A 72,089-nucleotide genomic window follows, 5' to 3' on the forward strand; every position below is an offset into this window, starting at 1 on the left:
TATTTTTAATAAATTTAAAAATTAGAGTGTAATTACATCATTCCTCCCTTCCCTTTTCTCTCTCCAACTCCTCCCAATGCATATCCCTACCCCCACCCCACCTTGTTCTCTCTCAAATTCATGCCCTCTTTAACTATTGTTTTGCCTTCCCTGGTCTTGGGCCTCAAGGTACCTTCCCTGCGAATGGATACTTTAGCGGAAGTGTGTAAGTATCCCATCTATCCTCCGAAACAGTGAAATTAAAAAGGATGGAAATGTGTAAATTATATGGGGTGTATGCAGGGACTAACAGTGGACTTGCTACATATCAGCTTGGTGTGAGAAAGTCACTGGGTTTTCTTTTTGCCTTCTTGGAATTGATAATTAGAGGAAACAAAGAATGGAGAAACTGAGTAGCAGGGACCACGCCACCTGCCTACTAATTCACCAACTTTCCTCCCCTAAAACAGCCTTTCACCCCAATAGGAGCTTTTGAAAACGGGCGGGGGAGGGGGGAGCTGGAGCGGAGTGGCTGACTTAGGAGAGACATAGTAAGTAAACAAAGGAGTGTCTGCCATTTAATTACCTTTTCAGAAGTAAGTGGGGAAAGTGTGAGCACAAAATTTCAAAGTCTGAGAGGGGAATGCAGAAATTGCCTTCAACAGTTAACTCTTTCCCACCCTGACATTCCACAGCCCCCAAAGTTCCAGTGGCTGGAATAACTGACAGGTTGTGGGCACTGACCAACTATGCTCTGGAGCAAGCTGGGAGCACCGCCATTTATACACAAAGCCAAGGACTTCCCAGGCCGCAGTCGGCCCTGTCGGGGTCACCGCAGCGCAGCGCCGCTTTCCCAGAGACGCGCCAGGAAGCACCCGCGGCTACCCGGCTGGCTGCTCAGCTGGTGGCCGGGGAGAAGTTAGTCACCCATAGCCCGAAGTCAGCAAGTGTTGGAGCTTGCACAAACTAGATGGGAAGGTTGGAAATGAGCTACCGCGACCGGCTGGAGGGAGCCAGGGAAAAGAGAGCAGGACTTGGGAATGCACCGGCGGCTGGAAGCCCTAGCCAGTGGATGGAACTGCCAGGTCTGCAAGGCCAGAGCGCACCAGCTCGCAAAAGGAGGCAAGAACTTCATACTCCCACAGCAAGGGGAAGGAGGCAGGGAAACACTTTTAAAACAGCAAAACACCCCTTCAGGAGATGAGGTAAGCCGAGGTTAGCCAACCCCGATTGGTTGTGAAATATCACACGGACCCGGAGTTGCTTCGGCTTTAAATGAGGCCAAGGAAATTTCCTGTTTTCCTGCCCAAATACTTTTTGTCCCTTCCTCTACCTAGCTTTCTCCTTTGTCCCTCCTTCCACCTTGCCAGGTCCTGATCTTTTCCTCCTTCCCGGTCTCCCTTTCCTCGATCACCCTCCTCCCTCTCCCTGAGCCCTCCCCCATCGGATTAGGCGCGGACCGGGAAGGGTGGGAGTGGTGGGGGAAGCTCTCCCTTTAAGAGGCAGCGTGCAGTGACGAATTGTTGAAATTGCCATTGCAGGATGGCACGCCGCTATAAATTCATTGTCCCACCTCCTCGCATCTTCACAGTGCTGGAGCCGCCCGCCGCAGCCGACTGGGGATGACCGCGGGCGGGAGGACGCGGTAGCGGAAGGGTCCCGGACGCGCCGCCTCGCTGGCTCGCCACAGGCCGCCTCTTGCCTTTTGATTTTAAACATTTTAGGGCTTTTTTTTTTTTTTTTTTTTTTTTTTTTTTTTTTTTTTTTCTTTTCCTCCTGCCTTCGGGTTCCAGCAGAGCCGAGGAAGCCCACGGAATAAGAAAGGAAGTGGGTCGGAGCTTGGAAGCTCCGCAGCCGGCGAGCCCTAGGCTTCGAGGGGGCGGGAGTCAACGCGCACCAGTTGCGGGCGGGGAGCGCGGTCACCCTCCTCACTCTCTTTTCTCATTTGTTTTGATGGTTTGTGCAACGATCTTGTCTGCATTGGGCTTCTCTCCTTTTTCATATTTGGTAGCTCTCCACCGCCTGGCTTTTGCTTTTTGCTCCTCCTCCCCTCCCCCTTTTTATTTTTCTCTCTCCGTCTCTTGGAGCACAATTCCAAACATTTTCCAAACCAACAAAGAAAAAGTTCGCACGCTGGCACCGCGGCCAGGGCAGGCTGGCGGTCTGCTGCGGGTTCCCCCTACCCTCCTCCCCTAGACACTTGACTCAACCTTGCAAGCGAGTGTGTAGAGAGTGTGTGGGTAGGTGGGTGGGAGGGTGAGTCCCCCACCCCCGCCCCTGAAACTTCCATAGCAAATAGCAAACATCCAGCTAGACTCAATCGCGCAGCCCCTCCCGGCGGGCAGCGCACTATGCGGCTCGAGTGGGCGTCCCTGCTGCTGCTGCTGTGCGCGTCCTGCCTGTCCCTGACCGCTGACAGCCCCACCAGGGCACCTGCCCAGGATAAAACAAGGCAGCCTCGGGCTGCTGCAGCGGCCGCCCAGCCGGGCCAGCGGCAGGGGGAGGAGACGCAGGAGCTGGAGCATCGGAACCTCCTGGCCAAGCAGCGCAGGAGCAGCGGGCTGGTGCAGAATATAGACCAGCTCTACTCAGGCGGTGGCAAGGTGGGCTACCTTGTCTACTTGGGCGGCCGGAGGTTCCTGCTGGATCTGGAGAGGGATGACTCAGTGGGCACCACTGGTGGCATCCTTACTGCAGGAGGCGGGCTGAGTGCATCATCTAGCCACCGGGGTCACTGCTTCTACCGGGGCACTGTGGATGGCAGCCCTAGATCCCTAGCTGTCTTTGACCTCTGTGGGGGTCTCGACGGCTTCTTCGCGGTCAAGCACGCTCGCTACACCCTGAAGCCGCTCCTGCGTGGGTCCTGGGCAGAGGCAGAGGCCGGTCGAGTGTACGGGGATGGCTCTTCGCGCGTCCTGCACATCTACACCCGCGAGGGCTTCAGCTTCGAAGCCCTGCCGCCACGCGCCAGCTGTGAGACTCCCGCGTCCCCGCCTAGGCCTCAAGAGCGCCCCTCGGTGCACGGTAGTTCCAGGCGACGCGCAGCTCTGGCCCCGCAGCTCCTAGACCGGTCAGCCTTCTCAGCAGCTGGGGACGCAGGACCTCAGACCTGGTGGAGGCGGAGGCGCCGCTCCATCTCTAGGGCCCGCCAGGTGGAGCTCCTTTTGGTGGCTGACTCCTCCATGGCAAGGATGTACGGCCGGGGCCTGCAGCATTACCTGCTGACCATAGCCTCCATCGCCAACCGGCTGTACAGTCACGCTAGCATCGAGAACCACATCCGCCTGGCCGTGGTGAAGGTGGTGGTGCTGGCTGACAAGGAGAAGAGTCTGGAGGTGAGCAAGAATGCCGCCACGACCCTCAAGAACTTTTGCAAGTGGCAGCATCAGCACAACCAGCTAGGCGATGACCATGAGGAGCACTATGATGCAGCCATCCTCTTCACCCGAGAGGTAAGTGCAGCGGGTGGGTGCCCCATCTGGGATAGGAGGCAAGTGGAAGGGAAAGCCTTGCTGGTGGCTCCGCTTCTACCACAAACCACCTGCCACTCACTCTAGATTTGCTTAACTGCATCCTGCAGGAAACTCAGCCTCCAGCTCCACTCAAGTGTTCCAATTAGCCTCTGCAGTAATTCCTGCTTTAGGTGAGGAGACCTGCTTGGGAGATCAACATTCAACAATGCTAGATGCCATTCCAGTCAGACGGAAGAGTACGGTGTATGAGCACGATTGAGTAGACATGCTCGTGCTTGAGGAAGGTGAACAGTTAAATGGAAAGTGGGAAAAGTAAAATTGCCTTTGAAATCGTGTTTTCTACTTCCCAGTGAAGACAAAAATACTACTTTGTCCAACTTAGTGGGAAGGACTCGAAAGTTGGCAGCCGCTTTTATCTGATTGATGACCTCCCTTGTAAATGTCCTTATGCGAACCCTTCTGCCACACTAGCCCTTTCCAAAGGACTCCTTTCTAATGGGGCTTCCAAATGGGCTTCTGACGTGTCCACCTTGGAATCTGAGTTGCTGAGAAGGAAGGAATGTGGGAGGGCCAGGAGGATGCAGAAGTCCAATCAGCTGGGAGGACAACCCCTCAGGTCCTTGAACAAGGCTTTCTACTAGCGCATCACAAACACCACCCTCCAACCCAGCTGCCAAACAAGGGTCAGGTCCAGTTGGAAGGTTTGAGTTTTGGATGAATGTTTCTGAAGGTCTGGGCAGAGCTTCAGGATGTGGGGAATGAATGTTTTCCAAGGACTTCCCCACGTTAGGGAAGATGGTTACAGAGAAGGAAAGAGATGGGTCATTAGAAACCCAGACATTCTGGGAGGAACAGATCTATTTACACAGTTACCAGACCACCAAGTTAGTGTGACACTTCAGACAAAAAGTAGGAGCTTGCTGGTAGTTGTGAGCCCCAGTGTTCAAATCCACAAAACTGTCTTGGTTGACAGTATCCCCCCCCCCACATTATCCTTATCTTATCTCCTCCCATCCCTGTTGACTCCCTTCTTCCCAACTAGACCCCTTCTACTCTGTGTGTGTGTGTGTGTGTGTGTGTGTGTGTGTGTGTGTGCACGTGTGCTTTCTACAGATGACCACAGCTTCAGTATATGCATGATTGCCATGGCCATCACATACCCAGAAGTCAGCACTTTACCCCTCACATGCCTGGCTGTCACAGTCCTATCCCCCACTCCCAGTGTCACTTGGACCTTGGAGTGTGTGATATACACTCCCTCCCATTCAGAATGAGCAGTCAGCTGTCCTTACTCCTAGCAATTTGATGGGTTGTAAGTCTCTGATTTAAGCCTGGTCCATTGCCAAAATAGAGTTCTCTGCCTAACTTGTGACTCTCATATGCCTGGAAGGGACTGGTGTTTAAAACTCATTCTAGGTGTATGAGATACATCCAGCATCGATGGAGCAACTACAAACTTGTTTTTACTGTGTAAAATACAAATTATAACAAAAGAGCAAGGATAGAAAGTTCAATGGCACGCTACAGAGGCTTTGGGGTACTGAATTTTTCTATTTTTACTAAGACACCCATGGCATGAAGGAAGAAGCACTAATAAATTCAGAAGAGAGAAAAACTTGCAGTTCATGGGGTGGACATAAATGTAGCCCACATGCAAACAAAGACACTAAAGGCAGCATTTAGGGAGAAGTAGGCATCACATCCTTGTGTACAATGGAAAAACTTTCATGTCATTAAGAGATATTCCGGAAGCCATCCTTTAATTGCTTTGCCTAATGTTAGTCTTTGAAATGGTAGAACATTTATTTCATAGGCTGCCCTGTGAAGTTCTGCTGTAAAACTATCCCTTTCTCACTCGGTTTCCAAGTCCCTTTTTTTTAATAAGCAACTTTCCACGTCTGTGTTTCCTTGTGTTGCTATATCATGAGTGCCTGCCAAGAAGGAGGCTTGGGAGAGTTTGTAGAAGGAGGTTCCCTAAAGAAAGAGGAAAAAATACTTTTGTAGGCAGACCACACCAAAAGGCATAGACTGCCAATCATCATAATAGTTTTCTTTAAGTTTTAATACAAAAGTGTAGTTCATAATTCCAAAATTAGCTTTAAGACCCCTCACTCTTTGACCCCCAGCACATACTTTTCCCAGTTATTTCCCAGCTAAAAGGAAACCAGCCAGTGATTCCAAATGGTGTGTATTGCTTTTTCTGTGTTGGTTTTGTACTTGGGTAATTGAAAATCAGTGTTTTCCACTCTGGAAAACACATCACTGTATTTTAACTAGACAAATGCATGATAGATATAAATTCGGTCTTTAAGTTGTTTTTAATTTAAAAGCTCTCAGTTGCGTTCTATTTATGAGGAGGTCATGAGTTAGAGCATGTAAGCAGGCGTCAAAAAGGACCACCTTTGGGAATGGGTTCTTTCTCCCCACCATGAGGGTCTCAGGAATCAAACTCAGGTTCTCGGGCTCTGTGGCAAGTGTCTTTACCCACTTGAACCAGCCATCTTGCCAGCACTAACTTAACTTTACTAAGAACTGCAACAAGATTCTCCAAGCTGGTTTTCACACGGGAAATCCTTTAGTGGAGTTCTCTCTGGCCTCCTTGCCAAGCAGAAGCATACTTAAATAGAGCAAATGCCGTTTGGCTTGTAGTTGATCTCTTACATATTCATCTAACTTCACGAGAATTGAATCTTTGAAAAGCACCGATAATATAAATATATTATTCTAATTTAAAGGAAGACTATTAGGTGGTTAGTGAAACTATTTCGATACCGGACAATGCTCATTTGAAAGTACTCAGCATGCAAAGTAAGTCTCTGCCTAATGTTTCAAAAAGTGGAAACCAAGAAGTCTAGAAGTGAGAAGACCAGGGCTCTGCTGTCCAGTGGAAGTCAGGTAATTTCAGGCTGACCATATGAAAGAAATAACTTTCATAGCTATTTCTTTTCAATGAGAAATACCCGGAGTTGGCACCAGGATTCCATTTTTACAACTCTGTTTTGAATGTAAGATGTGTTGCTTAGCAGCCAGACGCTCAGCCATCAAATTCATGTTTTGATGGGCTCTGAGTTCTGTTCAGATTGTGTGTCCAGATGTCTTCTGCTAAACTGCTTGTTTTTCAGGCGTGAAGCAAATGTGTGAGGAAGTGCTTTTCACTCCTGTTTACTAGCCAGTAACACCTTGAACGCTGTGTCTAGCAGTCAGCAGAAGAGTGTTAATAATTCAACTATCAAGCTAACACATTTCATTGTCAGGGCCATGCACTGGCCTTTAGTTATGTTCTAATTATAGAAACAGCACCCATTATTTTTATGGCACAAAGCCACTTCCATTGTGAATGGCATTCCTGTTGGAATTCACACTGCTTCTGCCACCAAACATTAGAAATCCAGACCTCAGGGGTTTGTTCTTTGCTCGCAGAGTCCTCTCCTCATTTAGACTCTCTCTCTCTCTCTCTCTCTCTCTCTCTCTCTCTCTCTCTCTCTCTCTCTCTTATTATACAATGCATTTTGAAGGCAATCTTGAGCTAATTTTCTAGACCATCCATCCCTCTTTAGAAACAAGCATCTTCCTGATTAATGTCAAAATCAGAGATTCTTTCATATTCCTCTCCCCACATCTGACCAGCAACAATGAACTCTTTACTACTGCATAGACTAAAAACATGGGGTTGATAATGAACCAGCTAAGAGACTGCAATATAAGGTCCATTAATTTTCATTCATTACTAAAGCATGCTTTAATAAGCTATTATACTCTACCTAGTCCCTCTTTTCCCATGCCTATCTTAGGATGCTTTATCTAGGACTCAGAAAATTTCCCTCTACTATTTGGTTCCTTCTTAGGTTGGGCAAGTAATGGACTCCAGGAAACAAATACCTTGAGAGAGAGGGTTGCACTCTTTGTCATGACTTTGCTGACTGGACCACCTAATTCAGTCACATATTGGAGTTCAAAACTACTTTAAGCCGGGCGGTGGTGGCGCACGCCTTTAATCCCAGCACTTGGGAGGCAGAGCCAGGCGGATCTCTGTGAGTTTGAGGCCAGCCTGGTCTCCAAAGCGAGTTCCAGGAAAGGCGCAAAGCTACACAGAGAAACCCTGTCTCGAAAAACCAAAAAAAAAACCAAAACTACTTTAAGCTTCCAGTGACCATTGACAAGGAATTACAACTACAACTCCATCCTAAAAGAGATTTCATAATCCAGAAATGAGGAAAGTGGTCACAGATTAAGCAACTCTAGCTTGTCATTTATGACAAAGGTATGAGAAATATTTTTGAAAAACCTGAGCTATAAAACAACAATATACAACAAGACAAAAGGTAGATTGCCTCATAGTGGGCACATCTACTGTGGGGAGACACTCTGTTTGGGAGATGAAAGCAACAAGATGGAAAATGCCTGCTTGCCCTCAGCAGGCTTTTCAGGAGCAGAGAGAAAGAGATGCATGAATAAATCACTCTTATATCAGGAAAACCGATAGGCTCTCACCATGGATAAACAAACTCTGTGACAGGGAAGAGAAGCAAAACACTGATTCTTCCTAGGTGGCATTATCCAGATCTCTTTGCAAATATACAATTGCATTGTTTTCAATGGATGGATTGATTTGGATTCAGCTACCTATTAACTGAACATTTCTTAAGTACTTTCTGTAGTGTGAATCATTTTATCCCTAAACAACTGAACAATCAGCCACCATCATGTTGTTTTGTTTTGCAAGTAGAAACATACATTTGAAGAGAAACACAGATAATCTAAGGACATAGACCTGTCCGTTGTTCTTCAAGCATGTGATTAACTTATCCAAATACTCAATCAACAATTATCATTATGGTCAGAGATACATAGAGGTTTAAAAAGTCACCACTTCCTAAAAATCTGTTCCAGAAAATACAATATTGATACTGAGTAGGTATACCATGAGAACTTCTGGTAGATATGATTGTCAAATGTCACAGGCAGAGATGAGGTTTTAGAATTCAGTTTTGGATAAGGCAGTGTTAGCCAGACACATGTCCAGGAGGTAACATAGCAGACACACCACACTTCCACATGCCATGCATAGCCAGAGGCAGTGTGGAGAGTTGGTGAAATGTACGGAGGTGCTATAAGAAGACAGGGAACAGGTTGATTGAATGATTATTAAGTAAAGAAAGAAATGACAACCAGATTACTGGAAAAATCATATATTCATATATTATGGGTATTAGTTTGCTAGTACTGCAAAAACAAAATAACAAAGGAGAGACAAATCTAACAACAAAGAGAAATTCTTCTTCTGTTCTGGAGACTAGAAAGTTCAAGATCAAAGATCATCCTGGTACACCTTCTGATAAGACATCTCTGGTTCATAGGAGTCCATCTTCTTCCTGTGTGTTTACCTTGTCGTTCTTCTTTCTCTATATGTGTCAGAGAGAGGAGGTGTGGCAGGGAAAGAGGATAGAAGGGATGGGAACAGAAAGAAAGGAGAGCAGAGGAAAGAGGTCCTGAAGAGCTCTGTATTATATGAGCTGAGTTACATCCTTGTGAAGTTATAGGCCCTTTCTCCAAATACAATCACACTGGAATACTGGGAATTGGGCTAATGAATTTAGGGATGATACATTCAGGTAATAACATCATGCTACAACATTTTTCACTGTGAACTAATTGCAGTGGATATCAACAGAAAGAACATTAGTGGAGGAGGTATATGAGGAGTGCTATAAAATGATCCCTGTGTCCTAATTGGCTGGCTGGCTCCTGTGGGCATAGTGGTGTTAGGGACTGAAAAGTGTGGGTCAAGAAAGATTTTTTAAAGATTACAAATGTGGGCATGTTAAGCTTTTCTATTAGATAGAATATTTTAGCTTATTGTTTGGGGGCCAAAACACAAATGAGCTGTGCAGGAAATAGTTGCCAGGATAGGGCATGAAGAAGGTCAAGCTATATTATGTAGAGTTTTAGATGCCAAGCTGTGACCAATATGGAGGAATAAATTGTAGATGTAACCATCTTTTTAAATAAGAAACACAGAGCCGATTCAGAGATGAAAGACAAGAGGTCAGAGCAATAGCTAAGAGCTGAGATTAAAAACCTTACCCTTCACTGCTGCTGCTGTCCTACCTCTCCGCAAGAGACCTACTTCCTGTGTGTTTGTGCTTTTTATTGACTTTCTATTCTGCCTTCTTATTGGTTGTAAACCCAACCACCTGACCTCCTGGTCACTGCCCGTCTGTACAGACCTCCAGGTCTTCTATGGTTAGTATTGAGATTAAAGGCGTGTGTCTCCATGCTGGCTGTATCCTTGAACACACAGAGATCCACCTAGCTCTGCCTCCCAAGAGCTGGGATTAAGGCGTGCACTACCACCTCCCAGTTTCTGCTATGACTTGCTATTAGCTCTGATCCCCAGGCAACTTTATTTATTAACATACAAATAAAATCACATTTCAGTACAAATAAAATATCACCATAATAAATGAATCTTATATGATCCATACTCTAAGAAGTTAACTGATAACAATATATAGATATGGAAATTGTAGATGACAAAAGGATCAGTTGGAAATCTCGGGTGGTAATCCAGGTAGGAAGGGATAATGGAAAACATGAGAAATAAAGGTCAATTATCTTGACTTACACAGTTAGACATCATTTATGAGTGTGTGAGAGAAAGGGGGAAGAAGAGAGAGACAGAAGAGAGAAGCTATTTCAGAAAATTTCTTATCTCTCACATCCATTTTCTTGTTTTCTCGAACATCTCCCACAGAACATTTTGTCTATTTTCTATGGAAGTAATTGTTTAGCTTCATCAACACACCATGCATGAGGACCACCACGGCAGCTTTATATTTGTTATAGGAAAATGAAATTCATTTGATTAAGTGAAGGCTGTGATTGCAAATGATAATGTTGATGTCAAGAATAGGATAGTTATTTAACAATAGCATGCTGTGGAGTGCAGGGAGTGCAATGTTTGGCTATAATTAATATTCAGCTTCACTGTGCTGAAGCTAAAGACTCAGGCTAAAGGCTTATCTCCCCTGAGCTTTAATTTTTTCATCTATATTTCAGATGTTTTAAGTTAATACCAACACAGGTGTAGCTGGATAGAGTCCTTGCATGAAGAGCCTTTGTCTCAAAGTTCATAAATTGTTTCCAAAATGTGTCTTACAAATAGATTTGGAATCTAAAAGTAATCCTCCTTACATTCATCATCTTTAACGGCCTGGTTCCTATCACCAAGGACTGGTCCAAGTACCTGTTCCCCTTACACTATAATTTGTTGTGTCTCTTCTTCCCTGTTTCCTATCTCCTCACCTCAAACTTATTAGAATGATTGTCTGCTCTTAAAATTCTTTGTTCAGATTGTTCTTCCAGACTCCCTGTTAGTCCACTACAAACTCGTGGAAATCTAGTCTCAACAAATGCCATGTAAGGTCATTTCCAAGTCAGAGGTTACTTTCCTGAGTCCCACCTTGGTAGGATGCCTTTCTTCTCAGAACATCATACCCAGCGCAAGTGTTTCCAATCCTGTGAAAACCTTTACTGATTGCCGCAAGGAGGGTCCATTCACCACTCTGTGTACTCACAACTATCTGCTCATCACATGTCAGTTTGCTTCCTCACAACACTTCTGTCTTGATCACTCACTAAGTTATCACATTTCTTAAGACCCAGTATTAGAACTTTTTCACTAGAGTGGCAGAAATTAGCATAAGAGCTAAGTTTTTGTAGGTACATAGTTATCATTATAGAAATGAATATGCTTGGATCCTTTAGCCCCTAGTCCCATTGAACTCTGTCACATTTGGAACCCCTTAGTCGTACAGATGCCTGCTTAGAAATGTATAATGCAGGTCACCCTGACGATTGACTTAACATTTCAAATTAATATAATCTCTGTTTAGATATAAAAATAAGATACTGTTATTGGAGAATGATGTATAGGTAGCTATAAAGGAAAATGATGCCTCAAGAATCAGATCTATGGTATGCAGTGATGGTAGATAACAGAAACTTGATTTGATCCATGCCTTCTGTTTGCATATGTGGAACTGTTACACAGAACTCATTAATATGTACAATTGGTACTTGTTAATCAGGGATAAAAATCCATAAGACAAACTATATGTACAAATATAAGTATATATGTATGTGTATGATACTTCTGATTAAAATATAGGTCCTAGTGTTAATTCTTTCATCACTAGTCTCTTTTCAGTAAAATTGTGTAGAAAGAAGAGTGGGCATCCCAAACATTATGATTTCTCACCCTTGCTTTGAACTCCACTGCTAGCCTTCCCAGGAGCTAATACTGTATAAAGTGTTCTTCTTCGACCTAAGTGGCTGCTACTGCTGCCCTTAGGAAGGTATCTGCCCTTATCCAAATTTATTTTTCCTCAAAGTCCTTATCTCAACAAAATTTTTACTTCATGGGAAAACAATCTCTCAATCAAGACCAGAAATTCTCCCACCCACTTCTGTGACATTCTTGCTTGGATAGCAATGTCCGCTTGGTGCTGGGCTCCTTTCCCCATCCGGGACTAAGCATGGGTGCTTTCCAAGCTCCCCTCTGAGCACTGAAGCTCTAGGTGGCATGCTTTGATGCCTCCCCATCCCCTTCTCCATCTCCACAAGTAGGTCTGAGGCACTAGTAGTATTTCTGAATGGCATGAAAAGTCACAAAGTCCCCATATTCACGGTATCTGTGATAGTAACAGGGCTAATGGCTTCCTTGTGGAAAGTTTTTGGTCCTGAAGACTATCTCAGATATATCTTGAAGTTAAATCCACTGTCTCTGTCCTGTAGCCTGGCCAAAACCATACCATGGGACCACAGTTAACTCCCCTCAAATTGTCAGAACATTTATATTTCGCTCAGTCTTTCTTCCACTGTATCATTCAATACTCAATGGTAATAAGGTATTGATTCTACACAGATAACTACTGCCAGAAAAACAAATACATTATTTGCCTTCTAATGGGTGCTGAGTAAGCAGCAAAGCACTTGCCAGCATGTTTAATTCACTTACCTCTTTAAAAGATTCTGGATTGCCTTCTGTAGTGTCTCCTACCCCCAGTTCTAGAACACATCTCAATGTATATGCTATAATGTGTATACATTAATATGTGATCACCCCAGTACTATCTCTACCCCTCCTCTGAATTTTAAAAACCCTATAAACTTGAAAGCTAACATATAAATTCTGTTGTAAAGGGTCACCAGAAAACAAAAAAAATATGGATGCAATATGCTATATTAATAATTTGACATAGAGTCTTTCACACCTTAAGAAGAACAATGCCTTGCAATGTTCATATTTTTTTTGTACATCTTGAGGGTGAAACTGCACTAATGGTGTTTGAAATTGCATGAGAGACATGGAAAGTTTTCCAGTTTATAATTACAGCTGTAGAAGTATAATGGTGTGGCTCTATAGTCAAGGGGCTTAATCAGTATGGTTAAAAAATAACAAGTGCTTCTGTTCATAATTTAGTCACATGCACAGTTTCCATGGCAAAAGGCCAAATGCATTTAATGCAATTCAGAGAAAACAAGGAGGGTTGATGGCCTCTAATGAGCAATTGATTAGCAGTAAACAGAGATAATAAGATTCCGGTTTCCACTCCACTGGGAACAGGAAGGCCATTTCCTTTTACACTGACTCCAAGCTGCTTAGTGACACCAGGGGTGGAAGTCAGGTCCTGGATTTTACTATTTGAAGATAATCAACTCCAAATTATGATGATAAACATAAATCTTGGTTTAAAAACACATTTGCATGTAAAAATAACCTACTGTGTGTAAGGATTCAACTATAACGGGGATCTGGTCCTAAAATTGCTAAAACGATGAAAGGGGGGATTAAAAATGTGTTATACTATGTTATTATCCCAAATGGTAATTATTATGCAAAAGACTACTCAAATTTCAATTTTTAAAACTACTTATTTGTTCTTAGCAGCTGTAATTTGGGATCTCATGGGATGACATAGAAGGATACCCAGGGAAGCTTAGGGGGTATCATTGGCATGAGGTTACGACTCACAAAAGTTTCTTATTGGCCAGTGGGTAGCTCAATACAACTAAAAGTCACAATATAAACAGCACAAGAAGGACTTGAAAACAGAGAAGCAAAGAGAAGAGAAGAGAATTCGGTATAGCTTTTAAGTATTTCTCACCTTTGTTGGACTTCTATACAGCAAAATAGAGAGGAATGAGGAGTACCTGTTGGCACTGAATCTGTACATTGGATGTATGGAAATACCGCCTTACACCTGTATGCCTGAAGGCTGCTGAGGTCCTACCAGCAGGCAGCATCATAAAAATATATGAGGACCATTACATTGAGTCTGACTGTATCTCACTATTCAATTTAATGAAGCAAATGTTAGTTGAGTCCCTACTGTAAGATATACATTGTGAACAGATGACAGCTATAATAGAAACAACACTTCTTTCCAAAACTAATACTTTAAATTCCCTTCTAGGGTTGGTTGTGAACTTATGGCTTACTTAGGAATGCTATATTGTTCTTTGGGTTGCAAATACATATGTTGAATTTTAATGAAACTAATAAGTATGCACAAGAAATTTTATGCCTATTTAATAATTAAATTAACATTTAAAGAGAATGTTATTAGAAATTGGACATGTCAAAACTTGTAGCTTCTATTATCCTCTTTAAGTTTAATTTCTTTAGTGTCTTGTTGATGGTTTTTTAACTGACTTTTTAAAAATCAGTATAATATGATAATTTTTGCTTTTGAGAATCTCTTAAAAGCTATGGAATATCATAAGAATAAAATGAATACACTCATATCTACATATACAACATATTTGTATCCCACATGTTGTCTCGTGTGTGACCAGGTTGAGACACACTATACTAAAAGCTATGAGCAAAATGGCTCAGTGGGTAAAGGTATGCTTGCCACCAATTTTGACAAACTGAGTTTGATCTCCTGAACTCATATTGTGAAAGTGGAAACCTGACTCCCACAAGCTGTCCTTTGACCCCCATACATGTACTGTGGCACACATATGTTCACACACCCAATAAATAAGTGTAAAATGATTGAAAAGCTATGCGCGACCCTACATATGTTTCTGAAGACAGCGTATGGAATTACAATTCAATTGAGAAATTCAAAACTGATCTTTCAAGTAATAATGGACAGGTGGAAATTTTATTTTTCTATCTAATTAGACATATAGGTTCAAGTTCAGTTTGTTTCCTATATAAATGACTGAATATATGTATACACACAAACATATGTATAAACACAAGTATCTTAGTAATATATTCTATCACAAGTATGTGGTTATAGATGGACTCTAATAGAAAACAAATTATTCAGACTCTCTTCCAAGAAGTTCAGCCTGAATTTAGTTGAGAATATTAGGCTTTCCTATTTTGAGCACGTCTAACCCTTGACATTTGTGTGTGTACTACAGCTTTAAGGTTTTAGGGTTTGGATTGTAATGGACAAGTTGTAATAATGACACCTTCTAAAATATCATTGAATTTCTTTATCCTTCTGTGCTTCTGGATTGCAAAGTAGCTCAGAAGAGTTTCTGCTTTGAATTTGTCTTTGGAAGGTTTCCAGCACTGAGCAGATGACACCATAAACATATCTCAGTCTTGCCATTCAGGGTGAGCAAGTGGCTGTCCATGGTGGCTCCTTCTGGAGGTAAATTGATTTTAATGATTTCTTTCTTTCTCCTGGGCAGGATTTATGTGGGCATCATTCATGTGACACCCTGGGAATGGCAGACGTTGGGACCATATGTTCTCCGGAGCGCAGCTGTGCCGTGATTGAAGACGATGGCCTCCACGCAGCTTTCACTGTGGCTCATGAAATTGGTATGCAGCGCCTTTTCTCTTCCCTCGCCAAATCAAACACTTGTAACAGCTGCAACAGGACCCAAAATACTTGGCAATTAATTCCAGATTTCTTCTGTTTCAGATGTACCATTGGGTATTACGTTTGTTTATATTTGAACTTTCAGGGTTAACTTAATGCGGGAAAAGGAAGGCAAAGTCAGCAACACAGTAGATGTTTCCTTTTGACAGTGTCATTTAAAAGTTAAGGGGAAACTTGCTACTGTCTTTTTTTCCCTCTCTTTTTAAGCATCCCTAAATGACTTCTAGACAGAATTTGTCACAGTCGCCTATGGAATGCAGAGGCGTCCCTTTTAGAAGTTACTCATGACAGTGTTGACTCATCCAGGGATAATCAGTTTGCACAGAAGTTTAACATGTTTTGCCCCATCATGAGTGATAATAGTAGGTTCCTGTCAAAGGGAATCAGTAGCTTGTGGTAAATATTCCCATCTCCTTCCCAGTAGCGAGGCAGCTGGAGCCAAGCTGGCTCTCAGCATAGTTTACTTTATAATGTCACATATTCAATTCTCTTAGTATACCAAATATTTCTAAACCCTACAACTGTGAATTCAAGGCAGAGGTAAACAGTTAAACTATATCCCTGGGATAAGGAAAACTAAGCACTGACCTAGGAGACTGGTGTACAAGAAACTGCTTAGTACTTAAGGACAAAATGTTATAATCAGATACATGTAACTTTGTGTCTTACTGAAGTAATAGCCCCCTTGTGTCAAATTACTCTTTGAGACTCTGCCTTCATTTCTGAAATATAATAACAGCCCTATCTTATATGGAATTGTTTTAGGAACCAAATTGGTGGAGCGTAGATATTGGGTATTACTTATGTTCACATCAACATACTTCACTTTTCTTAGTTAAATATTTCATTCCCTTTCTTAATTTATGCACAACTTCTTTGCATCTTTGTTTGTGGTGCAAGGCATCATTCAATCGTTTTTACATGTAGGATTTTTCAATATTTTATTTAAAAGATTTAGTTTGTTAAAGCTACAGTCATAACTATTAAATGGAAATTAAAATTTCTACTTCACATTCCTAGAGATCTATGTGTTTTCACAAGGTGCCGATTGCTAACCACATTCCTTTGAGGAGTAGAATAATGTCTAGTGAAAGGGACAATTTTGTAAATCCAAATATGATGGCAGTTGAACACAATTAAGTAGTTACATTTCAACTATTGTATTTCAAGTATTGATCCTGAGATATTGATGTACTGACAATCTCCTTGACATCAAACATGAATCTTGGATATAAAAAGCATTCTCACAGCATCATTGATATTAATTTGGTCCAAAACATTTTTGAGCATCTTTCACTTAAAGCAAAGTGCTGAGATGAAGTCCAGCCCCTTTCAGTTGCCTGTGGAATCTTACTCATTGAGGTCATTTAGACACCTTGATCATCTGTGCTGTCCCTCTATGGTCAACCAATAATGAGCTACTGCAGATCACACATTCTTGAAGGAAAAGCTACTGCTTCCTTCTGACCTCCTCTCCTGTGGTGATCTTTATACAGAGTGACAGCTTTGGCAGGTTTCACTACAAGAGAAATGCTGAGCTATCTACATAGTCTCTTCATTGTTTCTTTTGACTCTCATGCCACACCACCTGGATTAGAGTGTTTAAGTCTGGCAAGGTCACATTCCCAGTCCTCCTAAATTCTTCAACAAGGGCTCTGTGTTACACAGGCTGAAGAAGCAGTAAGAAGTACGGAACCAGACAAGCCAAACAAGACAGTTAGGCATGACTGTATGGAACAACATGGGAGCATAGTGAGCTCCTATATCCAGAGTCAAACCTATGTCTTTGTATATGATTACATCCTGGTGTCTCCCTGAATTTCTTAGTTGAGTTGTCTCTCTTTACTGCATTATAACTCTATTATATCCCTGTGATTCATTTTTCATTTAAATATTGCCTGCTTAATTTTCGTTTCTATATAGCAAATGGTCTAAAGAGATATTTAAGGTCCAAGGGGAAAAAAGATATGGATTTGATTCCTTTTTCATTAAAAACATCTTTTATTAACTTCATTTAATTGCTCTCTTATTTTAATGTTGCCTAAATATTATAAGGATGTGCTCTAAAATGTGAGTCCTAAAATTTTTAGAAACAATAACTTTACCTAAGATTTTTATCTCTGCAGATGATCAGAGCCTTGTCTCTCAAGCATCTTGACCTTAACTCACTGACCTGTTCAAAGTGTTTATTTCTTCATTGTTATATGAACTGTCAGCTCAATCTAAGCTAACAATGGGTTGGATTTTAATTCTAATCTATTCTTAGATAGCTTCTTCCTCATCTTTCATTATGTATTTGCTACTTTTTAGACTTGGAAATTATATAAACAGTCTATGTAGTTATAAAAATAACATCTTCAAGCAGTGGATTTCAAGTATTTAGAATCTGCTTGAATCTCATTCCAAAATGTGCAGTTTCCTTCATTCCAAACAAATACTGTCAATGTGTTACTGCACTCAAAACACAACCTGGAAGGAAATATCCAGGACTCTAGCATAGACTGTCTACTTTTTTTCTATAAGAAGTAAAGGAATATATTTGATTAAGAATAGTTTATATTAACTGACATGAGGTCCCATAGAGTGTCAAATGCTTTCTTTTGCTGTATAAAGTGGTTTCAAACAGAGGGTCCAGTTTATTTTATGCACAAAGAAAACAAAATGTCCTTCCTCCTTCCCCCCAATATTCTGCAGTTTAAAAAAAATAAATTGAAAATTAACACATAAGATAAATTAAAGAGTTGGTGGACATGATGGCACATTGACACTGCTAACACTGGAAAGGCTGACACAGGAGGATCATGAGTTCCAAGCTAGCCTGGGTTACATAGTGAGACTCTGCCACAAAAAAGAAAAAGAAAAATAGAGACAAACCATAGAAACCCTATGGTGTTAAACTGCAAGTCTTGGAACGGCATAAATTAGATTAAGAGTTCTGAAAAGTTCCTCTTGCTTGCTTTACCTGTTAGCTGGGACTCTTCTGTCATCCTGCTAATCCATTCACTCTCAAAATCAAATGAACAATGAAATGCAAGATGTTGACTGTACGCAGTCACCTGATGTCAGTAGAGACTACAGGCTTCTGCAAGAGCAATGTCAATTAATGTGGACAACACCCATAGGATGTTTTAAATTGCCTTCTGCTTTCTAGGCTGTGCACAGTAAATACTGACTCAATTGCTAGAGCATTTCAAAACGTTGCTTCAAATCATCCATGTGCTGTGGGTGGAGGCAGGAATGTGTTTACAGCTATTTTACAATCCAAAGGAGAATGGCAGAAAGTTTTCAAGTTGATGTAAGTTTACGTTCTGAGTTTATGATTTTTAACTTGTCAAGCTTTTACTATAGACTTGTAATAATAAAGATTTCACTTGCTGCACATATGGTCATTAAAAACAATCAGTTTACTGATGTTGAGCCAGCTTCTAATATACTAAGAGGAACAATAGGATTTTATTAAGATTAATGAAAGCCATGATTTCCAAGTACACGAAAGGTTTGTGTTATAGTAGTTAATTATAAAATGTGTTATGTGAATTTCTGCACCAAGAAAGACTGAAATGTGTTTCCTAAGTTAAAACTAGGCAACTTTAAAGAGCATGACCAAATCCTCAGCCAGACTTAGGAAGTGGTTGAGACACAACTGGGGACTGCCTGTATTTTGCTGTGGTTAGAGGCTGCTCTGGTTGTGCTGATCAGTGTGTGACGCTGCCCGGTAGATGATTAGATTAAACAAGTCTATGTTTTGAAAAACTGCAGGGCTCCCCTCCCCCAAAAACTTGGTAGACCAAAAGCAAGTCCACAGACTCAGATGTTCAACTGGCGAGGCAAACGAGACGTGAAGTGAGAGGAAAGCTGGGATTCAACTTGTTATTTATCCTCAGACCTGTCACTTTAATCAACACAAACTAGGCGTATTTCCTGTCAAACTTGAATCAGTACCTCACCGTGTCTTTCTTGGACTGGGGATGAAAGGTAGAAATAGGTATGGGTTACATGTCTCAAGAACTGTGAGATTTAATGTTTATTATGACTTTAAAAATAAATTTTATCCCAATCCATGTTTCTCTAGGGAAAGCCTATTGATTTTTTTTTTCTTTTTGCCACACAGGTTGACACCAGCTAGTTGAACATGGCATTATAAAGTAGATTGCAGCCATAATATGTGGTTTGTTTCTCTTTTTAAATTAAGAAATTGTTCTCTCCCTCTCAGTTCAAGGTACTCAGTGGTATTAAATTTTATTGCAAATACTGACAGTTAGAGAGATAGCTCCTTGGTAAAGAGCTTGCTTGTAAACACAAAAACATTAGTTCAATACCTAGAATCCACATTAAAACAAAAAACAAAACAAACATAAAAAAACAGAACCAGACATTGTTGTACATACTTATAATCCCAGTCCTGGTGAGGCAGAGACGGGTGTAGCCCCAGCTCTTACTAGCCAGTTAACCCAGTTCTCTTGGAGCATTTCAGCCCAGTGACAAACAAGGTACCAAAAAAAAATTTTTAAGGTAGATTGTGCCTGAGGAACATCAGAACATCTTCTAATCTTTCCCAGGCACATGCACACATACATCACCATACATAATGTGAGCACACAACACACACAAACATGCACACAGGCACACCATGAAGTAAATACTATCATGAGGCACCCAGAAGAAGAGGAAGCTAACATACAAAGAAATTTCTACATCTGTCTAAGATCCATAACTAGAAAATTCCAAGGGTCACAATGCAACTCTTCTGGTTCCAGAATCCAAGATTTTAATAGTATTGTATAATGGGGTTTTAAAGGTTATTAGGTGTGAAATTGGTTTAAAAGGACAGATCATCATACAGTGAAAGAATTCTTTTTTTTCTCTTCTTAAATTACATACTCAATACGACATTAAGCATTTTTACTTAGTGTTTTTTAACGAAATGCTTCTGAGTGTTATCACCTCTACATAAAGGTTTGTGTTAGGAAGAGTATGCCCCTCATGATTATTGGAGGTCATGATTCCTCTCTGTGGTGGTTCTAGATTCTATCCCCTGTGAGCTGTTGACTCACTTTTCAACCCCTGGCCAGACCTTCTTGCACCTCCATAATCCCAGCTGGAAAATTAGGTAAATGAAAAACATGACCTCATTAAGAAACAGATGCCTCTTCTGAGCTGCACTTTCCCAAGTAAACACATTACAGTGCTTCTTGGGACATTTTTGTAGGATGTGGTGCTATGTCCCTTTGACTATTGGTTAGTTTGGGATCAGGAGACAAGAACTTGAAATTCTGTGTAATTTGCAGACCAAAGTTTAGCAAAACACTCCATTTCCTTCCTGAGGTCAGTGTTGCCCAGTAATACCTGAGTCGAATGAGAAGCTAAGCTAGCAGTTCCCTTGAGTGTAATGTGTCTTGGCTGGGGATGTGGCAAAGCTGCTGTAGCTTTCCCTGCATTTATGATGTTCTGAGTTCCATCTCCAGTGCTGAATAAAGCAAGAGAGGGAGCACACACCTATGATCCAGGCTTCAGGGGGCAGATGAGTGAGGATCAGAAGTTCAAGGTCACCCTTAGAAATGGATAAAGTTTAATGCCAGCCTAGGATAATTACAACCTGTCTTTAAAAAAATACAGAAGTTTGTCATTCCCTGGGTGCATATTTTTCTAACTGCAGATTCACTAGACGAGAAAGTGAGAGCATCCTCAAATGTATATTTGGAATATCAAAAATGAAAGTCGTTGAATAAGTTATCACCCATTTGCCAGTTTATAAAGAAGGTTATCAACAAAAATGCTCAAAGCAGTTTTCTTTTTGGTGTTTTGTGTGTCTACTGATTACAAATATTACTGGCTCTAAATAAAAATGCAAATGTTTCCCTTATGCAAGGTTTGGGTCTTTAATGTAACCCCCTAAGTGTGAATGGCCACTTCTAAGTCCATCTCCACCTCTTGTTCATTAGTTTGGGTACCCTATTGGACTAAGGGAGCTTCCTCAAAAATACTTTATCATTCTAAATTACCTTGAAGCCACCCTACTCTTTCATTCCTACATTCTGACTCCTAAGAGAGAAATGCATCTCCACAGCCCCAAGGAAAAGGATGGCCTTTCTCCATTGGTCTGTGGACCCCATGCCCTTTGACCGCTAATACCTTACCCCTGCACTAATTTCACTGCCCTCTTGCTCCAAAAAGCTCCTCAGAAAATACACTGTGATGAGAACAGCTAATGTAGGCCTTGTGAACACTGACTTTGTCACTTCCCCAGGTTCCACCAAGGCTGGTTTGCCCTTCTAGGACATGATTATCTAAACCCCACCTGCTGTTCATTGTAAATGTCTTTGTGGTGCTCTCTAGATTAACTTCCTATGAATGAGCAGTTGACTGAAGAGTTAAAAATCTGTCCTCGTCAGTCAGATCTGTATGCATGTTGGGTCCCCTTCACAGCTGCTTGGCATCCATGATTGTCAGCTGTGATGTCATAGTTTAAATGTCCTTGATTCTGGTTCTATAGTGTCCTGCTACGTCGCCTGCTGTATAAGCGCCTCATGCATCTGTATGTAACTTATCATTCCGATTCTCAACGATGCTGGCAAATTTCAGACTGACATCAAAAGTCTTCATGTCACTGACTGGGGACACAGGCTTTAAACACACACTGTGTTTGCCGTTTGTGACCTCCAGTCACCTCCTCCCTGAAGAGCATTGGACACTCATCACATTCTTCTTCCTTTTCAATTCCTGCCAGCTCTGGAGGGGAAGTCACATGGGTCTCTCGTGGTACCTAGTTCCAGCTACTCTGGAACCTTCCGCCTGTTTGTAGGGTGTTTAAATGTTCCTCTAGAGCCGTAACTCCTGCCGCCCTTGAGAACATCCTTTCCCCAGGCAGCTGACAGGTTTTCTCCATGGAGGACAAGTACTTTTAAATGACAGTCTTCCAGTCAGCCCTCCAGCAGTGTTTCTGTCTGATGGAAGGAATCTCACAAAATGAACACCTCCTTTAAGTGTGAGGTGGAACTTTGATTTGCTAGTGCTCAGATCAGCAAGGCAATCTTTTCTGGTTGAGCTTGCTTATATGAGTCTGTCTTTTGGGGCAATTAAGTTAGATGGCTAAATTTAGGGATCATAAAAACCACAGTATGATATGAAATAGCACTCTAAATGATTTATTAAATCATGCCAAAATATTTTCAAAATAAACTGCCTGGTTGACACCACTTAAAATTTTAAGTTAATAGGAGTTACCACTATGCGCGACAGAAACAAAACCAAGATACTTTCTTCAGCCCTTGAAGTGAATTTGATGTTTGCAGTACATACTTTATTTTAAATCATAAATCCAAAATACACCCTCCAAATGAAGTGAAAATCCCTTGATGCAATAATAAAAATGCCTTTGGAAAATGTTATTTATATCAATTTGAGAGGGGAAATCCTGGCTTCATTAAATGTGTGTGAATCTCTTAGAAAATATAACGCAAAAAGCACATATTGTTAAGTTTAAAACATGGATTTGACTGAATATCCTGTTACAGAGATTTCATTGGACACATTTCCCTCTTTCTTTTTCTCTTGACACAATACAATTCCCCAGTATGAAACTTCCAAACAGGTTCCACTGTGTTGGCTGTTAAAGCTTTTCCCTTGGAAAAGTCCAGGGACTGCAAGGTGAATTCTCAAAAAGTCCTGGATAGATTAAACAATTTTCAGCAGTCTTAATAAATACGTTTTCTGCGGATTGTGACACTCTTTAAAAAATCTTGCCAATCCTGCTTCCCATGTTATTGAGGACATACTTCACAAACAGTGATAGATACTCCTGCTACTGATCAAACCCATCATGTGCTGCAATGGAGAGACTTTCAGAGAAATCTTGCTTGCCCCATAAATTCTATAAATGCTGCTGAGGGCAATAACCAAATAAATAGCATAAATATGTGGAGAATTGGAAGGTCACCGAACCGTAGTCACTTCATTCCAAGCACAAGAGCAGTCAGCTGCGCAGTGAATAATTTTGTTATGAGGTGTCAGTGATTTAACAAGTTGGCCCAAAGTAGCTGGAATGTGGTGTGAAAGATTTCATCTCTGTTGGGCCGTGTTGCTCTGCATTGACTGGACTCTTGATCAGATGGCCAGCATTCCTGCATTTGCTGTATAAGAATCTCAGGAAAAAGTGACCAATCTGCTGTACTGTCTTATTCGTGAGCTTGTGGGTTTTATATGATTCTGAATGCTTTGCTGAAATAACTACCTACTTGAATTCTTTTGTAAAGCCTTTTAGATTTATAGAAGAATGTCCACATACCCATTAGGCTATGGAAAATAATGATATTGAGGAACAAGAAGCAATTTACTCAGATTATAAGAATCTGAGTACATTGACATACTCTGAGAATTGATACCTGGATAGATGAGTTGGCAATAGTCTAGGCTGGGACTGTAGCAAGTACAGGAGGGTTAAGTGCACACACATCCTGACCAGGTGCCTTGGAACCATTACTTATCTTCCTGGCATCTGGTTTCTCATCCATCTCTAGCACTCCAAAATGAGTATGTTGATTTTTTTATCCATAATACAGTAGAGATGAGCATATTTTCAAAATAGGTTCTTTGTGAGACTAATAACTATCTACAATTCACCAAATAACTATAATAAACAAAGTATGAAGAGGGATGATATTTCATACAAGAAAGCCTCTAAATGTTACTTTTTATTTGTTTTCTCTCTGGGTCATCTCAGAGAACTACTTATGTACTTGACAAAGAAAACAGTAGTCATTGGCATTCAAAAACCATCTACCGTTTTCTGTGTGCAAAGCACTAAGTCAGATACAAAGGTTTTGGCTGTAGATGAGGGAAATGTACTTTGATCTTCTGGAGTTTTGTAGTTGATCACAGAAGGCAGAATACTAACAATAAAAATAATATGTGGTGAGGGCTATGACATAATCCCACAGAGGCCTCCCAAATTCATGATTCTAAATAAGCTTTTATATGTCAGTGAGCATATGTGATCCAGATGGACTTTGGGATTATCTACTTCTTCATTTACGTTTTCAATTTTCATCCAAATGTTCACCCAAAGCAACTACTTCATAACATCATGCAGCTTTCACATGGCTGGAGGATCAGTCTGGATATGCAGACTGTTAAACTCACCATTAATTAGGTGCCAAGTGGGGGCGGGGCTAATGTATTTGTTAGGTGGAAATAGAAATTCAGAGTCATCTGTAGTTGGCGATTCTCTTCTTACTTATGTCATTTGCATTCTCTCTTCTCTTCCCTAGGACATCTACTTGGCCTCTCTCATGACGATTCCAAATTCTGTGAAGAGAATTTCGGTTCCACAGAGGACAAACGTCTAATGTCTTCAATCCTTACCAGCATTGATGCATCCAAGCCATGGTCGAAATGCACTTCAGCCACCATCACAGAATTCCTGGATGATGGTCACGGTATGTAACTCAAAGGACAACATAGATGCTCGAAAACAAATTCAGCTTTTTAGGAGCTTTGCATCATGATGGCTTCATGATCCTCAGATCATCCTGTGCGACAATGGTTGCTCGGACAGCGTCAGAAAAGATGCGAGCAAATCGATTGTTTCTTGGCATGCAGTGCCAGCATCCTTGGTGGCATTACAGCTGTGGTAATTTTTCTGTTGATTTAAAAAGTTCAAAAGGGAAACAGTGTGGGAGACCACACAGAATGCCTAGCAGTGGGTGCCCTGAAAGCCTGACTTTTATTTCCTCTTTCACCAGGAAGTTCCTGTAAGAACATTGGCTGACATCTTGGTTTGCATGGCATTAATATGACTCCCAGAATTTTTTTGTTGCATGCTATTATAGGGGTTTAGTTAAGTTGTAGGATGTAATTCTACTGGATTTTCTTTATAGCAACGTGAAACCAGGAAGGGAAGCTCTCTAGATATTCATTGACTAGAAAAATTTGATTTCATCCTGACAGTAGATTCTCTTGGAAGTGAAATAAAAACTACAGAACAAAAATAACAAAGCCATGGTGGGAAAAGACTTTGAGAACTTCAAAGGAAAATTTCTGGCTTTATCCTTTACAGGCAGTTCAAGAGAATAACATACTTTATTAAACTCTGTAAGACTAGGATTAGTGCTGTAAGTCATTTGAAAGTACAGAGGAAGTCACAATTTCTAGAAATAACAAATCCTACTCCCTAAGTAGTCTTCGAAACAAGCTGTTGCAAATTTCCTCTGGTCTTTTACTGTTTTAACATCATAGAAATGTGGCAGGCTGGACATGCACAGTTGGAAGGAATCCTTGAGAGCATATACTTCAACTTTCTCATCTTTCATAAAAGAGTGTGTCCTGTTTTCTTTCTGCTCTCTTAAAATGCATCGCTTTCTGAAACAGGTGGTTAAGTTTTGGGCTCTGAAGGTAATAATTTCCATAAACTATCTTATGAGTCATTATTCAAAGTAGGATCAAGAAAATCTATGATTGCCATCTTTAACCTGAGTTTCAAAAAGTCTTGATTTATAAACACCTGATTTCTTAATGTGTTAGGCATTTTGAACTTTGACTAAAGAGTGCCAAAACAATCAATAAATTAAATTCATTTCAAACACTGGGATGTTTCCTACAAAGTGCTTTTCATGTGGTTGTAGCCAAAATGTTTTCATTTTACATCATCTTTCCGTATATTACTGTTGAACTGGTAAAGCTCTTGTGGATACTAGAATTTGCATTTCATAATTTTAAAAGGAATCTAGCCCCTGCCATACTTGGACGTTCTCCCAATTCCAGCAGCATGGTGGTGCAAACCTGTCAACCTGGCACTCGCTCTTTAGCCTGGAGCAAGTGGATGGTGAGGGCCAGGGCAGCCTTAGATGCAGAGCAAAGCCATGTCTCAAAAATAAACAAACAGTTATTTTATCAATACCAAATAAATACCTTCAGTAGTAGAAAAGGTGCCCCATATTTCAAAGACATAGAACCACTACTAATACCCGTCTTTCTTTCCCTTAGACTAAAATAAAAATGGCAATTCTCTTTATTTTGGTTACCATGCTGACCAAATTCTGATATGGATGCTTCTGTGATCATCTCACTCTCAATGCTGAACAAGTTACTACATGAAAGAGTCTCTCCTTGGTAGAATCTTAACTCTCTACTCCTGATACTACCCTTACTGCTTCATTTTTAAGAAATAGCATGACTATTTTATTTTCAAATTGTATATTACACATGATAAAAGGCTGAGCTAAACCCTGAATCTCTAAATAAATGGATCAAGTTGTTAAGGCAGCAAATTCTTATGGCAAAAAAATAGGCCAGCTTTTCACCCCATGTACGTATTAGGTCAGTCACAAAGCCGTGTCGAATTGTATTGCTTTGGCTGTAATTTTAGAAGGATTCCTTTATTTCATGTTTGTGGAACTCAAGACCTCACTTTCAGCAATAACTATGCTTCCAACATTACTTTAACTTTTAACAGTATTTCTATATTTTAAAAAGTCTATAACCTGCTTGGTGTTTAATTTTCACCATGCTTCCATACTTTTGCGTCAGTTTCTGTTCAAAAGGACTTCTGATAGAGGCCAGCTAAGAACACAGTTATAGGAGAAGTAGATCATATTCATTTACACTAACAAAGATGGTCTGAGTCTCCCAGATGTGGATTAAATAAACAAAGGATTTGCCAGAATTCTTTGAATAAGAAAATATTTACTTATTTAATCAAATCTAGATACTTTCATTTTTGAATATGTTGATTTCTGTTAGGTGGTCTTTCATTTCAACCAAAAATGAAAAAATATATGTTTTCAATCACTTATAATGATGAAGGTAATTTCAGAATAAGGAAAAATAAGGAAAGGCGGTATGCAGTGGGACCTGAGCCATGGTTCCTGTCAAAAGATCACATGCATCTATAGTATTTCAGTAGTGTCTCTCTAGTGCTGTTATTTAAATGAGAGCTCAAAGAATTTAATAGCCTTGTAATTTTGATTTTAAAATACCTACAAGTCAGTTTAAATGCAAGTATGATAGCAGGAACTGGCAAGCCCATTTTTTAGATGATTGGAGCACTGATACTTGAACTACAAACTTAAGGAATCAAGGAAAAATCCCAAGTCCAAGATGATTTAAAAACAGGCACACAGACACACATTGGTTCAAAGACTAACAGATTTCACCACATCATAGCATACAACTTTTTTTTCCCCCGTTTTCTTTGTAGGAAGCCAATGAAGTAACCACTCAAAAAAACTGTGGTCAGGATCTAATGTTCTAGGCCATTAAAACCTTTTAGCAACACAGTATTCATGGGCCTGGGGAAGACTTCACACAGATAAACTGAGGGCAAGTAAGCTTGTTTGACAGTAAGAAAGTAACAAAATCAGTAAACTACAGACCTAAAAGCAATCCACCAACCAACAAATGAAAAGGGTGTAGTAACCTGGTCCCATTTTCCTAAATGTTAATAGTGTGGCATCCATCATGCTAGTCTCATTCCTCGAGAGACTAGCAGACACTGGCCAGATGCAGTGATTTATGCAGATATAAGATGGACTTTCAGTCATTTGGGAAAGTCAAATGGAGACACGCAGATAAAGGCAGCAAAATACGCCATGTTTAAGTGAGTGCTGTCACAAAACGTGCCCAGTGTTTTGATGGTGCCTGAACAACACATGATCTGGAAACACATGTTTGGTGTGACATCACATCCTTCCTGCTTGCACTTCCCACAGTGCAGAAGCAAAAGGAAGCTAGAGTAAAATTAAGCTCAAAGCATTTGATTTATTTTTAAAATTATTAGCCATAAGTAGCTAGATGTTTGCAGCACTCTACCACTGCCAGGTTTAAATTCATTAGTACTGAGTGTTTCCTGATTTGGGTCCAAGGGGAAACATGCAGTGGTTCGGTTATGACTGGGAAGCCAAAGTGCATACTCTAAAGTAAGTGTGTCTGGAGACTTGAGCTTCGGAACAGGAGTAGCCTTGCCTCGTGGGACTGCCACCACCCCTGGCCAAGGGCTTTACAGAAACATTGCAGTGTTTATACAAGTTAGCTGAAGGCAAGCTGGCTGGGAGTGTGCGAGCCTTGGAAGTAGGGGTAAGCACCAGCAGAGAAATTGTGCAAGGAAGGCAGGTGATTGAATTTCCTTTACCAAAGGCTTCCAAACCTTGAGTGAGGCCCAAGGAGATAGTTCTGTTTGCTGCATCCAGAATTCCTCTGCCAGATTATGAAAAAGACCAAGTGGGTACAGTTCAAGAACACCAGCAACCTGGGCTGATAAGGGAAATGCATGAATGGTTATTTTCTTATCATTTACTTAAAGAACTAAGGTTATGGCCACTCAACGAGTACAGAACTTTTGACAGAAAATAGTAATGGAAAGCTCTATGTCTGGAGTCTTTGTTAATTTCCAACTGGGGGAATAGCAATAAAGACATAAAACCAGCTTTTAAGGTAAAAATCAAGAAATTTGAAGCCTATTATGGCTATATCTTGATTTTTCGCAACAGATGTGTTTTTTTAAAATATGAGCAAATAAGCCATACTCTAAAGGCCATGATAAACTGTAATTTAAAGCTTTGTGTCAACATATATTATGGAGAACGCTTAACCTCACTCCCTCATGGTTATCTATGATGATGAACACATAATGCTTCCACCAGCTGCAGAAACTAGAATCACTTTCAGTCAGCATCATCTGTCCCTTTGGCAACATTCTTGTTCCTTTATCACTGGACCCAAAATGGTTTCTTGAACAGCAAGAAAATGCACTTTTCCCTGTTAATATTAGACATTCATCCAAGGGTCTCAAAGAAGGTGTGCAAAGACTGGAAGCAGAAGCTAGAAACAAATGGGGAGCAGAGAAAGTGTTGTGAGGTCTCAGGATCATTCATTGAGTTTTCCCAATTTATTTGGGTCAGTGCTCAATCTTATACCTGAGTGCCAGAAGAGAAGGAGGAAATAACCGCAGTGCTAAAAATAAAAAAAAAAGAGATGAAACCATTGGAAAAAAAAAAACCCTAGTCCCATAATTTCTACTTATAGTTAACAAGGAAGACAGTCCTAGACAACATCTGAGTGTTTTAGGTTCGAGGTTCTACTTCCTAGAGGCAAGCTGAACCTTCCTTCATTTACTGGTAGGCTGTAGAGCCCACGGAGAAACAACCATTCTTTTGTTTACCCATTTAAAATGACTCTTTTCAGGTTTCAGTTGTTGGCCTTGTTTTATATTTTTAATATTGTCTGCATGGGAAAACACGTACGTTATGCTTACATGCCTGCTGACTTTCCATCTGATACACACCAAATGTGAGAGTAGATGACAGGGAGGAGAGAACCGGAGAGAGGAGGGAAGAGAGGAAGGCACAATTTGGCAATCTTGAACAGAAAAAAAGCCCCAAGTAGAATTTCAGACTAAGTTAAACTTTTTAAATATGAAGTGGTTATGAAGAAGTGACCAAAAGTAAGAATTGAACAGATAAAGAAGAAATTAACAGTCAGTTGCATTCCAATAAAGGCCAAAATTAAAATGTTGAAAGAGAGGTCATTTTCTAGTTTCAGTCTCCCTCCAAACCATACGCACTTTTAAAAGTGGAAGACACAGATTGGATAATCCATTATCACGTCATTTTTAAATATTGTGTACTGTGAGCTTCATAGTTAGACACTGAAATGATTTTTGTCATTTCCTGGCATAAGGTTTCCATATGGTAGAGATGTTTGTACTATTTTGTTACAAAAGGAAATCATCAAATATAAAACAAAGTTACTAAAGTGCAGAAACTTATCTTTTTTAAAAAAATCAGTAAGTTAATGTCAATCATTCCAAGAAGGAAATCATTTTATTTTAAACAAGAAAATATCACTTTCATGTGACCTCTAAAAATAACGTTATTTTAATTGTACTGAGTTAAGCATTGTAAAGCCCTGTTTCATCTTGAAGTGTCCTCACCAAAGATCGATTCCAAACTGCTGGCAATCTACATTCCTCCACTCTCATTATCTCTTGTGAAGTAGGGTGGGTATCAGTGACTGCCTATGTATCCATCTTCAGATGATCACTTATTCTGTTTCACTATAAATACGGTAGACCTATGCCCTATTTGTCTACACAAGACTAAGTCTCTCCAGCTAATGTTATGCAGTCTATGGTCTGTCCTTTTTAGGGAAAAAAAAAAAAAACCAAAAAACAAAAAACACTGAACACAGCACTTTAAAAGACCTGGAAAGCATTCTCGCTGATTCTGAGATTTGTTCAGTGTTCTAACATCAGCAATCTGCTAAGGTTTCTCTGATTTACACAGCAGCCATTTGATGGAGCAATGAAGACAGTTTCCCAGAGTTCCAAAGTGCCTGCTCTTCCTGGGTCCTGTTAAGAACACTTAGTGGGGTTTTACTATCATTTCTTCCTATTGACTTGATGTTAATGTTTTCCTTTTAACTTGATGTTTTTCTCCCTAAGTTCTCTTTGGCGAGATCCTCATTTCTAATGCTTTTTCTGGCTGGCCTTAAAGAGCTTTACCTCTTCAAACACTCTGGCTCAGTTAAATGGTTTGCTATTTACTCATTTTCCTATAATGCCTCTATCACAGATGGACAAATAGGGGTACGCTGCTCTCTTTGTAGAAAGTTGAGTGCAGTTGTAAAAATGTTTGCAGTACTCTTGAAATGTGCTGAATAGTTATTTTCCCAGTGTAAATAAGGATTTGAATATGGAAGTTTTTCTTGGATAAAAAGCATTGACTTTCAGTTCAGTTGAACATAAAACCAACTGTCATTGTTTCATCTGTTTCTGTTCTTTTTCAAAAACTTTTCAACCTTTGCAATTCATAGTGAAAAAAGTAAGCATCTTGCAGATCCCAAAAATAAATTAGAGAGAGGTTAACTCACTTGGCTAAGAGCACACAAGCATGTAGTATTTCATCAGAAGGAGACTTTAGGCCAGCTCTTTCTAGCAGTAGATACAGTATCTATCATTTAAAGGATACCAACACCAACATGTTTCAGCCCCTCAGAAAGAAAATAAGACATCTTTTTATACACCTGAGACAACGTGGTATGCCAGGAGGATGGCAGCTCCTGAGCACAAAGCCCTAATAACTAAGTAACATTGGATACGAAATTGATAATTTATATTTCTTGACTTGTCTTTAAGATGAATAAACAGAGTAAGTCAACTTTCTGGGATTTTTCATATGAAATAAATAAGTTGACATATATTAAGAACACAGAATGTGTACCAAACGTTAGTTGTTATTGCTATTATAACCAGTGTGTGACTTGTATAATCAAATAAGAAAAATAAAAAAAAATCACACAAGCCAGTGGGCATCCATGCCTGAGTATTTGATAAGGAAAAAGAATAATTTCAGCTCACTGGTCCTGCATTCTAAGGGATGCATCTTGGGTGAAAAGGGGAAGTTCCAGATTTTATGAATTCTCTATAGCATCCTGGTTGCCTGGCCCCTACTCTAAGATTCCAGCTGCTTTTGGCTGCCACTCTGAATATGCAACAAGAAAATGATAAACAGACTTAAAGGGAAAATAAAGGTAAATATTAAGACTTTTCTGGTCCAAATTACCAAATATTCTTGCTTTTTTTTCCACTACTTTATTCTATGGATATTGACAGCCTTTTATTACAATTTTTACTAGTCTGTAAGAAATACTTATTTAGTTTTTCTTTCACTTTAGTGGAAGAAATTGAGGACATCCTCGGTATTCAATAAGCATGTACTCAATGAGTGCAAGAATGAACAATGACCTCTGATGTCATTAAGTGTTACTAGTGGCAAGGAGACAGGCTACAGGCACATGGGGAAGAGGTGATTTAGAACTGGTGAGTGGGATGTGTCATCAATGAGGTATTGCTCAAAGCTGTAAATGGCATAGTTAACTGTGAAGTTCATGATCAGCTCCTCCTCATTTCCTCTGTGACTGTTTTTCACAACTAAATATTACAAAACAGTCATGTAGAACAGTGGCACTGGCAGCCTTAACTCCATCATTATATCTGCTCCAAGAGTGCATCGCTCTAAGAGAATTCTAGAATCCAAACAGAGGATCAGCCCTTTTCATTGCATCCCCAAGGGCACCACTCTGCATGCAGACTTGTAGGTACATCATGCTTTTACACCTCATGGAACATTTAAATTTTTAGGGTCCTGATCATAACAATTTGAAACCTAAACCCGGGTTGATTCTGAATCTTGATTATTCTCTTAGGTAACTGCTTGCTAGACCTACCACGAAAACAGATTCTGGGTCCTGAGGAACTCCCGGGACAGACCTACGATGCCACCCAGCAGTGCAACTTGACATTTGGGCCTGAATACTCTGTGTGTCCTGGCATGGATGTCTGTGCCCGGCTGTGGTGTGCTGTGGTGCGCCAAGGCCAAATGGTGTGTCTGACCAAGAAGCTGCCTGCTGTGGAGGGGACGCCCTGTGGGAAGGGCAGAATCTGCCTGCAGGGCAAATGTGTGGACAAAACTAAGAAAAAATATTACTCAGTAAGTGGTTTTCTTGTCATCTAAAGCCTCTAGACCCAACACAGGAAGTGCTTTTCCGGACATGCATGGTCATTGTCATCAGAGGGGATTCATTTCCTAGCTAAACGATTTTTTTCTCCTTCAATAATCTATTCAAAGTTCATCTCCCACTCACAGCAGCCTTCCCAGTAACCAAACACAGGAACACATGCCACTGACAGGGATTTCTTGGCAAATTGCAGCATTCCACAAACAAACCCACATTGACACTCAAAGCAGAGCCTCTATGGTGCATTTTGGAAGCTCACTTTTAAAATCCTCTCACCAAAGTTATCAGAATGTGTCCACTGAAATTTGTGCAGAAGCAGAGACAGAACAGACACCATGGTCCTTGATGGTCTCTTGTAAGATTCCAAATGGTCACTTTTTCCTGACAGAAAATCCATGTAATGTTAGGAGCTATGGTACCCCAGAGGTTGCCGCCAAGACATGTTCACAGTGTAACACACAATCCACATTACCTGTGTCTTGTCAGACAACCTGACCCAGGTAACCAGGAGCTTGTATTTACTAGTCAAAATAGCTCATACTGTAACACCTGTTATAATCTCCCAGACTCCTCCTGCAGTGTCTTCACAGGAAGAAACCTAAAGTTTGGTACCTAGGGTTACCTTTCCATGTGGAGTGTGTGGGCACACAAGCTGAAGATGCCTCACATTTTCTGTCGTATCTAACTAGGATTGTAGCAAGCCCAGCTCAAAATGCATTCATGTATTGTAGCTGGAGAATTTTTCTCCAGCTCCCGCCACCAAGTCCCGCCAGTCCCAGAGCCCACTTATAAAATAAACACACAAACTCTTATATTATTTAAACTGCTTAGCCATTAGCTCAGGCCTGTCATTGTCTAGCTCTTACTCTTATATTTAGCCCATTTCTATTAATCTTTACTTTGCCACATGGCTCATGGCTTACTGGTACCTTACATCTTCCTTGTCCTGGCGGCGGCTCCAGGCAGTCTCTCTCTTCCTTTCCTGTTCCCTCAATTCTCTTCTTTGTTAGTCCCGCCTATACTTCCTGTCTGGCTATTGGCCAATTAGAGTTTATTTACATATAGCGATATCCACAACAATGTATGAGGCAGAATCTTCATAGACAGAATGTGTGATGTCAGCAGTGGGACCAAAGAATTTTAGGACTACATCAAAGGAAAGAAATGTAAATGAACAACATCATACAAAGCCATCAGCATAATGCATTTCATTATTGGTCCAAGATGAAAGCAAAAAAATATTAACAGGGATCTATGATTATTAACAGGAGTTTTACGGTATCAGAAGGCAGGATATAAAATGGCCGGAGAAAACAGGATGCAATCCTTGCCATGTGCTCATTACTTAGGGTGATACTTTTGATCCTGTACTGCTAAAAACAAGGTCCTGAAGCCGATGACTTGCTTAGCACCAGAAATGGGCTGCAGTCCTTCAACTGGAGCATGAGCAGTGCCATCCGCTGGGATGATACATGCAAACGACTACAATGTGCATATGGGAGATTTTTCCAACCAGAGTTAAAAGATCTCCTGTTTTCTATTTCAGACATCAAGCCATGGAAACTGGGGATCCTGGGGCCCCTGGGGCCAGTGTTCTCGCTCATGTGGGGGAGGAGTACAGTTTGCCTACCGCCATTGCAACAACCCTGCACCTCGAAACAGTGGCCGCTACTGCACAGGAAAGAGGGCCATATACCGCTCCTGCAGTGTGACGCCCTGTCCACCTAATGGTAGGATGCTCTCGGTAACAACATGTCAGTATAAACATGTGTCATGTGCAGTTCCTATTTTAGTAGAAATAAACAAGGGAGGCCAGAGAAGTAGTATTAATCTCATACTAGATTGATCCACTAATGTGTAAATGAGTAAGAAATATGTGAATGATTTTTGAATTAGTATCGCAGACAACAATGTCACCAAGGGACTGAGAGAGAACTTTTGTTTTCAACTCTGTTTATACCAAGATACTTTAAACGTTGCTGCATGGAGAGCTCTTCAATGCAGAAATCATTAACATTTTCTCTTAAAGTTAATAAGGTATAAATGTTACACGTTTTGTTTTCTAGGTAAATCTTTTCGTCATGAACAGTGTGAGGCCAAAAATGGCTATCAGTCTGATGCAAAAGGAGTCAAAACATTTGTGGAATGGGTTCCCAAATATGCAGGTGTCCTGCCAGGAGACGTGTGCAAGCTTACCTGTAGAGCCAAGGGCACTGGTTACTATGTGGTCTTTTCTCCAAAGGTAACTAGCCCTCTCTGTCCAGAACAGTGGCACTCTGGGTAGAAATTGCTTCATAGAGTAAAGTCTATAACTGTCAAAGGGACACAGTCATGATTTTTAGGACAGTTAGACTTGGGAGAGTTTCATTTTTATCTCTATAATTTGTGTATTTTTCAAACTTTATACATTGGACTAAAAGCATTTTAGCAGAACAAGTACGTGCTTTAAAAATTAATTTTTGGAAAGCATAGTTTTCCCATTGTCTGGGAAAATAAATTATGATACTAACATCAAAATAGTCTAGAAAAGAATATGCATTTTCCCAGGCAAATTTTGTAAGAGGACTGTTGGGAGGAAAGGTTTCTATTTTCCAGCTATTTGAGAATTCATGGATTCAGTCTGAAATACAGGTTTTAAAGTCATTGTCTCTGACCCAAGACTTAGAATTAATCTTAGGCTTTTACCATGAACCAAAGTCCTTCTAGTCACTTAAATTATAAGATATACATGTGGTTACTCTTCATTTTTCACAGATAAATATTTTCAAAATATACTAAAGGAATTTTTCATTATTTTCTGTATGATACAGCAATTTACAAACACCATTTATCAAATTTTCAAACATATGATACATTTAAAACATCCCTGAAACCAGCCTTCAGCTGTATCTGTATACCTATGTCTCTATATCATATATCATTGAAAAGTCAGCCAATGTCCAAGTCATAAATACATTAATATATCATACCTATTTACTTACAAAGAAATATATTTCCTTAAAAGAAATACACTAATATATCATATCTACTTACTTACAAAGTGATACATTTCCTTAAAACATTATATAGAAATAAAAACAAAAAGCTTGAAATATAACTGGGAAGAGAATTATTAATACTTTAGAGACCTTCTACTTCAGTTTACAAATAAACACACAAACTCACATACTCACATGTCTGAAGGAGTCATAGGCACACAAATTTAAAATGCATATATATATATGAGGAATATGAGTATGCATGCACATAAGCATACCAGTTTCTGTTCATGCTATGTTTAAATGGCTTTGGAATAACAACATATACTACTTCCTGTATTCAGAACCAAGTATTCACTCTATTTTCAAACCTTTTGGAAACACTCCCCCCCAGGTTCTGTTTCCTGAACAAATCTGTCTGTCTTTCCTTTGATGCCTGAAGGTTCAATATACAATGACCATGACAGATTTTTAAATAAGTCTTAATTTTCAAATTTGCTGCTAAAGTAAAAGTTACACAACAAAGGATGAAAAAAATCTTTGTATTCTTAAGCCTGGTAATGGTCAGATCTGTACAGAAGCGATAGTCTTCTAGGAAGTTAAAAGATCATTGTAAAAGCCAAAACGATACAGTAGGCCTGTGTTATGAATACAAACAAGAAGATGAGTAACTTGGACCACCAAACACATTAGGCAAGAAATTCAAGAGAAAAAGTGCATAACCAAATCTTCTTAAGAAAAACATATTTGGGGTTTTTTTTTTCACTTAGAAATTCCTGGAAACTGAATGATTGATTGCTTTTGGATGGTTTAGTTTTTAAGAGTTATTTTATTTTTTAATTGTGTGTGTGTGTGTTGGTATGTGTGCGTGAGAGCAGGTGGCTGGGGAGAGCAAATGCATCAGATGCCCCTGGAGGTGGAGTTACAGGTTGCTGTGAATGACCTGTCAAGGGTGCTAGGAAATGAAGTCTAGTCTTCTGCAAGAGCAGTATGTGTTCTTAGCCTCTGAGCCATATCTAGATTATTTTTGAATGTATAATTTATAACAATAAAAAGTTTGGAAATTACAACTTTTTCTTTAAGTAAAAGAACCAAATCCCAGAGCCCAAATATCCCTATTGCTGATATCTTTGTCATATACAGGTTACAGATGGGACTGAATGTCGGCCGTATAGCAACTCTGTGTGTGTCCGAGGGAGATGCGTGAGAACTGGCTGTGATGGCATCATTGGCTCAAAGCTGCAATATGACAAGTGTGGAGTATGTGGAGGGGACAATTCCAGTTGTACAAAGGTTATTGGAACCTTCAATAAAAAAAGGTAACATGATAGCAGCACCTTAGCACTCATGTGAATTAAACAAGGTTTTTAGACTCCTATGAAGTTGATACAGGAGATTCACATTACCTCATCAGCTCTTTGTAGGAGAAGGTCTAATGTGGCTTCAGCAATGCTTTCTGCATATGAGAAGGGGAAGAGAAGAGATGAATAGGTCTCTGTGGCTGGTAGAAACTTTAAATGCCTCTGGAAGCAGATAAACTACAACAGCTGTGGAACCAAGGTCTTAGGATTAGAGAGCAAAAGGAAAAAGCAGACGCTGTTCCATAATGTGGTACCCAACAAATCTGCCTTTCCTAAAGCCTCATTTAGAAGGGAAGATTGGCTTCAGCCTTAGCTATTTTTACATTTTTAAGTTTTATTTGGTGTGTGTGTAGATGTTTGTCTGTGTGTATGTCTGTGCACCGCTTGCATGCCTGGTGCTGGAGGAGGCCAGAAGAGAGAATTTGATCCCACAGAAGTGAAGGTACAGAAAGTTGTGAGCCACCATATGGGTGCTGGGAACCAAGTCCTCTGGAAGAGCACCAGCAGTGCTCTTCTAGCCACTGAGCCATTCTTCAGCCCTTTTATGATGTTTTTAATTTATTCTTTGAATATTTCATACTCGTATACAGTGTATTTTGGTCACACCCACATCCACTCCTCCAACTTCGACCGGACATGTTTGCCTCCCAACTTCACATTTCTTCCTTCCTCTCCTCCTCCATGGCTTCCATTGATTGGTTGTTTTGTTTTGTTTTGTTTTGTTTTTTCTTTTTGAGATGTGGCCTTGCTACGTAGACCAGGAAAAGCTTGAATGTCTGGTCCTCCTCTTGCCTCTGTGCTGGGATTCCAGGTATAAGCCACCACTCCTGGCTCCCGTTGCTGTTTTTATAGCAAACAATTTCTCGCAGGACAGTGTGTTTTTCTTCAGAAAACATTGCTCCCTGCAAAATGTAAGTTAATTGGGGTGCTGTGGCAACAATCCCACTTTACAGGGAATGATCTGGTTTCTGTCCACTCCATAAGGACAGACACACAGCAATGTCTCCTGATTCCACCCTTCTGCTTTAAACACAGGAGACTATAAATTACAGATTCTGGAATCAAATATAACAGTGCTGTCAAAAGGATGGCTGACTTAGCTAAAGGGTCTGACAGAACCCAGGGTTATTTCTTCTTTGTGAAACTTCTCCCATGCAGGGTATATAGGTGGAGTATGCCTGCATGCCAACATAGGTGCTTGGCTTTCTTTAGCTTGTCTTTGATCTGCCAATTATATCAACAAGAGTTAATTAAAAGGGCTAAGTATCACACTAATTTGAAAAAAATGTAATTATGATTGATACAATGTTACAATGCATGGATGGAGAATTATTCTGACTATAAGTATGTATTATTAATCTCGCTAAATAATGAAATCCAAATCATTTGACTAGGTTGGGCCATCTACAACAACCCTGCAGATCCAGGAATATTTTGTACCTTTCCACATTTCAAATACACAAAACAGCTTACAGATTAGCACCTCAAACTTTTACATTACAGATGAGTAAACTAAAACTTAGAACTAAGACTTATGTAATTCACCATAGTGGGTGAATTTCAGAATAAAGCAGAAGCTATAAATGAGATCATAGGTATATGGGGCATTTTGTGATATAAGAAAGGAGAGGAAGAGAGGGAAAGAAAAAGAGAGCTAAGGATGGTAAAAGAGGAAAAGAAAGAGAATGAGGGGGGAAAGAAAGAAACTTATAAAAGGAATAGAAAAAGAGATGAAGATGATGAGAGAAAGAAATAATATGACTTGAGGAATCTAATTTTTAAGGTAATACCTCACACATTGTACCCTGTGTGTCCTTCTACATAAAACTTAAAACCACTTTTCAAAGTGCTAAATGCAACACTTTGAAGTTTTCTGAATTTATAACTGATATATGTACATTTGAAGTTACATGTGGTGATAAATTCATGATGAAGACAACTGACATGCATGAAATCCCTACTCACAATGGTAATATATAACAATTAAAATTAGTCAAGGGGTCTGGCTTTTAAGCCCAGTATTGACAAGGAAGAGCTCTGTAATAAAGTCTTTGAAGATATTTATTATATTCTCATGTCATGTTCCTTTAGAGTACAACGTGACATCATCTCCAACAGTTGACCTTGAAGCTCTTGTAGGATTATGTATCATCTATCAATATTACACACTGCCAAAATAGTTGAGGAAAAAGTATTATACACTGTGTTATATAATATTATGAACATAAATATAATGAATTCAGTTAGACAGAATCAGCGATACCCCAAGCAACTCTGCTCTTCCTAACCCTCAGAGGTTCTGATGCATGTGTGAGATGGGTACTCTAGATTAGACCCATGGTAGACACAGAAATGCATTTGGGAATGAGCTTCCCTCTTCAAGTCAGGGGATATAAACTTGGATTTTTAATCTATAATCTTGAACCTTGAGTAAGAATTAGAGACTACACAATTTAATTTCACAGCAGCCAGTGGATCTGCACATACAATGGCATTTCTATTTAAATAACTGGGAAATGTTTAAAGTCATATTAAGTAATAATATACCTTTAAGCTTTATTATGGTCTCTTATAAAAGCAAAATTTTTGTCAAATGATGAGAGCCCTTCTTATTGATACACTCTCCTGGTACTTAATTAATGTGTGTGTTGTGCTAGCGTTCAACAAGGTTTGTGAATATTAGAGATGGTCTTTGTTGCTCCTGAACATATGATGTATCTTTCAAGACCTGCTTATATTTTTACACAATAAAAGACCTTATTCAATTTATCATAATGTTGGGTGAAGACTAAACATTCAGAAAAAAACTGTAAGGCATTAAAATTATTTTTTTCTTAAATAATAGTAAGTACTCATGATCTAGTGACAAATTTTTACCTCATATTTACCTTTTCGCCCCATAAAATCTAGTATGGCTTCTAGAAGCAGAGCCTCGATTCAGGAAATAACTAAACCTGTGTTCTTAAACAAGTCAGTATATTGGAGGAACATGAAGATCTCTGACAACTGACCCTGTAGCCCACCTTGGAAGACAAAGGTTTACCTGGCCTGGGGTATAGTAATAGGGCTTACTAATATCTGCTGATGAGTCCATTGTCAGACACATTAATTATTTCTATGAGATTAACTGAGGGCAGATTTGTCTATTTATAGTCACATTTACCTTGCGCCTAAAAAAACATAAAATACCTATGTAACTATGGTACAGATTGATAAAGATGCAATGACTGAATAAGTCTCTTAATCCACTTTTAAAATAAGTGTAGGTTGCTAGCATCATCCTAATTTTGAATATCTCAGTAAAAACAGACATAATGTAATATCACACTGCAATTTTTTATTTGTCCTATCAAAAAAACTTAAAGCCAATTTAAACTTGGGCTCTGAAATACACTAAAAGTTTGTGTAAGATGTGGGGGAAACCTTTAGAAAATTTCTATTTGTTTATCCATGTCTAGGCATATACTAATTCTATCTCATTGCCCCTTTCTTTTCTTCACCTCCCATGTGGACATTCTTGCCTACAGTAAGGGTTACACAGACGTTGTGAGGATCCCCGAAGGAGCAACTCACATAAAAGTCCGACAATTCAAAGCCAAAGACCAGACTAGGTTCACTGCCTATTTAGCCCTAAAGAAGAAGAATGGTGAGTACCTTATCAATGGCAAGTATATGATCTCCACTTCAGAGACTATCATCGACATCAATGGCACAGTCATGAACTACAGTGGGTGGAGCCACAGAGATGATTTTTTGCATGGGATGGGCTATTCAGCCACAAAAGAAATTCTGATTGTACAGATTCTTGCAACAGACCCAACGAAAGCTTTAGATGTCCGTTACAGCTTTTTTGTTCCCAAGAAGTCCACTCAAAAAGGAAACTCAGTCATTAGCCATGGCAGCAACAAAGTGGGACCACACACTCCACAGCTGCAGTGGGTGACAGGCCCATGGCTGGCCTGCTCTAGAACCTGTGACACAGGCTGGCACACCAGGACGGTGCAGTGCCAAGATGGAAACCGGAAACTAGCAAAGGGATGCCTTCTCTCTCAGAGGCCTTCTGCATTTAAGCAATGTTTGCTGAAGAAATGTTAGCCTGTGGTTTGTTCCCATGCACAAAGATAACTGGAGGATCATCGCAGATGTCATTGTGGTGAAGACACGGCCTAACCAAGGCACAGAAAGTGGTGCATCAGTGTCGTGGTCACTAGGAGTCGAATTATGGGCAGAATCTGCTCTCTGCGAACAAAACATGTACACTACTTCATGTTATGACGGTGCACTTGAAATACAGAAAGCGTGGGGGTTTTGGAACATCCTTGGGCCTACACAAAAGGAGACACGCAATGATGAATGTAGACTCGAGGACAGTTGAAGATGGCAGAGTAGTTTTGTCACCTACCTCTTATAGAATGTCTTCAAAGGCATCGTGATCATGTCCAGACATGACACACAGCTTATTTTTACCGTTTGTAAATGCATCCACCCTTGGAATGTCACTTTATAGCCTTGGTCCTATTGATCTATCTATATGTATATTTCAATAAGAAAGTATTTGACCAAAGTAGGTCTGCGGCTGTTTCAACTACCAGCTTCCAGAAAGAGCTGTGGAAGATTTACTGGAAATTAAGACCTTGCTGCTGTTAAACAAGATTTTGTGTATTGTCTGACTGCAGGAGATAAGGTTTTAGTCAAAAAACATTTTGACAGCAAACATCTTCTGAGAAATTCTAAAAGGGGAAAGGATCTGTGTGTATCTGGTCATTTAAACACATCCTCAGGTCCATGTACTCTAACATTTGACTGTCTGTATTTTTTTCAGGCAGCCAGCCAAATTATTGTATCATTGTGGTGTAGAAATTGTGTTTTCCTGTGTATATGTGATCAATATCCAAGGGTCTTAAACATTAGTTTGCTTATATTGGAATTTAAAAGAAAAAATATGTCACTATGTTTTCAATTTATAGTTTCACAACAGCTTACTTTCTGTGGCTCCCAGCTAATATTTCACAATGTGTAGTAAACGTAAAGAACACACAGCATCAAGTTATCTGTCACATCCAGCACCTTCAGTACCAGCATACCTCTTCTCAGCCAGCCTTCAAAATGTGTTTGTGTTTGCTTGTTTGTTTTTCCCAAGAGTTGGAAAAGACTTATATTCTGTATTGACTGGGTCTAACAGTAATATTAAAATCACTTCATGTTTAGTCTCATCTAAAAGGAGTAATCGATATTAATTCAATTAATTCAATAAATCAAACTCATTAGCATTAATAAGACTGTTTCCACATCATAGGCAATCATCTCATAATTAAAAAAACAAGTATATACCTACTGTATTAGAGAATTTTCCCAATTGCAAAGTGTTTGACTATACCAGTGAATGTATAAATAATGAAATTTAAGGGTTTTCAGGAAGTCTCTTGCCTGTGCAGGAAGGTTGCATATTAAAAATATTTAATAATCATAAACAGAAAATATTCTTTAGACTATACACTGCACAACTCCCCTTGGATAACTCCAATAATATAGCATGTTTTATTCCACTGAGATTTTTTTCATTTGTGAAATACTGCAAAGCAAATTGTTTTAGATAAATTTTATAGTGATCATACCAAATGTGCCTACTGTTAAAGATTTGCATATATGGATTTTAGGAAATCCTGACTGGAATTCCACTAAATGTATGAGAGTTTATTTTATTATAGGATATTTTAATATAAAAAATTATGTAATTGATGACTCTATGTCACCTTTATTTCAGCAGACCAGAAAGAAAAGAAATTAAAATTAATTATACTGTCTTTTTTTAAGAAATTATTTTGTGAAATAGATCAATTCTCTTCCAAACCAATCATCATCCTTTAAAATCTCAAAGCCTGGTCTCTTTAAATAAAGAAATTCAACATATATCAAACTGGTGGCCAATATTGATTGGAGGTCTCCAAATATAGAGCAGGAAATCAATCCAGTCAAACTCATCAGAAAACAAAAAAGTTAAAGATCACATTGATTATTTAACTGTACAAATAGAGAATAAATAGTTTAATGTAACTTTTTCCAGTTTTGAAAATAATACGAACCAAATAACAGTTCAAATGTGACAAAATTCATATTTTTATCTTTTGTGGTTATTTTTAAAATAAAATAAAGCATAAACATGATTGTCACCTACTCTGCTTCCCCATATGACCTTCATAGATTTTAATAAGATTTTTCAGTGGTTTGCTTTTCCCTACAATAATGAAGTTTTACTCTTCACATTGGAATAGTTCCAGCAAGGACAGAATGATCAAACTACTATTCTCTGTCTGAAGGAATTCTCTCTCCATTTTAAAGCGAGAATCCTACATGGACAGGGGAATGTACATAAAACTCCTAAGGAAAGAGACACAGCAAACTGAGATTCAGAAAAGGGGAGTTGTCAGAGAAGGAAAGGGTGATGGGTGGTGGAGGGAAACCCATATTCAGTCCAGTTTGATTATGTACCATGTCTTCCATCTTCCCATTGTGTATCTTGAATTGTTAAAAGACCTTGAATTTAGGATGATGAATAAATATGGGCGGGACAATGCTCAGGTTACAAAACTCCTAACCTCACTTGCATAAAAATCACTCCAGAATAAGTTTCATTAAGTGCAAGAGAGCCCAGAATGAAAGAATGTCTGGTCATTTTACAACAGAAAAAGCTGTGTTAGCCCTCCTTGTTGCTTAGAAGCATAAGAGCATTGTTATAATTATTTAACAGATTCAGCATCCATTGCCTTCCTGTGGAAACAGTTTTAAACTAAGAATTAAGAGATGAATCACAAATGAACAGAAAAAAGTTGCAGCACTGAAAAAATAAGTAACTTATTGTTTTTGCAACTGCTATGTGAATTTCTGTGATGAAATTATTTATTCTTATTTAACAAAAAATTATGTGCAAATTCTTCTATATTTAAAATGTTTTGCTATTGTCCTATTTTTTTAATTTATGCTTCTTGTTTCTGTATAAAGTGCACTTTGTGAGTTTATATAATATACAGCACTGGTGGCTTTTGTATTTTTTTTACAGAAATCTTTCTGTGTGAAGCAAGTGTATGTGTGCATATTCCTCATGTGTTTTTAATCTTCCATTTTCTTAAATTTAGTCTTTCATGGCTAGAAGTGCTCCTTACTCATCACTATATTAATAAGTCATTCAAATCCCATTAACATTGACTTTTTTTCAGGTCACAAGTTTAAAAATGTATATTTAATCAAGCAAGTTGCAAGTTTTTAACCAGAGGATATATATGGCTGATAAGCTTCCCACAGAAGCTAAGCCACAATGGAGGATCTGATATAAAACAGTCATAGTGGTACAAGCCTCAATCCCAACACTTAGGAGGCTGGAGTGGAGGTTCATGAGTTCGAGGCCAGTGTGGGATACATAACTGAACCCTGTCTGGGGAGAAAAAAAAAACAGAATCAGTTTCATTTACGTCACTGATAAAGATATACAAGGAGCTGTTAATGCATTATATGAAAGTCATGTACTCACAACTTCTAAGTGAATTTAGGAATGATAAACATAAAGTCTTACAGCTTTAGAAAGAGGTCCCCAAAATACTCTGAATTAGTATCTCCTGTCTCTAGACATTCTATAGATGATCTTAAACAACATGGATTTGTGTGATGTTGATAGTATGAGTCACAACTTTGTCTGTGGGTATAGATGGACACTGCAGAATGTGACCTTTTACTGCTATCAAACTGTCCAGAGTGACAGGACCTGGAGCTAGCAGGCACAGCTCTGGTAACAGAAGCTCATCTGTGACTGTGATTGCACATTCCAGTTGTGGCAATAAGGTCAAGCACTCTTGGACCCACTATGCGACTCACTGGGTCAATCCCTGCCTCTCATATTCCTCCACTGGTAGCTTCTTTGTTAGCAAGTTAACAAGATCAGTGAAACAAATGGGAGCTATAGGCAGCTTCAGAAGTCCAAGGTGTTCACTATGACTACAGCTCATTGTTAGATATATGTTAAGTACAATATTCTACTTAATTCTACTCATAGTTGACAACTCTGTAAGATGGCACTGTCATAATGTATAAATATCACTCATCTCTTTACAGTGAAACACAGGGTCATACAAATGCATTACATTTTTTGAGTTTTTCATGGCTACAATATAAAAGAAAGAACCATAAGAACAAAACAGATCATTCAAGACAGATGCAAAACCATATTTAAAGAATTTCATCATTGAAAAACACAGAAAAGGAACTTGTATGGTTTCTATAGTATTTTTCTCATTGACAAAAATTTATAGTTCTAGAAAATCAAACACATAAATCAGTCTGAATAGTCAGCTAAAATGTGCTAATAATTCCGTATTAACATGAACTATAGACATCGCTTATTGAATCATATTACCACAAAGCACATCAGTCTATAATCAAGCTATAAATTCCATTCAATCAAACTATGGGGATATATTGTAATATGGGTCTATTCATTCATTATTCAGTCCGTGCACAGGAATAAAAATGTTCAAATCAGCAAAAAAAAAAAATCCACCTAATAAATTCTTGATGTCGAATATAATTCTAGTGCAAGTCTTATGGGGGATATAATGGGCATTTATTTATGTTGGAAGAGAATGAAACTTTGACATTCATATTAGAACACACAGTCATAATCTGTTAATATATCAGCACCTTTTCAATATGTTTGGTCTTAGTCCTTACCTTATGGTTATACTAACCAGCATATGTAGACTACATAGATTAATAGAAAATATAATACTGCTCCATCTGATCCATCACCCTGTAAAGCAACACCCCCAGTGACTCAAGAGTCTAACTCCAAGGAGACCTGTCCTCAGAACAGACTGTTTTCACTCCATTTCCCTTTCCTCGTCCAGTGAAAAACTGCTATTGTAACAGAGGTGCTAACATCTTTAGTGGTTAACTGTCAAATATAGTATCTCTGACTTAGTTTTAATTTCAATATGATTCTACAATGTACAAGAACGATCTCTAATCTTTTTGTCAAGGCCAGGCACAATTTATTCCTCAGAGTCTGAGAAGTCAGCGTATTTAATGGTCATTCTAATCAAAGATATATGTGAGGGCACTTACAATGTCATCAAAACTTGAAGAGAGACAGATGAGAGTTTGATCTTGGTATTTCTGAATTCCTAAGCTGTCAACAGTTCCCTGAAATATATGTGTGTGTTTTCTTTTTAAACTTTGTAATATGTCATGCCATAGTCAACACTTAGTGCCTAGGTCTCAACCTCTTCTAAGCTTTGCATTGCAAGTACTGGTATCATACCTCTATACAAAGAATATATGTAGATTAGGGGTTATCACCAATGTGTAGTATTGTAAGGTTAGACTTCTGATTGAGAAATGTATGATCTTTTCATGGCAGTTCTGCAGTGTACATTCAGATGTGGCACAGACATTGCTGGTTCTTCTTACTATAATCAAGAGCTAGTAAAGACCACTTACATTTAGTAGTGGTCTATTGATTGAATGGTGAGAAACATACATAGTTTTTAGAGTAGACATTACAAGTAACTAAGTCAATGATAGAAATACGCCCCATGTGGCATAAGCAGTGACATCAATACTTAACTTTTATATTGGTGTCTATGAGGAAAGCCAAATAATAAACCTGAATAGTTATAGCTCAGACTTTTAAAGTCTTGAAACGTATTTTCCTGATAAAGAAGAATAATGAGGCTTTACATAACATTACTTTCTGGAAATGAAGGCATGTGATGCATTTGTATGACCAAAAATCCTAGAAAAGTGAGGCAGGTCTTGATTAAAATGTCTCCTTAGGTTTGACAAACTTCAGGTTGGATTCAGCTATTCAGAGCATTGCTTTATCTCATTCTACAGTCCACACCAACTCTCCTATGCAGGAAAATACTTGAACTGAGCTGTTTGGACCTATACTGTAATAACTTTTCATTGAGGAATACTATCCTATTTTGTGAAGCATTTTCCTGTTTGAAATTAAACTGTAAATCTAAACGCTGTTTCGGTGGGCATAATAAATAGAAATTGTAAACTAGGTCAAAGCATGTACTGTATATAATATGACTTAGAGTTGGAGAGTATTATCCCTTTGTTTTTAAATATCTCACAACACTTGTAGCATAAAACCAGGTCTCTGTTATTTATCTCATTCATCATCTACTTGAGCACAAATAGGATTTTTTTTGTTAGCTGAAAGAGTGCATCTCTGGCATGTAATTTCTGGTCAGTGTATCAACTCCTAAAGTCTGTTCATTATTGAAATGCAATGATAAGCATCACAGCTGGATTATAGTTATACATAAACTTACTACAGGTATAACCTTAAGGAGTTAAGATTTTAAAGTAAGCCTAGATTCTTAGGAGAAATTTACTAGACGCTCTACATATTTGATGGTAAGTTTATAAATTAACTGTCCAGTGCACATTGATTCTTTTTAAACTATAACCATTGATGCTTAGTGAAGATTCCAAACACTGGATTTCCCTCTGATACCAAGCAATATTTTATAACTATGATACTTCAAATTTCTTGCAATGTTTCATTAATTCTTTAAGGATTTCATAATCCCCTCTCCCTTGACTCTTCCCATTCCCACCCTCTCAGCCCCTTCCCCATTTCCTCCACAGGGTTTTGGGATTTCTTCTTCTCCCCTGCCTCCATTGAGCCCAGTTTCTGTTGCCCACCTAGTCTTAGAAGTAAGGTATGCCCTGGTAAGTGGTCAAACTACAGGGTGTTACATCATTAAAAAAAAATAATAAAATAAAAGCATTCATCTGTTCCTGGCAGCTATCAAGAGCTAATAGCTCCGCAGCTAGAAGGAAGGCTGCATGACCACCTTGCCTGCTTCATGCTGAGACTTTGTCAGGCTGGAACCTGTGAAGGTCCTGTGCATCCCGTCATGAGTGTGAGTTCACATGCACATGTGATCTGCTGTAGCTCAAAAAACAGTTTCCTTGATGTTATCAACCACCCTGGGCTGTTACAATCTTTCTGTCCCCTCTTCTCTGAAGATTCTTGAGCCTTTTGGGAGAAGGTGTGTCGTAGGAATGCTCCATTTAGAGCTGAGTGCTCCACAGTCTTTTATTCTCTGCACATTGACTGAGCATCTCTGTGTTAATTGCATCTACTGCAAAGAGAAACTTCTCTGAAGAGCGTTGAGGAATGCTCTGATCTATAGGTTATCAATAAGTTATTAAGGGAGAACTCAATATTATTATTCTACTAAATGGAAAAAGTCTGATCTATAGGTTATCACTAATTCATCAAGAGAGAACTCAATACTATTATTCCACTAAATGGACAAAATTTAAGATTCTTAAATTTTATGCTTAGTAATTTCTTTTAAGAAATTATATTTAAAATTATACAGGTGGCATAAAACTTATCCATTCTAATATGGCTGAAATTTCTTAAGCATTTTATTGGCTGAGGCCCTATAGCAAACACTGCATGAAATTTTTAGTATGCTTTATCTCTATGACCTGATAAGGTGGTCTCAAGATCCCAGTATTGAGAATGGCATGGCAATATGACAACTATAGCCCAAGAGACATGTGCTATTGAGCACTCCTAAGGTAATCATTATTTGTTGCCAGCATCTTTAAATGCAGATGCAAAGGCTCCTAACTGTGAGTCTGAGAGAGAAACTGTAGCATTAATAGTTGGCTGTTTGAGACTAGTGATGTTCTTGCAGTATCTAATGTGTGGTCTCCCTGGGTAGGTTGAGAACAGTCACGATGTTCCAATGAAATAGTAAGGAAACTACAGAAGACCATGCAAGTTATAAGGATGGACTTATGAGCCACATGCATCACAAAGGATGACTGTTTCAGGAAGGAGAAGAAAGAATTTGACTCGGAAAATTAATAAATAGATGCTAGGCATTTAAAAAATCTTCAGTGTTTAACCTTCCAATCACTGTGTGACCCACAATGAGCTGGGTCAGATGAGGTCAAAAACATAAAAATGGTCTGAAGGGCTGCTTTTCTATTACAAGGAAAAAAGGAAATGACTAGAAATGAAACTACAGATGTTCGTGGCACCAAATTATCTGTAATGCTTAAATCCTATCATGTCCTTCTGGATATTTTCCTGCTTTATCTGTGCAGTTAAAATGACTATTTTCCACACATATGAATTACTAATTATGGAGCATGGCACAGATCCACAGATTCTGCATTTTAGGATGTTGGTTTCAATGTAAGGCCCTAGAACCAATGTAACTAACTGGATGGGCTTTTGTTTAGCAGATAAAGGAATGTAACAAAGAGGTCTGCTTTTATTAGTTCCTTTCAATGTTAGTATGTAGATAAAAATGAATGAAATCCCAACATGATCAGCTATCTGGAGAGGTTCTCAGGGTTGGGGGAAAACAAGCTGACCCAAGACCACTATCACTTGCATTTATAGACTGTAATATAGACTTCTGTTTATTCTACATGTCAACAGTGCCTTTTCATCCGACTTCATCTTTTAACAGGATTTGACTTTAATTAGAATTACAGTCCTTTTATTGCTCCTTGGATTATGATTACAAATATCTAAACCTGTGGCTGGAGAGATGGTTCAGTTACTAAGGGCACTTGTTTCTCTTGCAGGGGACCTGTGTGTGGTTCACAGCACCCATACTGTAACTCAAAACTACTCACAACTCCAGTCACAGAAGAGCCAATGCCCTCTTATGACTTCTTATATAAATGTGCTCAGGCAAAGCACTCATAAACATAAAATAAATAATTCTAAAATGTTAAATCATTAAACCTTAGAGATAAAAGTGTGTTTATTAGTTACAAATAGACTGAATTTATAGTGCCTGAAGTAGCTATGAGGTTAAAAAATAACTGAAATATTGAGAGATATTAACATATTTATCTTCCAAATACATCTCCTAGATATTGCAAATAACTTATTAGATTCCTTCTTCGCTCTTGTGCTCATTACTGTCCTCCAACTTTGCAACAATAGTATCTTGCTCCTGGATATTCATTGTATGTTTGTTAGGCAATTGTAAGATGGGCACTCAAACCTTCCTGTAAGGAAGGGTCAGGAAAAAGATAGAAAAGACACAAGAGCCTTTCCAGGCAGAGTCCTCAAGAAGTTCCCTGCTGTGAGTACCCTATACAAGCAGCAGGCTGAGAGTATGTAATAGATGTCTATTTATTCAAGCTTGTGTTACAACCAGTCTTGTTCCTTTTCTGTTGCCTGTTGAGTCTAAAGTACCCCTAACTGTTCCACCTGCAATAGCCCCAAATGCCTACTGGTAGGACTTCCTGATTTCAACAACAGCAAAATTGTTCCTGGGAAAAAACATTTCAGTCAAATCCTTTTACTTCTTTCCTGATAATTCTCTAACATCTTTCTGTTCTACTTACATTTGAAAAAAAGTATCTTCTCCAGGTCTCCAGGGTCCCACAGGGTCAGATCCCACTATCCTCTCTGATATCTACTTCTTTTTCCCTCCCCTTGACCAAATACTCCATCCTTGTTGTGCCCACAACTATTCTTCACTGTATCAAATAGGAAATGTGTCTGGAATTCTTACCCAGAGCCCTCTTTTCCAGATACACTCTACTTGTCCTTCATCCCAATGAATCCTAAGGAACATAGCCATATTCATACCACAGCATCTTGCATAGTTCATCTTAATCGGGGAAATTTTGCAGCTTGGTAAATATTCATCAATTTTTGGAGATATTTAGAGTTACCACTGTGGTAGAAGAGATGTTACTGGAGTCTAGTCTGAGGAAGTTGTGATGCATGAAATAGCAAGTAAGGATTCATTTAGTGTCCGTGGAACGGAAGTGAGGAATTCACCCTGGATAAATCTTTCCTTCCTGCTTTGTCAGTTTAATAAACTTTCCCAGAACAGTACCCTTCTCCTTCTACTTAGATGTCAGCCACCATGGCTATGAGTCCTTTCTCTTTTGGAGCAACCTAAGCTGGGAGCCAACTCCTTCAATCTTAGAACATTGGCACCAGGTGTGTGTTTCCTGAGAACTAAATATAGGTAGATTATGAACTTGGCATTATTGGGGCAATTGATGGATTATGCAGGTGACTATGGTATAAACATATGACAAGCAATTGCTGTAAATCACTATTAGTCTGATTTTTGCAACCGATTGCAAGAAATCTGTGGGAACCTTTCTGGCCCATTCATTTTATGAAATTAACGTTACATCCAAATCCAGGTCTCTAGAGTTTGTGAATGAGCGAAGTAGAACATTTGTTTTTGGGGTGTGTGTGTGTGTGTGTGTGTGTGTGTGTGTGTGTGTGTGTGTAGCCAAAGGAAAGATTTAAGAAGAATGGAAGTTTTGTAAGCAGTATCTAACTTTCATGCAAATGGCATATGTTCTTAAATAATAACTACCTTAAATAAATGGACTCTAGTTTCCAGACAAATCTAGGAACCCTGAAAATTCAGTATTGTAACCAACAACCTCAGTCAGGTCCCATGTCTCAAGGGATCATTATCCACTCATTTAAAAATCTTTTGTTTACAAGTTCTTGATCTTGCACTGAAGAATAAGGCTATAAAAAGGTTGACAGCAGATATTGTTGCCAAAGCATACTTTCCTTCTTACACTTGGTCACTAAGCATGGCTGCAATACTGCTCTGATTAGCTAAAGAAGATTCAGGCAAGGTAACATTTTACTTCTTTTTTTAAACCAACATATTCTAAATTTTAAAAGGTGTTATCAATAATATATTAGATGAAATTTTTGCCAGCTCCAGAAAAATCTTTACAGTAAAACAACATGCTACATGTTAAGGATGAGAAAAGACATGCAGAAGAGGGAAGAAGAGCCAGGAAAGAGAGAGGGAGAAATAAGGGGGAGACTGAATAAAGGAGACCAGAGACAGAGCATGAGCATGCATGCAGCACAGCATTGCAGCTAGAAACATGCAAACTCAGTGGAGGACAGACTGTGGAATTCTGCTTACATTTTCATGAAGCTATTTATTTTCAGACATATTCAGTATGCTTGCTGCTGGACTCCATTCTGCCAAACCAAAAGGATTCCTGGGGCTCTCGTTTATTTCCGCTGTCTAAAGCCATTACCTTCCACCTCCTAAAAGATTTAACACCACAGCTTTCAAGTCAGTTCCAAAGACCCTACATCTCTATCTAGAAGCCAGCGTGCAATTTGAAAAATGACTGCACTTCGATGCACTTTGTTTTTGTCCCGTGGAAATGATTCTCCGTCATCACAGTCAATGTTGGCTAAACTCAAAATCTGATTCACAGTGGCAGGTACATCAGGATGGAGGGCCATCCCTAAAAACACATTACCTTTGTTCTGATTCACTGTGTATGCAATCCAGAGGGCAAGTGAGTAATTCCTTTTGTCAGTTCAGAGCTAACTGGAGGAAGCGTGTTTTTCTCCATACTTAACGAAATTCTTTGCCTAATTTTTACTAGGTCACACTTCCAAACTTCCAAGCACCATAGCAGTGAGAAGCAGAGCAAGATTCCACAATTTGAGGAGTATTTCCAGCTCAATTCTTCATCCCAGAGTGGCTGAGTTGAATACAACATGTGAAGTATGCTCATAACATTTACCTTCTTCCAACAGTTGTACCTAACCATGCTTAAAATTCTGCCACAAAAATTCCTCTTTCCTGAACTTCCTAACATGCCTAAATCTCACCCTGTGCCAAATCAATCTTCAGCATAGGTGCCTTTCAACAGCCTGTCATAACAAAAGTTGTACTTTTCACAAAGATTCCAACACTGCCACAACTACCCATTTATACACATTCTTACACATGAGTGTCAATCAAAATGAAAGGAGATCTGGATTTCTTTACTCCTGAAAAGTCCACAGTGTAGCATGAATCTTAAAAGTTCTTATTAATAAAATCAAACCTGAAGCCAGTTATTGGGGTGAACACTGGATGGTCAGAGAGACAGAACAAGCCACAGCTAATCTCACCTGGCCAACTTCTGAGTTGGTCTTGTTTCCTCAGACTGGAAGCTTCTGTGTCCTCATTCCAATGGCTCTCAGCTGAACTGCTGCTAGAAGCCTGAATGCTTAACCAGCCAAATGCTTAACCAGGCAAATGCTTAACCAGGCCAAATGCTTAACCAGGCCAAATGCTGCTAGTTTCTGGTCCTCACGCCTTATAAACCTTTCTGATTTCTACCACCACTCCCTGGGATTAAAGGCTGCTTTCTGGGATTAAAGGCATGAGTCACCATGCCTGGCTGTTTCCAATGCAGCCTTGAACTCACAGAGATCCAGAGGTATTTCTGTCTCTCGAATGCTAGGATTAAAGGCGTGTGCTAAAATTTTCTAGCCTAAGTATCTTGTGGCTTTTCTGTTCTCTGACCCCAGATAAGTTTATTAAGGTACACAATATTTTGGGGAACACAATACCACCACACACAGTCTTAATTATATTCCCCCTTCTTTATTGTTCTCTCTCTCTCTCTCTCTCTCTCTCTCTCTCTCTCTCTCTCTCTCTCTCTCTCTCTCTCTCTCCTCTCTCTTTCTCTCCTCCATCATTCCTCATTCTCTCCTGTCTCCACTTCCTTCTTTTCTTCAGTCCTCCTGTCTCTGCTTTTTCCCCATATTTCATTTCTATGAATATTTCTTCTTACCTTGAAATACCCAAGTCCAAGTGTGTTAGCTTTCGAAAGAGGAAAATAATGGGTGGAAACCAGTGCTTCTGCATTTCAAGCAATTGAGGGACTCTTGTTTCTTTCTTTTTTTTTAATGTTTCTTCCCTTCAGTTTTTTTTGTTTTATAATTTAATTTAATTTTACATATCAGCCACAGATTCCCTTGTTCTCCCCCCTTGTACCCCCTGCCTTCCTCCCAGCCCACCCCAAGATTGGAAGAAGCACAGGGACAAATAGCCAAACAAATGGAAACACATGAACTATGAAGCAATAGCTGAGGAGCCCCCAACTGGGTCAGGCCCGCTGGATAAGTGAGACAGTTGATTAGCTTAATCTGTTTGGGAGGCATCCAGGCAGTGGGACCGGGACCTGTCCTCAGTGCATGAGCTGGCTGTTTGGAACCTGGGGCCTATGCAGGGACACTTGGCTCAGCCTGGGAGGAGGGGACTGGACTTGCCTAGACTGAATCCACCAGGCTGGACTCCTGTTTCTATGTAGCTGTGTCCTGGCTACCTTTCCTATAAGGCTTCTCTGTTTTCCCATGTCTCAACATTCCTTGCACAACCCTGCTTCCTTATTCTACTTCTCAGGCCCACATTATATCTCCTTGCCTTTGTGGACTAAGGGCATAGTTCAAACTCCACACATACAAATTATAAGTCTGTTGTATGAATGATTAATACCATTTAAACTACAATGTATTATACAGAACAAACATAATGGCATCAATTTACTAGGTCAAATAGATAGTTTCTTAACAATCTAATATTATTTATACATATGAAAGTTTCATTTATTATAAATTCTGATTTTGAAATGCATCACTAGTGTCTTATTTATCTTGATCAATGTTAATACTTAAGGAAAAACCTCATTCCTAAGGGCAAGCTCTTCACTCACCTTATCCTAAATGCTGACCTAGAGTATCTGATGAATACAAAGAAGATGAAGAAAAGTTAGAACGTATTTTTGGTTTAGTTTGCTCTCCTTAACACCAATGAAACCTTGGCCTTGAACAACAGAGTGTGTCAGAAGCAAGAGAGCACTGATAGAGCAGTGATTATCTGCAGGAAATTGAATGCTGAATTCGTGTGTTATACAAGGAACACATACAACCAAGACTGAACTCTAATGTAGCCTGTGGATTCCAGGAGATGTGTGGATGTTCATTAGTTCTCACAAGTGTTCCCTTTGGAGGTAACATGTTGAAGATTAGAGACCTTGAACAAGTAGGTAGGCGAAATCACTGTACCCTCTCTTAGGCCTGCTTTTGAATGTAAAATAAATCTTTTAAAGGAAAAACAACAAAGTTGCACTTCAGACCAATTAAGTCAGTAGTGCTCGGGTTGAAGCCCAAGCACTGATATATTTTTAAATTCCTTTAGGAGATTGCACCAGGAAATCAGTGTTTCTGCATGTACACAGTCTTTCTCATAAATTCTTTGAATAGGTTGTCTGCTTTGGTTCACTTGGCTTTCAGTTACAATACAATATGAAAGTTTGAATATAAAATGACAGTTCATGTAGACGTTAGTTTTGCAATTAATAGGGCAAGTTGTGCCCATCCATATCCACTTGAATTTGAGGACATGGTCTTTGAATGAGAAAAACCAATAAAGGCTTCATGTGCCTCTGATCACCTTGTGCAACCTAGCAGGCATGCACCTTGGAAGCTGAGTTTGGGCTGCCTCAGTACTAGCAGTAAAGTGATCTGCATGTTAGACTCAGATACAATGCACAGCTGCCATTCCAATCATCACTATGCTGTACCAAACATGTAGATCTCCATTGACTTTTATCTCCCTTTCCTTCTTAGCCTTTACTTGCCCACAGTAGTGTTCAAGAAAAGTGGTGCCTGTGGAATAACTGAGAGAAAGACCTGATTCCAACTTAAAGCATCAGATTTTACTTGCACCGTTAAGGGCAGAGGTCGATGCTCAGAGGAGATCAGCTTCATGAGCCTGGTACCCAGCACTAGGAGGGAGAGTCACACATGTCTTCATCTTGCTCTGGCAGCTTCTCTCTTTTCTGTACTTAACAGACTAGAACCTAGTTTGCAACCCAAGACCTTTCTTTTGAATATCACACCAGAGACACAATTAGAATAATGCTCTGCCTGTGTTTTAATATGAAGTTCTGAAGAAGTATTACTGATACAGGAAAGATGCAGGGTCCTTGAGTTTGATGGAGGGATTTTCTCTACCATCAACTGGGCTTTAACTAAGGAGCTGGTGTAGCAAGATCTCACAGTCACACAAACTTCTGAGTCAGTGGCCTCCCTGTTCTCTCTTACTAACTTGATGACTGAAATTCACAAACAATGGAAGGATGAACTGGAAATGAGTTTTATGACACATTCATAGGCAAGAGCTCACTAGAATGAGAGTGGTTCCCTGAAGGAGACCATTGACCTGTGGTGATATATTGTGTCCCCCAATATATTGTGCAGGTTAATAAACTTACCTGGGGTCAGAGGACAGAACAGCCACTAAATAGACATAGAGGCCAGAAAATGGTGGCACGCACACCTTTAATCCTAGCGTTCTGGAGGCAGAGATCCATCCGGAGTTCAAAGCCACACTGGAAACAGCCAGGCATGGTGACACACGCCTTTAATCCCAGGAAGTGATGGCAGGAAGAAGAAAGGTATATAAGGAGTGAAAACCAGGAACTAGGGCCTGATTAAGCTTTTAGGCTTTTAGCAGCAGTTCAGCTGAGATTCATTCTGGGTGAGCACTCAGAGGCTTCCAGTCTGAGGAAACAGGATCAGCTGAGGAGTTGGCTAGGTGAGGTTAGCTGTGGCTTGTTCTGTCTCTCATCTCTCAGCGTTCACCCCAATACCTGGCTCCAGGTTTGTTTTTATTAATAAGACCTTTTAAGTCTCATGCTGCATTGACCTACTAGTCTAGGGGCTTTTACAGAACTTCTGACAAAAACTAGGCTGAGAATCAAGGGCTGGAATGAGCTGGTCAGTCTAGCTTTTCCAACAATGAGGTGATGGGGCCCTCATCTCAGTTTCAGGCACATCCTCCTGTCTGGATTCCAAGCAGTTGTGTTTACCCACATGATGTGAAGACAGAATAAAGATGACAAGAAGTCAGAAGAGCCGGTCCAGACCCCCTTTCTGGACTGCTCAGACTCCAGACAGGGCAGGAATGAAGGACATGTCTAGTTTCTAGCCAGAGATAAGGATCTACCAAGGTCCCTAACCTATACTGCCTGGCCATTTTCTGTCTCCTATTATGAGTAAGTGTATCTACTATGGTAACTAGAAAATCTGATATAATTTTGTAATATCTCCACTCAAAATTTTAATAAAACTTAGATTCTGGCACTTGCCCTGTGCTCTGGAATATGGCAGGCAGTTTTTGAGCACCATCAGGAAGCAATCTAGTCTCTGTGGCAAGGTTCCTCGGTTGTGCTTCCTCTGTCCCTTCAGATAGCCCTCCCATCACAAAGCATCCCTTGCATCCTGTTGAGTTCAAAGCTTAGACTTTGTTCACTCAACACACCAAGTATAGACATTCACTCTGTAGACTTTAGTATAATCTCTGAGCCATAGTTCTTCAATCTGCATGCTTGATGAGTAGGGTAACATGACTACACAATGTGTATCTCAGAGGAAGATTCCCATAAACATCTGACCTTTCTTCCTTCCTCCTATTTCTTCAGTCTCCGTTGATGTGACTCCCCTGCAACTGTTACTGTTCACCAAGAACCAAGTATTTAAAAGGACCTGGTCCTAGTATCCCAGATCCTGACCAAGCACCTATCCCACGCCACCTTCTCCTCTGCATATGTTCTGCACAAATGGTTATCCTCACTCATCCCTCAACATCTGATTCTTACCCTCACCTCCTCACCTACACATTCCCATAATCTTTGTCGAAGATACTTCTCAGCCTTTTAAGGTCAGTATTGTACCTTTTCTCTAAGGGCCAGTTTTGTTGCTGCTTCCTGCGTGAAGCTAGGAAGGCTTCACTCTAATGACATCCTTCCATATTTAGAGACTGAAATTCATCCCCTACCTATTTACATTAAAAAATCAAATAAACAAGGAACACACCAAGAACCTACTTAAATTCATAGTGAAGTCAATAAATGAAAGAAAATAAATAATCCCCAGAAAAATGAAACACTACATTTTAAGCATTTTAAGCAAAAGAAGTAATTTTCATTCATTCCTTTTATTTTTTTTAAGACAGATAAGCTAAGTGTCGTCTGTTTCTTTGTAATTCATGCTTTCCTCCCTCATGACAGGGGCCTTGTTTACATCCATCCTCCACGTAGCTGAAATTATTAGATTTCTAAGGAGTCTGGTGTACTTCCTGTTTGCAAGCTAAGATTTCTTTATGAATGAAGAATAAAATGTGTGTATATATGCCTGTAACAGAACCCGGGCTTTTGGGCATTACTTGTTAGTTCCAGTGTTTGTAATCGGCATCTCTGAAATGTTCCACTGCACAAAGTACAAAGCCTGTTTTCATAACTCCCTCCTAACCTGTTTCCCTAACACACTCCAATCAGCTTGATACCAGTTACTGTCTGCTGTGTTTATTACATTGTCTTCTCTGCACCCAGAGAGGCCCTTACCTTCAAATCCCACATTGTGAGCAAGCCTTTGAGTAACCAAAAGCTTGTTTGCAAATTTTTCCAGCCAATGGTTTCCTTTTTCCCCCCACCTCTGGCTGATGGATTTTCCCTGAAGTAAACCAGTCATGTTTGTGCTCTGGTTTTAATGGGACTTCACTTCCACTCACATGAGATGAACGAGAGGCAAATTGAATATATCAACAAAGCCAAGTCATGAACACAAACAACGAGGAACCAAGAGACAGCAAGTAAATCAGGAGGGAATGTACTACTGACCAAATACATAAATTAGTTAATTAAAAAGTCAATGAAATGGTTCCTAATGATATTCTAGGATCAGTGCCTAGCCTGATCGTCATCAGAGAGGCTTCCTCCAGCAGCTGATGGGAACAGATACAGAGACCCACATCCAAACATAAGGTGCAGCTTGAGGAACTCTGCAGAAAACAGGGAGGAGGAATTGTAGGAGCCAGAGGGGCCAAGGACATCAGGAGAACACAGCCTACAGAATCGACTAAGCAGGGCTCACAGAGACTGAAGTGGCAATCGCCGAGCCTGCATGGGTCTGCAGTAGGCCTTCTGCATACGTGCTGTGGTTGCTTAGCTTGGAGTTTTTGTTGGACTTATAACAATGAAGAGTGGCGCTATCTCTGGCTTTTTGGCCTGTTTGTAGGCCCTTCTTCCTCTGACTGGGCTGCCTCCTCCAGCCTTGATTTGAGGGTGTATACCTAGTCTTTTTTTTTTTCTCTTTCTTTTTTATTATTATTTTTTTAATTTTATAATTGAATTTAATTTTACATATCAGCCACGAATTCCCCTGTACTCCCTCCTCCTACCCCCCACCCCGCCCTCCCCTCAATCCACTCCCCACTCCCATCTCCTCCAGGGCAAGAACTCCCCTGAAGATTCAGCTCAGCCTGGTAGATTTAGTCCAGGCAGGTCCAGTCCCCTCCTCCCTTCACCCAGGCTGAGCAAAGTGTCCCAGCATAGACCCCAGGTTTCAAACAGCCAACTCATGCAATGAGCACAGGACCTGGTCCCACTGCCTGGGGGCCTCCCAAACAGTTCAAGCTAATTAACTGTCTCACTTATCCAGAGGGCCTGATCCAGTTGGGGGCTCCTCAGCCATTGGTTCATAGTTCATGTGTTTCCATTCGTTTGGCTATTTGTCCCTGTGCTTTTTCCAATCATGGTCTCAACATCTCTCACTCATACAATCCCTCCTCTTTCTCGCCAATTGGACTCCAGGAGCTCTATCTGGGGCCGGGCCGCGGATCTCTGCATCCGCTTCCATCAGTCATTGGATGAGAGTTCTACCATGACAGTTAGGGTGTTTGGCCATCCTATCACCAGAGTAGGTTAGTTCGGGCTTTGTGGAGGTATCTTTGTGGATTTCTGGGGACCTCTCCATCACTTTGCTTCTTCCTATTCCCATGGAGTCTTCATTTATCATGGTCTCTCTTTCCTTGTTCTCCCTCTCTGTTCTTGGTCCAGCTGGGATCTCCCGCTCCCCTAAGCTCTCTTTCCATCGACCTTTGCCCTTCATTACCCGCCCCCCTTCATGTCCAGTTTGCTCACGTAGATCTCATCCATTTCTCTCCAGGGAGTATACCTGGTCTTATTGCACCTTGTTATGCCATGTTCAATTTATATCCCTTGGAGATGTGCTCTTTTCTGAAGGGAAATGAAAGAGGAGCAGATCTGGGGTAGAAGGGAAGTTGAGGTGGGGGACTGAGAGGACTGGGAAGAGGGGAGGCTGTGGTCAGGATGTATTATATGAGAGAAGAACAACTTTTTAAAACTGTTTCTTTTTTTTTTTTAACTGTTTCTTAAAAGGCAACAGAAGTTCAAGGCCAGCCTGATCTACATGGGACTCAGTGTCCAAAATAAAAGAACCTTTCTCCAAAAAAGTGGGGGAGTGGTGGGAATGTGTTAGGCAAACTTGGAGAGAGAAAAATGATGTTTATTCCTGCGTCTCCTGTATGGAAAGCTTCACAAACACCGCACACCATTTCAGTATGAGTATGCTAACATCTGAGGAAAATCACTTAAGAAGACAATATCTCCTTTGGATCTAGTCCACAGCCATTAGCTTCCACTAAGGGCGTCCAAATGCTGGTACATGTATGGCTGACGTAAGTGTTAATAGTCCCAAAAGAAAAGATGAGATCACAGTGAACTGAATTCAAGCACCAAGTCAGCTTAGCTAGGTGAGCAGAGAGCCGCACAGAAAAGCTTTACCAAAATGGCCAGCCAAACAGAAGCCAGATTCTTAACCCCTGAAGAGTGTCTGTACTCAACTGTAGTCCTATAGTCCAAGGCTTAGTTTTTGATCTTATTTATTGCCATCCTTTCTTTTGTTCTGCATTCTTACCATCCTTCATTAAGTCTTCTTCCTTTCCTTTGTCCTTCCTCTGTCTTTCATCTTTGTTCTTCCTTCTATTCTTTGTTTCTTATGCCCTTCATGCCCTCCTTTTTCCTTCCTGACATCACCCTTCCTCTCTTCCCTCTCTACCTGAAGAGACCTCTCTTCCTTACTCCTTCCATCATTTAATGTAGCTAACTGTTCACTTACCTTTTAAAAGATGTATTAAGCTGGGCGGTGGTGGCGCACGCCTTTAATCCCAGCACTCGGGAGGCAGAGGCAGGCGGATCTCTGTGAGTTCGAGGCCAGCCTGGGCTACCAAGTGAGTTCCAGGAAAGGCGCAAAAGCTACACAGAGAAACCCTGTCTCGAAAAACTAAAAAAAAAAAAAAAAAAAAAAAAAGATGTATTAAAGTATTTGCTGTCAACAATGAGAGAACCAGTAGGAAACAAGCAATCAAATTAAAGCTGCTTCTTCCAGGTGGAAATACGTTTAAAGCACTCATACTCTTGAAGGCAATGGAAGGTTCCCAAGGAAAGGAAGGAAAACAAAAGTTGTTTGCAGGAAAATAGGTTGGAAACACTGTGGTAAATGGAAAAAAACAGTCCTACAAAAGGAAACATTGCATATTTTCTTTCACATGTGTCAGCTGTAGTGGGCTGTGAAACTGAAAGAGGCTGGAGATAAAAGAATAAAAAGAGGGAGGATAAGAAAGTCTCATAGAGGGGTTTATATGATCTAAATATGAGCTGTGTATATGAAAATATCTCAACTAAACTACTTACTTTGTATAATCAATGTTTGCTAAAAGAGCCTTTAAAAAGAACAAGCCATCAGACTAATGACTATAAAAATAATTTGGTGGGTATGTTTATAAATGCTTTCAAACATGGCAGTATATTTTCTCTGGCTGTCACAAAGAAGGTGCTGACTTCAAAGATTGCTCGGTTGAATAAAAATGCATTGGAATCATATGAGTAATTTTCATTTGTACTATGGACCTAGGAAATGAAAAGTAAAACTAAGTGTTGTTTCAGACAGTGTTTGGTTTGTTTGCAGCCAAATCAGAGCTAAGGGCCCTCCTTGCTAGGAGTGTTGACACACCAGAACAGCTGGAGTGAGTTTATTTACCTGTGGGAGTAAACACATTCCCAGAATGGTGACCAGGAGCCAGCGATGCCAAAATTAGTTAGAAAATTTCTGGTCACCTGCCCCATTTCATTTTTATGGGTGAAGATCAATAATTCATGACTAGGAGTCAAGCTGCCTGCCAGCGGTATTACAGCACCCTTTCATCTATTGATCCAGAGGGACCTACTCCACACTCATGACCTCACAACACTTCACATTTCCATGTCACATGACAGCACTCCCTTCCACAGCAAGCATGGTACCACATCCAACCTCTCCCACAACAAACACTGACTGAAATCAATAATCTAGTCCTTACTAAGAAATGTGGGCTGCCCCTGGGCTGCCTTTGTGATGAGGAGTGTAACTTAAAAGCAAGGGCAGACAGTTCCTCAAGAGAAAGAGAGCAGATAAAAGGATCAAAGTACAATTGTGATCAGAGTGTTGATCATACACAACTGAGAATGGAAAGCAATAGGTCCAACCAGGGTACAAAGTGTTATTTATGGATTCCAAGACAAACACTGGAACTCAACTGCTGTGGAACAGTCTTTCTGTATGCTGTGAATATGCCTTGCTCCCATTGGTTAATAAATAAAGCTGCTTTGGCCTATGGTAAGACGGTATAAGAGCCAGGCAGGGAATCCAAGCAGAGATACAGAGAGAAAAAGGGCAGAGTCAGAGCATAAGCCAGCATAAGCGTGGCACCCAAGGAGCAACATGCCAACGGACTGATTATGCCTTGGCCACATGGCAAAACATAGATTAATAGAAGTGGGTTAATTTGAGATGAAAAAGCTAGCTATCAAGAAGCCTGAGCTATAGACCAAACAGTTTGTAATTAATATTAAGCTTCTAAGTGATTATTTCATAAGCCACTGCAGGTCGGGCAGGACACAGGAAAACTTACGGCTACATTCAACTTCATGTATTATATATGCCAGGAGACAGACACTAACATTTAGTTTTCCTATTGTGTGTATGTATTCAGATAACAAAATAACTTAGAAAAAAGATAAAATCAGATTCAATATAAAATATTTTCTGAATTTGAGGCAAGAACATGATTTTAGTATACAAAATAAGAAAAGGGAGGGGAAAACACCTACCATTAGAAAGGCGTTCTAAAAATACATTCTAAAGAATGTAAATTTTTATCCTGGGATGTGGCTCAATAATAGATGGAATTTGCCTCTGAGTTCCACCACTAACACTGTAAAAAGATAGGAATTTTATCATTAAAGCTATAAATATGGGGACCAGGGAGAAGACTTGGTTCCTAAAAATGGTTCAGAGGGAAAAAAGGGGGATACCAGAAGGTAATGTGTGATGGATATGATTACAATTCATTGTCTGGATATATGAAAGAAAGGACTTAACAAGACTGTTTCCATTACCTATGGCATAACCATTGGAAATAGATTTCCCATGAACAATGAAAAACTAGCTGAATATGTGAAGTATGTTTTTCCAGTCATTGGACAATTGGCAGTTTAGGACTGTAGTGGAAGACAGGGTGACACCAAGGGGGTTCATGGCACAATCTGCAACATTCTCATTGAAAGCACTTTTAAAATTTCAGAGTCAGGAAGGAGAGTTAAAGCCAGTGACAGCAGTCTCTTTGTGTTAATGGGACAGGAAACAGAGTTCAAAGTCATTGAGGAAGAAGAATTTACAAGGCATAATAATAAAAATGTGAAATAAAAACTAAAACTACAGGTCTACCTGAAACACCTGTGACCCTGGTAGAATAGCTAACCACCAGGCAATGTATGTAAGAACTAAAATAAACCAAAGCACTGCACAGCATTTGTGGCATTAGAAGAACTACAGAGGTAGTGGAGAGCTATAGGCTGAACGATTCCCACCATTTATACAAGGGGGAAGTCAAGATTTTACTGACAGGAGAGCTACAGAGACAATGTGAAACACCTGCGATAATTATCAGCAGTCTTATGAAGAAGCTTCTGTAAAACTGGGTGTGAAGTGGACTTAATGTTATGATCATCAGCTACAGTTTTCCTTTTATGCTAGCTTGGTAGCATTAAGAATATCAACTAAGTCATTAACACTCTTTGTTAATGACACACACACAAAATCCCTTTTCCATACCCATGGCCTTCTATTTTTATCTGTGTATGGCTATATTTACACACATCCATAAACATTCTACAATTCTTTCCAGAAACATCAAATAAGAAAGCAAGCTTAAAAAATTATCATTTTCAGCATTAATCAACTGGTATATGTAGATATAAACCTTCCAAAGCCATAGATTTACAATGTATAGATGGAAACTGATACTATAGTTGAAAGTTGAGATTCAAATTCATCCAATTTGTCTCACTCACGTCCCTGACTTCAACAGAATCATCTTTAGCTAGAATTTGAGGCCTCATCTATTCCAGCTCACAACCTTATGTTCAATGGGGTCCATATATCCCTAAAAATGTAACAAATTCTACTAGCTATAAAAGCAAGAAAACATTTCCTATGCAGAAGGATTGCTGCATCTTTTTCCGTAATGGATTAAAATCATTTCATTTCTCCTAAAGAAACTTTGTCCACAGACCTCTCATGAGGAATGATCCTTCTTGTACTTTTTGTACAGAACTAGAAGTTAACTTACAGTCATAAGAAGTGAATGTCAGATGAAGAAAAAAGCATGCTGTTGAAACATAATGCTGATAGAAGCAACTTGAGGAAGGAGAAGCTTGTTTGGGCTCACAATTTCAAATGAATCTTAGTACACCGTAATAGGGAAGACATAGTGGAGTAGCCCCAAGGTGGAAGGAGTACATAGTAGAAGCTCTTCACACCTCAGCCAACCAGGAAACAAAGAATGGACTGAAAGAAGCATGAGATGCAGCCCAAAAGGCATACCCCTGGAGGCTTATGTCCACCAGCTAAGTCTCACATCCTTATGGTTCCACAACCTCCCAGAGCAGAATGAACAGCTAGAGGACCAGTGGGTCTGAACACTTGAGTCGGTGGGAGATATGTCACATCCATCCCATAATAAACATCTCTCTAGCTTGAAAACAGAAAGTAGAAATTGAGAAATTCTAAGGTCCTGCATGAGCATTAACTGTATACGGGTATTTGGGCAGACTACAGTGTGTCAATACTCCCAATAAAAAAAACTCATCACTGGAAGAAAGTACTAATTACAGTTTCAAGCATCATTTTTCCCTCTTCCTGTCTGTCTCATGCTACCCTGCAAAGGAATGTCAACTTTCTCAGTGTTGATCTCTTTCTTTCACACACACACACACACATACACACACACACACACACACACACACACACACACACACATGTTGCTGGAGAATTTCTCTCCAGCTCCCGCCACCAAGTCCCACCAGTCCCAGAGCCCAATTATAAAATAAACACACAGACTCTTACATTATTTAAACTGCTTGGCCATTAGCTCAGGCCTGTTATTGTCTAGCTCTTACTCTTATATTTAGCCCATTTCTATTAATCTTTACTTTGCCACATGGCTCATGGCTTACTGGTACCTTACATCTTCCTTGTCCTGATGGCGGATGGCAGTGTCTCTCCCCCAGCCTTCCACTTCCCAGAATTCTTTTCCTTGTCCCGCCTATACTTCCTGCCTAGCCAATGGCCAATCAGTGATTTATTTACTGACCAATCAGCAACACACTTGACATACAGACCATCCCACAGCACTTCCCCTTTTCTTTTCTTAAAAAGGAAGGTTTTAACTTTAACATAGTAAAATTACATATAACAAAACAATTATCAAGCAAGAATTATAGTTACAATATTAAAGAAGAGATCCTATCTATCTTATATTTGTAAGTTTAAGGTTTTATATCTAACTTATCTTTTATTATAACTAAGGAAAATTGTAAGTATCTAGTCTTTAACCACATCAAAGACCTCAGAAGGATATACTACTACCTGAGAAATGGAGAAGGATATAAGCAACTTTTAGGAGTCTTGTAGGGTAGACAGAGACAGCTGGCAGCCTGGACAGTCATTCAAAGTTCTCTTGTAAAGTTGGGGCATCTGTCTTTAGCCCACAGGCCTAGAGTCTTTTATTCACTTTTCTCTGTGTCCTGTAGAATGTCTGGCAGTTTTCTCTGCAAAGCAGGAACCTGAAGGACCATTTTGTCAAGCAAAGTTCAGTGGTCACCTTTTTATTGGTCCTGCATGTCCAGTTGATCAGACAGTCCAGGCAAGAACAGTTTCTTGCCCAAATGGCTATTTTTGTCAAGGTGAAGATAAATTCCATATGGAGTGTCTTCGATGCCCATCCTCCTCTCTGAAGTAAATCGGTGCTGTCAGGAGCAGACATGTCTCACTGTCCAGAAAGTCTAAATTTTTAAAACATTTTAAATGCCATATTCTGTAGGTCTTTGAAGTGTTTGAAGACTACCTATCTATCTGAAATATATCTATGTATACCTAGAAGACTTAACTAACATGGCTACAAATATTATCATAGATGACTAACTATTAATCTATTTTTTAATTATCCATTACAATTTTAAATGAGTTACATAAACATAATACCTCAAACAAGAATAGAAATATATATACAGTATAACAAAATTAAGTTTAAACTTGTATCAATAAACTAAAATCTATACCGATGTAAAACATTTTAAACAAGTTGTTACTCTTTAAAAGTAGGTTCATTAATCTACCCTTTCATCCTATCATATCTAAACTATCCCCTTTTTTTCTTTAGAAAGAGATTGTATTTATAATCAACCTGCTTTAAATAAAAATATTGGTTTTTGTCTGTCCCACACCAGAGGGCTCTTCTGATTTGGGACATAAGAATCTCTTAACCATTTTTTTTTTTTTTGAGCAATATGTCTGGGTTTAGAGGGGGAGTGAGCCAATTCCATCTCTAAAGCCAGCTTGGTATATTTGGGAATTTGGGCGTAGCTTCTCTTACTACTTCCTGCTGGAGGGGGGCGCTGTATCTTCTGGAGACAGAAAGAAAATTTTAGGATCATGGAGTAGTCCCTGAGGCTGTATCGTCTGAGCCAGTTGCCTTGAAACCATTCTGGATGTTGGATCATCTGGGCCATGGTGTCATTGGAGACCTTTCAGGGGGTCTGGGCTGGTCAAACCTGATGTATCTTAATCTGGAACAAATCCATAGTCTCTGGCTTTCTGTGGAAACAAAAGCAGAGACTCTTTTCCAAAGCAACATATCCTTATATCCAAATTTTGAAGTCAAGGTACCTTTAAAATATACATATTGGCATAACTCAACAGCTTTTACAATCAAATGTTTTTCTGTAGTTAAAAATCCCAAAGACAACACAATCCAGATTCTCTGTGTAATATCCATTTTTACGTGGCTTATTTTTTATACTACCTTTACTGTCTCTTTAATGACTTTATTTTTTAAAACTATGTATTTGTTTCTATAACTCTATATATCACCTTTTCTGTCTCTTTCAAGCCTACGTATCTTTTACACACATTGTAAACTATTACATCTGAATCTGTCTTATTGTGAATCTCTTGCCTTAAACTGCAGCAGCTGTGGCTGCTGGCTCCGCCCACCTCAGCTTCCCAACATGGCTACATTTACCGCCAGCTCTGGGAGCTATCGTGGGTCTATGCTTTTATCCAAGCAGCGTGTAGCCCAAAAGCCTCTTTTTTTGTTTTGTACCTGCAAAGGCTAAATCCACCACACAGTTTAATGTGCTACTTGCAGAGGCCTCATTCCCACCATACTGCAGGTCGAGAGCGCACGCTAGGAACCCGCCAGTAGCTCAAACCGGCAGCTGCCGCTTATTTGAGAGAGACAATTAGGAAGCTGTTTTTAGGTCCATTTTAGAATCTTTTTTCTAAGTTTTTAGGTGGAAACTCTTGCCACCACGTTGGACGCCATTTGTTGCTGGAGAATTTCTCTCCAGCTCCCGCCACCAAGTCCCACCAGTCCCAGAGCCCAATTATAAAATAAACACACAGACTCTTACATTATTTAAACTGCTTGGCCATTAGCTCAGGCCTGTTATTGTCTAGCTCTTACTCTTATATTTAGCCCATTTCTATTAATCTTTACTTTGCCACATGGCTCATGGCTTACTGGTACCTTACATCTTCCTTGTCCTGATGGCGGATGGCAGTGTCTCTCCCCCAGCCTTCCACTTCCCAGAATTCTTTTCCTTGTCCCGCCTATACTTCCTGCCTAGCCAATGGCCAATCAGTGATTTATTTACTGACCAATCAGCAACACACTTGACATACAGACCATCCCACAGCACACACACACACACACAAAGGAGAAACTGTTGTGCAAGGAAAACAATATTAGAAATAAAATAAATGATAAATGTCATCAAAACTCTGACTTGAAATATAGCTCTGCCTAAAATCCTTTCACGGTTTTAGAATCAGTGTTTTTTACTTCTTTTCTTAGAAGACATTAAAAAAAACCAGTAATCTTTACAGCAATCTCTAAGCAAAATTCCTGACCAAACTGGAATCCTGTTCTCCACATTTGTCCAAACACCCTTCCAGTGAACTCATTTTGCAGCACCAAGTCTGTCTGGCAGAGCAAACAAAGCCTTAGTTGGCACAGGTATCCTCTAGCTCTGGACTGAGATTAGATGGAAGATATATCAACATCTACTGAGGCCAAGGGGAAGTAAATTTAAGCTCCCTCCTACCACCAAACAAACAAACACAGCCACATCTTAAACACTGCCTTCAGGATGAGGGATGTGGGGCCTCACAGCCCTGAAGTGGCTGCTTACATATCTCAGTCCTGTAATTAGTGATGGGTGTTCCCTGAGGATGCTCAGGGGTTGGAGATTTGGTTTAAGTGTTGTTCTGAAATTTATCTGAAAAGTGCTGGAGCTTTCTCTGTGTCTGATACCTACTTTCCTCACATAGTTTCTTCCCTGTCCTTGATTTCACCAGTCCAGTTTCTGTCCCACAGAATCTAAATGGTGTTTTCTTCCAAACATCAAATGTCCTATTGCATCTCATTAGTTCAGGGTGCTGCTCTTTTTCAAATATCCATTGCTCTGTTGAGATTTGCTTTGTGACCAAGTATGTGGTCGATTTTAGAGAAGGTTCCATGGGGTGCTGAGAAAGTATATTCTTTTTTTGTTAGGATGGAATGTTCTGTAGATATTGATTAAGTCCATTTGAGACATAACATCAGTTAAGTCCTTTATTTCTCTGTTAAGTTTCAATTTGGCAGATCTGTCCAGTGTGGATAAGTGAGACAGTTGATCAGCTTGAACTGTTTGGGAGGCACCCAGGCAGTGGGACCTGGACCTGTCCTTAGTGCGTGAGCTGGCTGTTTGGAACCTGGGGCCTATGCAGGGACACTTTGCTTAGCCTGGGAGGAGGGGACTGGACCTGCCTGGACTGAATCTACCAGGTTGATTGAGCTGAATCCCCAGGAGAGTCCTTGCCCTGGAGGAGATAGGTATGGAGGGGTGGGCTGGGGGGAGGCTGGGGGATGGGGGTGGGAGGAGGGAGGACAGGGGAATCTGTGGCTGATATGTAATATTAAATCAAATTATAAAAAATAAAAATTAAATAAAATAAAATATCCATTGCTGTGGATATCGCTCTGTATAAATAAAATGCTGATTGGCCAGTAGCCAGGCAGGAAGTATAGGCGGGACAAGCAGAGAGGAGAATTCTGAGAACAGGAAGGCTGAGGCGGAGAGACGCTTCCAGCCACTACCATGAGAAGACGCTAAGATACTGGTAAGCCACGAGCCACATGACAACTTATAGATTAATAGAAATGAGTTGATTTAAGATATAAGAACAATTAGCAAGGAGCCTGCCATGGTCATACAGTTTATAAGTAATATAAGTCTCTGTGTGTTTACTTGGTTGGGTCTGAGCAGGTGCAGGACTGGCGGGTGAGAGATTTGTCCTGACCGTGGGCCAGGCAGGACCAGGAAAACTCTAGCTACAATCCATTTTATTTTCTAAAAGCTAAAAGAAGAGTATTTGGGGATTAAAAATTAGTTAAAAGAAATCTACATTCTCTTAACTATAAAAGAGATTTTTATGTCCATACCTCATAAAGTTTCCATTTCATTTTCATGACTGTTTTAAATACAGAAAACAGACAAGAAAAGTTGGAATTACTGTGAAGTGGGCATTTGTAATTTCTGTCTGGTTAACATCCTTTTTCTCTTAAGAGCAGAGTGTTTTCCGAACGTTTGAGGAATTGCCACCCCCTTCCATTCTTGAAGACCATAATTAGGGGCCCCGTCCTCTCCTACCTAAACAGTAGAGATGTTACTCATGATGGGCAATAATTTTGAGATCCACAGAATTGAAACCTTGAACAGAGGGACAAAGAGCCTGCAAGCTGTTCTGGCTGAACTACTTCTACGGCGGCTCCCTTAGTGGACCCTCACATTATAGAATGCCTTCAAGGGCTCTTCCATGGCCCTCTGTATTGGCTTTTATTTCTGCCCATTTCCAAATCAGTTTCTCTGGACACATATGTCAGGTATGAGAGTTCCCAGTCACTCATTACAACTTGCTTTGGCTCCTGTGAGTCAGAGGGAGTCTCTACAGTATACAACCAAAGACTACCAACTGGTATTCAGTTAAGATCTATCAGTCATTCTTAAATCAATATCTCCATAGGCCAGATACACTTAAGTGTAACCAATTCAATGAAAGTAGATGAACACATTCTGAAAAGATCAGTGCTTTTCTTAGTAACAGGGACTGAGGCCCAGGCCTTGTGCATATCAGCCAAGTGTGCTATCCTGAGTTCTATCCCTCCTTATACCTTCTTTCTCTTTAAGATACTCTCACTAAGTTGCCTAAGCTGGCCTTGAACTTACAGTCCTCCTGCCTCAACTATCTTGTAGCTAGGATTGTAGGTTTGTGTCTCCAAATCTGTCTATGATACGTACTATTCTTGATGAAAAAATTAAATGAAGGAAGCAATGGACTTAACTCCTAGAGTGTTTACCATAGTCTTCCACACCCCACCATTACAGTTCCCAGGCATATAAAGATACAGAAGGAATGACTTCACCATCCAATCATTGACTTTTCTTGTTACCCACTCGATTTCCCAAGCCTGAACCTGCATCTCACCCTTGATTTCTCACTCTTCCTCACCCACACATCTAATTAGTTGAAGACCACGCCTTGAGAAAATATTTATCAGTAAACCACGTTGATTATGCCTGTAACATTCATCTTCTTTTCCATCACCAAAGGCCTTACTTTAATTCAGTTTGTCCTGACATGTTCCCCAGCTCACTTACTGCAACATCTTATTAAACATCTCTCTCTGCCTGTGTCTTTGTCCCTCACAGCGCGTCCTCCTCTGAGAGAGAGCTAATCCTCTATGAATGACACAGATCCCATCATGTCCCTTCTCACTTGTAGTCTGGGGAGACAGAGGCACTTGAAAACAAAGTGGAGCAAAGTGAACCGTAACGAAGCAACAGAAGCAGCAAGGACCATTGTGGTTTGACTCCTGATTGTTTCTCCAGCTTCATCAATCAGCAGCCTGAGCCACAGGCACATTGAACTCCTCACAGGTCTGCTCATCTCCTGGCAGTGCCACTGCCTGGAATGGCCTCCCTGCCCTCCTTTCACCTCAGCGACTCCTTTGCTCCCTCCTTCCAGAGCTGGAAACTCTGCTCCTCCTGTGCATTACCACAGAAATCACTCTGAGAGTACTTCCAACAAAAACCAAACCATCCTATATGTGATTTTTCTCTTCCTTTGTGCCTCTTCTTCTGGAACGCAGAGTCTGGGGACTTTGACTCACATTTCTAAATCTTGTGCTTAGACATTAATGCCTCGCACATGAGAGCACCTAATAAAAGCTCACCGACTGATGGAGTGCGTATGGGATAGTTTGAAAATTAGCAGAGCGACGTCATTTTTACAGAACCAAATAAGTGAGAAGACTCAGATCGAATACAGCTGAGATGGACTTGGGTGATAGTCCAGTCAGTGAAGTGCTTGCCTTGTAAACACGAGGACCTGAGTTTGAGTCTCGGAGCTATAGAAAAAGAAATAAAAATTTAAAAACAAACCCCCACACAGAGAACTGCTCTCTACCAGGGACCCCACAGCTGCCACATGTGGTTACCAGGTTGGCTACCTCTGCCTTCCTTCCTCTTCTCTAC

The 72,089-nt window shown here is 39.9% G+C and overlaps 1 protein-coding gene across 1 annotated transcript; it reads left to right on the top strand.

The window, feature by feature from the left end:
• Positions 1 to 1,753: 1,753 nt before the first annotated feature.
• Adamts5 (ADAM metallopeptidase with thrombospondin type 1 motif 5) lies at positions 1,754 to 42,996 on the top strand. The gene is made up of 8 exons (XM_059277360.1): positions 1,754 to 3,431; positions 15,174 to 15,306; positions 24,634 to 24,801; positions 32,564 to 32,847; positions 34,422 to 34,605; positions 34,942 to 35,117; positions 36,997 to 37,172; positions 40,742 to 42,996. Exons 1-8 carry the CDS (start codon positions 2,331 to 2,333, stop codon positions 41,307 to 41,309), a joined length of 2,790 nt encoding a protein of 929 aa, XP_059133343.1. The 5' UTR covers positions 1,754 to 2,330; the 3' UTR covers positions 41,310 to 42,996.
• Positions 42,997 to 72,089: the final 29,093 nt, after the last annotated feature.

This window comes from Peromyscus eremicus, chromosome 12 (assembly GCF_949786415.1).
Source record: "Peromyscus eremicus chromosome 12, PerEre_H2_v1, whole genome shotgun sequence".
Lineage (NCBI taxonomy): Eukaryota > Metazoa > Chordata > Mammalia > Rodentia > Cricetidae > Peromyscus > Peromyscus eremicus.

Excerpts from the sequence above, each read along its gene's own strand:
- Adamts5 (XM_059277360.1), top strand. The coding sequence starts at position 2,331 with ATGCGGCTCGAGTGGGCGTCCCTGCTGCTGCTGCTGTGCGCGTCCTGC. Across the intron at positions 15,307-24,633 it reads CACTGTGGCTCATGAAATTG|GACATCTACTTGGCCTCTCT; the intron begins GTATGCAGCGCC and ends TCTCTTCCCTAG. Across the intron at positions 32,848-34,421 it reads CTAAGAAAAAATATTACTCA|ACATCAAGCCATGGAAACTG; the intron begins GTAAGTGGTTTT and ends TTTCTATTTCAG.